This window comes from Chiroxiphia lanceolata, chromosome 3 (assembly GCF_009829145.1).
Source record: "Chiroxiphia lanceolata isolate bChiLan1 chromosome 3, bChiLan1.pri, whole genome shotgun sequence".
Taxonomy (NCBI): Eukaryota; Metazoa; Chordata; class Aves; order Passeriformes; family Pipridae; genus Chiroxiphia; species Chiroxiphia lanceolata.
The window spans coordinates 21,645,137-21,697,925 of NC_045639.1; the positions used below are offsets into that span (position 1 = coordinate 21,645,137).

The 52,789-nt window shown below is 38.9% G+C and overlaps 1 protein-coding gene across 1 annotated transcript; it reads left to right on the forward strand.

Annotated features, from left to right (window-relative positions):
• The first annotated feature begins 20,833 nt into the window (after positions 1–20,833).
• On the forward strand, positions 20,834–52,215 carry LOC116784964 (spermatogenesis-associated protein 7-like). Its single transcript, XM_032684048.1, has 10 exons — positions 20,834–21,008; positions 22,336–22,428; positions 25,365–25,412; positions 36,915–37,036; positions 38,429–38,937; positions 39,030–39,090; positions 40,302–40,366; positions 40,983–41,054; positions 41,528–41,585; positions 51,407–52,215. The coding sequence occupies exons 2-10, from the start codon at positions 22,392–22,394 to the stop codon at positions 51,530–51,532; spliced, it is 1,098 nt and encodes a 365-aa protein (XP_032539939.1). The 5' UTR covers positions 20,834–21,008; positions 22,336–22,391; the 3' UTR covers positions 51,533–52,215.
• The last annotated feature ends 574 nt before the right edge of the window (positions 52,216–52,789 follow it).

Sequence of the window (52,789 nt, forward strand, 5' to 3'; positions counted from 1 at the left end):
CACATCTTGCAGCAGGGCCTTCACCACCAGCAGCTGACACAGCTCATGTGAGTAAGGATTACAAGCCTATGTATATCCTATGTAGTGCTGGTTTGGTTGGGAAGAAGCTTTGGTTGGAAACAGAAGAGCAAAGAGACAAAGATGGATGTACCATTCATCTCTCAGATATGACTAGAGGTACATGTTGCTGCAACAGATTTACAAGTAGACCAACACTTTTTTCAAATTGTTTTCAGTGCTCAGGGTTATTTTTGGCCGAGAATGTTATTCTTTGAGTGTCTGAGCTCCTCTGGAGGCTTCTTCTTCCTGTGAACCATGGACTGGTTCACTGAGCAGCCTCCAAGTCCTGTGTGGTAAGCTATCAGTTCCAAGAAGAATGAGTCAAGTGTTTGCCCACATGAAATTCATTCCCTGTTATTTTAGGAAGAGGCAGAGAGGCTCATAACTCATTCTCATCATTGCTGGGAAGCAATCACCAAGTCTCTTGCACAATACAGTGAACAGTGCTTTCACAGTGATTTAGGCAACATACTGTTACAGCAGAGGTAACACATGACGTGGCAATGCCATGGAATATGCCCTTCTAACATAAATTAAGTACTTCAGCAGATATCCCTGCACTCCATTTCAATGGGGATCATCCATCTGCATCCAGATTGAGATTTGTTGAAAATATTATAAAACAGATTCATCTAATTAATTTTAAACTTGTTAATGACAGCAATAATTTGAATTCTTGTTAATATCATTAATTAAAACTCATACATGTCCATTGATATCTATGCTGCTCATTTTTCCTTTGAATGTGCAGGCCTTGGAATCCCTGGATCTTGAGTTTTCTTTTGGAAAAATTAAGCTCAATCTATAAACCTATATTTCATTTTACTTTTTTCTAAAATAGACTGAATCTATGTTCATCCTTCCTTTCGCTGTGCAGATGTGTCTTCTTCAATGAACACAGAAAAGCAATGCTTAGCAGGGTCTCAGGCAAAGATGTTAAATCCTCTACTCCAAGCCCAACTTGACACAAGTTGTAAAGATAATCTTCTTTATCAGACTGTAAATTTCTATCTTGAGTGCCACTGCACAGACAAAATTATTGCAGTGCTCCATATGGCTTCATTCAGGCTGAGGTACTTTATCACTGTAATGCCTAATTAGCTTCATGAACTTCAAAACCTGTAGAATCTACAAGCCCTGCTTATAAAGCCCATATCATGAGTAAAGATACCTTCAGACAGGCTTCTTGCACCAACTCCGAAATCCTGCCTTCTCCTATGGAGTAGCATTCAGCCATATACTTTCCTATGAAGGATCTGGGGACAGTGTCTGCTCTACAGATGCACAATGAAACAGTAAACAACACAGAACACAATGCCATGTAAAAAGAAAGTAGAAAGTGGTCACTGTAGCTGAGACTGGGGTTAAATTTACTTCTAAAGCTCCTCTGTCAACAAGTTATTTAAGGCTTGCCTCTATATTTTTATCCTTCCTTCTGGTTTGAGTTTCTGGATCATTACTTCAAATTAATGATAAATATATTAGTAAGATAGACTTCCTTCCAGTGGTTGGAAACATGTATTTTAGAAACATGTTCCTTTACCAGTTTATTGCAGTGAGAATTAAGGTTTCCAAGAAACAAATCAGGCTATTTTTGTATTAGATGAGAAACACAAAGGGTAGATCTTACTTTTTAAATTTCAGCAAAAACAAGGGTAATTTATAGCTGTGCTATTAAGATATAGTCTGGAGATCAAATGAACAGATGTAAGTGCATTTCTAAGTACTCATCAGTTTAGCTTGGTTATGAGTGAGAATGCAGATTTTTACATTTCATATAAAAAAGAAGATGCTGGAATAATCTCAGCAGCATCTAAATTCTACAGTCTTTATGATGTGCTTGAAGTTGCAACATGCACAATTTCCTCTACTGTTCAGAGGGTAGTGTAAGTATTGGCAGTTGGTATGTTCTCTAAAGAAGGTAAACTCTAGAGAACCATTTAAAAGAACAGTCTCATCCCTAAGTGATAGCTGTAGATGGCAACTACAGTCAATAATACTTTTCAATTCTAATAGTTCAAATCTCACATTGATTCAAATGTGATTCTTTGCTAATGTGACCCCCTCACAATATAAGAAGTATGTTGGTTAAACTCATGTGACTGCAGCTTCCTGGAAAGAAAATTTAGAATAATAAAGTCACAGAAAACTGCAGAAAAACTCCAAACACATTACGGTACACCCAACTTAAAACAATATCCTCTGAAAGAAAAACAGAGAGAAAGAAAGCAGAGAACCAAAGCATAATATTAATTGATGTGAAAATCCCAAGGATACATTAAGATTGCCAAAGATTGGGAATATACAGTTATGTCTGATATTTATGGTTTGGAAAACCAGGCTCTAAAGCCTCTAAGGAATTTTCTCATCACAACTACATTTGAAGTCTTAGTCTTGATAGCCTTTTTTACTCCAGCATGTTTTGCCATAGTTGGACTAGCCCTATACACCAAGATGGTAACTAACAAATGTATTAAGACAGATAGAAAAACTCTTTAGACCTCTCTCAGTGATTCAGCAGGAGGGAGACTGGCATAAATCGGTTTACGTTTTAAAATGGAGTGACACTCCACTTTTGCCTCCCTTACCAATTCTTGTGGATGTACCATATGTAAGTAAAGAAAAATTCTGTGGTATTGATCTGCTTGTGCTTTTAAGATAGAGGACAGGGGAAGAAGGAAGAAGAAGGGAGGGAAAGAGGGAGGGAGAAAGAGCAAGCTGGTTAATGTTTTTCTTTCAGCTTGTTTTTTATGAGTCACACCACTAAGTATTTGCATTAGCAGGTCTCCTGCTGCTGCTAGATCGTTCAACTGTTTGTTTAGTTGCTATGCCTCTTGAGAAGTCCAATGACACTAAATTTTTATACATCTTCCTTATAATTTTACTAATTAATTAAATCTCTAAGAAACAAAAAGTTCCCATCACTGTGATACCTGTAGCAGTAGCAGTCCCCCCAATCTCTACGCTATTACTCACTTAAATAAAGGTTACAGAACCAGAACAATATTTATCATTGCTTCTTCCTATGTTGTCTCCTGACCAAATTGTATCAGAAAAAGTGAAAATAACAACATAACTGGAATGTCACAATTATCAAGTTTAAAGTTCAAAGCTTTTTATTCCCACTTGTGAATTGAAATAAAAGAGTTGCTTAATTTTGAACAGCATTTGCAAACCCAAACACTGAGTATAACTTTGACTTAATCACTTTGAAAGAGTTGTATTTCTTCCTTCAGGTGTGAGACTGACATTGCTCAGAAACACATCAAATCAGAAGCTAAATATACACTAAGACTGAGTTTGCCTTATTCATGCAGAATCTTGCTACTGAGTTTAACAAGAGCAGGGCTGTAAGCAAAACTCTATCGTGGTCAGCATGAAGAGAAGCTGCTAAGTCTAGTTAAAGCACAAGAAGAAAGGTCAGTAAACAGCTTTTTCTGTCTTTATGAGGATAACCAGCAACTTTCTGTTTGATCTTGTTTCTCTTTTGCTTATTCCTCAGCATTCTTAGTTTCTTTAATAGTTTGCTTTCAACAAACCTTTTTTTTCCCCCTTTTCAAGAGTGCCAGTATAAAATATGCTAATTAAATACAAGCTGCAAACCTGCCCATTAGATTAAAATGCAGTAAAATCATCTGAACTTACGTGTTCACAGAGAAGGATAGTTGAGACAAGAGATCCACTCTATGTGAGAGACGGGTCCCAAGAGGAGCATTTGTAAAGGAAACTCTTCAGAATAGCTCTGTGTCTTCTACATAAGGTGTTTGTTTTGGTTTCCTTCTCTTTAATCAAAACAATGAGTGATGGGAGAAAAGTAGGTGTTTAAAAGGATGTTAAAGCCTTGTTTGTAAAAGAAACAGCACATTAAGAGCAACTTTTCTTGGTTGCAGGCTTGTGATCTACGCAACTTTCTCTTGAGCACAGTTCAACCCCAAACAGCGACTGTGTATAAATGGTATCTTCTTACTTATGACATCTGTTCCCTGTGTGAATTTGGACATGCGTGTCCTGACTTCAATAACAAGAATGCTTTCTTTTAAGTCACTTGTTATTCTTGCTACACCAACATAACTGAGGGAGTACGAGCCATAGCTCTTCTATCATCAACAGAACTATGGGATAATTAAAGGACTACTCAGTTATTTCTATGCAAATTAACTACCTAGGTGAAATTAAAACATGGCTTGCCCTTCAGAACATTTGTCATCTGTAGGGATCTGCTAGAAGACAAGTAGTTAGAAGACAAAAATGCTTAGTTGCCTGATTTAATTAATCTGAAGACTCTTAGGGAAAGAAAGTCTGTCTTCCACTGCCCACCTGGGCATATTTTTTGAAGTGACTGAAAACATTAAACAATTCTCTGAAGCTGGAAGTTTAATATCCCTCCTATACAACTGTTGCTTTATTCTAGATCTATTCTTGCCCTATATGCCACTTGGGTTCAAGACAGCCTTCAGAGAGAGGACTTTGCTAGGATGGCTCTGAACCAGCAGTGTCACTCTCTACTGAAAACTTAACACTGAAGGACACTGCAAACAATTCGTGTTCTGCAACTGATGCTATTTTCTGGAGAGTAGTACTGATGTTTAAGTCTCTTTAGGTGTACACAAGGAGCACCAATGATCAGTATGTTCTACTCAGAGTGCCCTTCCTCACCTCTTACTCTCCAGCAGGTGAAAACTACTGGCTAAAACAAAGCTGTTCCTCTGTATTGGCAGGGGTACAATGAATAAGAGTATACTATAACTGCCAGTTAATTAAAATAGTCCTTCAGGTGAAGTGCTAAAACACTATCTGGGCTCTGAAAATGCTAGATTTAATCCCTGCTGATAATGCCAAGAAGAATTTATTTCAAATTTAAACGAGCCTATGCAGCTGCTTTGCTTATGGTACAACCATTTTGCCTCATACCATGGCCTGCATTCTTCCACTGCAGTTTCTTCAGTTTCAGCTGTGCACTGTGATACAGCTTCTTAGCTGCTTCTTTGGGAGCTGCATAATCAGAAAGGGAGGAGACACGGAATTCTTCATAAACACATTTTTTTAAAACTGCAGAAAATATCAGGGTAGTGTTCATATGAAGTTTAATTTGTCCTCTGGTCACTTAACGCAGATAACAGACAGTGGCTATAGAATGTGTGTGCCCTGGGCTATACACCGTTTCATTACACACACATGACTCCCTTTAAGTTTAATGTGAATTTAACGTACCAAGGAAAGAGAGGACATACCCTTCAGCATGAATGCACCTTCTCAAAAAAGGTAATGAACTCCCATAATAATGCCTGTTTCTAAGACAGTGCTAATGACTGAACATTGATAACGAAGCACTTTTATGACTGATACATACACGTCATGTGTTCATCTCAGTCAATAGCATCTTACTGACAGCACAGAATTATGTTTTTCTGTCAGCTCCAATATTACTCTAAACATCAAACATGTGGGGAACATTCCTGCTTCCCAGATCTCATTTTTTTAGTGACACCTTCAAAGAAACACCCAATTTGGAAGGGTACCAAGGCACAGGACCCGCTGACTGACAGTACTGCCCTTCTGGTCAAAGCTTCAGCCCTGCTCCCACCTGAGCAGCCCCAACCCCACACCGATTAAACCCGTGTTCAATCTGCTGAGCCGAACAGCTTCCACCGCTCTGCCCGTGTGTCGGAGCGCTGGGGGTGATGTGCCGGCTCTCAGCCGCACACGCTTCGCCAGCTTTCGCTGCCGAGACCCGCGCTCGGCTCTAAAAATAGCACGGCAGAGCTATAAATAGCAGCCGCCTAAAGCGGCTCCAAAGTGCCCCCGCGAACGCCGCTGCTGCTGGGCGGAGAGCGGCCTCGGGAAGGGCCCCCCGGGGAGGGGGAGGCGAAGGATGAATGAATGGATGGATGGATGTGAGGGGGGGTGTGGATGGCCGCGGGGCAGCGGCCGTGGCGGGCACGCCCGGGGCAGGGCAGGGGCAGCGGGGCCCGGCCTTGGGGCTCCTCCCCGGGCAGCCGCGGTTGCCGGGCGGGTCCCGCGGGCCGGAGGGCGCTGCTGTGCGGGGCTGGGGCCGCGGGACCTCGGCGGGCCCCCTCCTTCGGTCCGTCTGCGAGGTAACGCGGCCACCGCGGGTAGCGAGGAACCGGGAGGTCCCCCCGGGGCTACGGGGAGGGCAGTGCGGGGACCGGGATTCGAGCTTTCCTCGACCGTGCCCAGTGGCAGGACCAGAGACCATGGGCACGCATTGAGACACAGGGAATATCGGGAATCCTTTTCTCCTGTGAGGGTGACAGAGCCCAGGCACAGGTTGCCCGGTGGAGTGTCCATCCTAGGAGACGTTGAAAAGCCGTCTGGATATGACTCTGGGTCACCAGCTCTGGGTGGCCTTGCTTGAGCAGGGGGCTGGACCAGATGACCTCCAGAGGTCCCTTCCCACCTCAACTGCTCCATGGTCGTGTAGAGCCCTGCTTAGAACACCACAGCTGAGGATCCTGCTTCACTTAAGACATCTAGGATTGCGCTTAAATTTAATAAGACCTTTGTAGTCTGGTGTGTTGCTGGTGCTTCTGGCTTTATGGTGGAGAAGGTCTCTTAGGGCAAACTTTGATTGCGGCTAGGAGGCCTCCAGTGGAGAGCTGCTGGTGCCTTAAGAGAGCAAACAGCAGGGAATTGCATTTAATACCTCCTCCTTTCAGTTCTGACGTTCTTTCTGCAAGTAACAACAGGGCTCCCCTACTATGCTGTATGATCTCGCTCTGTTAACTAATTTCCCCTTGTAACAGGAATGCTCTTGCTTGCACAACAAAAATAATTTTAAAAAAGCCTGTCAGTGAAGCCTGTTAACTACATGGTGCTGTAGTTTTAAACAATGTCATTTCCTCCTACTGAATGCTCTGCTTGCGTTCTGATCTAAACTGTGTCTTTCACCATTTGATTTGATAAGAAAGAGCAAAAAAAAAAAAAAATAGAAAATTGTCCAACTACACTGTAGGTAATTTACTGAGAAGAAGAATTGAGTTTCCATGATGAAGCCAGCCAGTGTTTTGTTGCAGTAGGTTAGGTAGTACTCTGTTGCAAATGTTCATGCATTGGAAGATACTCAGACCTGCTTCAGAGGGATTAATTGTAATTATGTACATTTTTTTTTCAGTTTTCAATTCTGCCAGCAAAAAGTGCCTTTTTTCACAAAAAGGAAAGTTTAATTGCAATAGTCCAGTACTGCTACACTTTTTGGAGAGTTCATTTTATGAAGTCTTTAGCAGTCAACAAAGTGTCTTTCAGCTGAGCTCTGATGTTGTTTGAAGAAACTGGTTGAGTACATAGTTTTTGTATATGAGGCAGAGGTGTGGCCTCTCTGTTGCTACACAAACACACACATACCTGCCCATATTTCTTCATACCTTCTTGAAAACACCAATGGGTTCTAGAGGATCAAATTGTGACCTTATTGAGGTTAATGTCAACATCATTATGGACTTCAGTGGGGATCAGAACTGGAACCAAATTTACAACGGCAATTGAAAATCACAAGTAAAATGTACTAGCCCATTATAATCATTATGCATTTGTTAAGTGTTTTACTAGGCCAATTTTGTAAATGATAAAAACGGGAAAAGGATTTTATGGGGGCTTTTACCTTATTTTTTTATGACTTACAATGAAATGAAAACATGCAAAAAGGTGTCCTGGTGATTTTTTTATTAACATAATATGAAAATATTAAGAAATTGTGATACAATAAAAAAGTTTCCATCTAAATAAATGAAACAGTTATGTAGCTGAAGTGTTAGAATCCTGCTCACTCATACACACGGAGCTGTCAGTCCCAAAAATGTGGAGACCTAAGATCTTTGTTAGGACATGACAAGGAATATACAGGTGCAGATAGATAAATAAAGACTTCAAGATCTGGCTGGTGCTAGCAGCCTGATCCATTAAGAAAATGAGAAAGTCTTAACTCTTTTAGTTATTTACAACTGTTTGGCCCCATTCTGCATGGGAAGTGAATTCCTTCTGAAAGCTTTTTTGCTTGTCACATAGGAAAGAAGCATTACAATATCATTCTTTTCATCCTGCAGTATCCGATTAGTCAAGCCAAAATCTCACAAACATATGATGATAACTTTACCACTTATAATTCTCCCAAAATTTTGCTGGTCTCAGCCTTGGCTGAATTTATCATTAATATCTGATGGTATATTTTTCCATGTCCTCCAATATCACATTAACTTTGTGACTGTAACTTTAGAGAATTTGGCTATAAATCATGGGTTTAAATTTATCTCAGCACATTTAGATATCAGTGGTTGTCTTTAGGTCTTTAATTTAAAACTTTGAAGTTGTTAATTTGGCTTCATTAGTTGAAGTGTCACAGTATACAGTTTGCAGGAGTATTTGGAAAATTTGAAAATGTTGAGTTATTACTTGCCAATTTAGAGGAATTGAAATGCTTTCAAGGCAGGTGCTGAAGTGTTTGCTAATACTAGAAAGTATTGATAAATGCAAAGATCTTGTTTGTCATCATTTTAATTGTGTTTAGAGATGACACTGTTGTATCAACTGCTCTGTAACAAATTCTAACAGATTTACTGTGAAGAATAACAAATTGCTTCCTTTATTCAGAAGGACAAGAACAGATTGGGTTATATGTATATACTTGCTGATGGCAGGATGCTGAACTAGATGGACTGCAGTTCTGATACAAAGGAACAATCACTTTTTTTACATATGTCACTAAAAAGTTACGGAAAGCTCAGCTTCTGGAGCAGTATTCATATCCTCAGTGACTTATACTGGCTCTGTAGTTATCCCCTGAATCATGCTTCATACATCCTCATATGGAGTTTTATTTTTTGGCATTTAGGAACAGACACATCACTGTTCCTGCTATCCTTATGCTAGAGGCTTTATGACTAGATGAAGCAGAGCTGTTTTATTGGCTTTGGGCCACCGGGAGCTTTTTGCCTACTCTGGAGAAATTTCCAGTTTTCTCTCATCCAGTGCTTTGCCCTCCCGTGTCACTGTTGTGGCCACAGTTGTGGCTGATCGTGACTTGCTTTGTGACACCTGACACTGATTATGCCTCCCCAGTGCTGAAGGTGCTGCAGCAAAGCTTCCTGGCAGCCCCGCCGAGTGCACAGCATGCCCCTGACATGACATAAAGAAAAGAAGAAGTTCCCAATCTTTTTTTCCTGCTCTTCAACCATCAGTCTGTTATTTCTATCTGGTGCAGCTGCTGCAGGAAGAGGCAGTATTACCTTTGTGAACTGTGGAAACTTGTAGCCGACTGCTGTGAGCCAGCAGGTTTCAAATGTGAACTGCAGTTCCTTGCAAAGATCTTATGTTCAAGATGGTCACCTTTGACCTACCACATGGCACATCAGTGATGGTTTGCAGTTCTGTGAGTTGAAAAATAGAAATAATAGTATAATAGTAAATAGCATGACAATTTAATGGGGTGGAATTATTCTCTTGTTGAAGTCCTAATAAAATAAATGATAGATTTATTCATGGAGTTCATTCATGTAACATTGTAGTTTCAGCAACTGTTCTGAAGACTTTTTATATCTGATAATGCATTATACCTGACAAAAAGAGGGAAAATTCAGCAATTCCTCACTCTATAGAACAGAAGCTGGTTTCAAAATTTCTTACTTTGTCAGGCAATAACATTTCAATGTCACATCATGTAGAAGAAGTCAAGGCATGTGCATGAGCAGAGGAAATCAAGTCCAGTAAAGGAAAAAATATCTAGAACTCAGGGGAAGAGAGACAGCAATTACCAATTGCCCAGTTTAAATATTCTTTTCTGTGCTCTTTCATACTGACAATTTATTTTTTTTTTAAGGTACATTCTTAATTTTAAATTAATGTAGTTCACACATGTCTTGACATTCCTTGGCATCTAAGCACTAGGATAAAATTAACAGAATATGTTATGCGAAGGCATGTTAATTAAGAGTGTATTTGCTCTGTCTTTTTCTTTTTTTCCCACTGGGCATTAGTTCCAGTTTCAGCCTTTATAGGCAAGAGGAGACCAAGTAGTAAAAAAAACGTGCAAGACTGGTAGAGTTAGAGTTTGTTCTGTTTGTAGGTCATTGGCCCTGATGCAGCCTGTGGCTTTATCTTGCCAAAACAATGCAGACAAACTGTCAGCCAAGCTATACTGACAGAAGAAACTGAGTCTGAACAGTTTTTTCGAATGTATAACTTATAAGTATATAGTATCATTTAAATGAAGGCTGTAAAGTGGCAAAACACTTTACCAGTGCTGCCCTGAGTCTGACTAGAAGTTCATTTAGTCAAATGTGTCTCCAATGCTGGGCATAAGCAGATGCCTGGGAAAGCAGAAGAACAGGACAAGATCACAATACTTTCCCATAACAGTCTTCCCCCTCCATTTTTCCTTTCTCAGCCCACTGGGGGAAAATACCCTTCAATCTTTGGCTGACCAGTGTGGTGAACACATAAGCCTCAGAGTTTTCCAACAGCACCCATCTCATGTTTCAATGCTTATTTGTACTTAGCTTGTTTCTCATGACTTGCTGGCTGTGCTGTGTTAGTTTTTAAATGTGGGAGATCAAGACTCATTTTGTGAGGCACATGTCTGCACAGAGTGAAGGACAACTATTGCCCTGAGAAACTCTCAACCTCTGCTTTAACTAGACAAGACAGATTGGAAGGGTAAAAGGTACACATCATGGTCTTTGATGCTCTAAGTTAGGCACTAATTATAAATATATTCCTGAAGTCTGACAGTGCATTGCTGCAGAGTCACGACAGCAGAACCCTTCATAGCAATTTGAAGCTCAAGGAAATTTCCACTGTCTCAGCACTCGACCTTTTTCACAGGGAACAGAGAGAAAACATTTGCTTGCTCTGGGGGAGAGCAGAGCATGCTGGTGGAGTAGGCTGCACATCCTTGGCTGGATGCTGCCACAAACCTCCCAGTCAGTAGAGAAAGGGATACTCCGAGGTGTAGCAAATGTCCAAGGTGATTCTTGGGCATTGGTAGAAGGGAGAGACTGTATTGCATCCATCCTGCGAAAGTTAGTGTTCTCTCTGGTAAAGAGAAGGTTTTTGGAAGGAACAGGGTGGGTAGAAGTGATTTCAGGGCTTGAATTTTCAAAGGAGTCTAAAATAACTGAAATAAAGTGCCAGTAGCCGCTTCATATCCATCAGCAGAGACAGAATAGATTTATTTGCAGCTTGCTTTTACCTGCCCAGGATGGGGCCATATTTCTTGTTGATAAATGTGAAGTGCTTCACTTACAGTGTGCTTATTTTAGAAACCCAAAAAAGAGTTCCTGCCTTTATTAAAATAAGTACTTCACTGTGTTGCCCACTGAAATCCATGAGCTTTCACAGCATGGGTGCATACTTGAGAGGTAACTCCGTTACTTTCTCAGGCAATTATGTAATTTGTTCTTCATCAACTACAGTTTATATTAATGAATAGACTCCTTGCTGTCAAGTTCTTTCATTTGGATGCCATGTAAATTATAACAATTTGTAGATGAGCTCTGGCCCATGAGAAGCCCAATAAGAGTGATTCTTTATCCTGCAGGGCAAGAGTATAGGCTAATCAGTATTTGAGCAGCCCTCAGCTGTTTAATTGAGATAAAAGGACTGATACAATTATAGTGCTCCTTCTATTTATTTCAGAATCTTGAAAGTGTTACTAAGAAATTATGGATCTGTCCTGGATGAGAAGAAATAATTGATCTATATGCAGCTACTCAGAAATGACATGCAGAAGTGAGTGAAAATGTCTGAGGTCTTATAAAAAGAAAGACAACCTCCTTAAATACACTGTTAGGCAAGCCATGTTCTGTTTTGTTAATGGTAAGAGATAGAGAATAAAGAGCAGAGCCATAATTTTTCCACGTGCTTTTATGGTTTTCTTACTATTTGTCTTCTGTTCTTATTTTTCTGCCTGTATGTATACTCAAACTGTAACATCTCCCTTTTACATCAAAGAAATTCAATGGAGGACTGCCTTGATCTTTCCTGCTTTCATCTGTCTCTCATTGCCTCTCCATGTTTTCTCTGTAGCTACAAGTGGATACCACCCAGTGACAGCAAAGGCATTTGAAAAGGAGTGTCTTTGCTCCCTTGAGGGGGCCTTGCAGCTGACAAGTACACTGCTAAAACTGGATCTGGCTGATCAGCTGGAGAATGGCCTGGGTTTGGGTTAATGCTTATCTTCATAGAGGCTCTCTAGGGTATCACTTATGTAAACTCTAACAGTTCCTTAATTTGCCTCCAGCTCTTAACAGTTAATCATGTTGTTGAAGATATCATTAAATACCACAAATACAAATATCAGTGTGTTCATCCCATACAAGTATGAGAAGCTCTAGTAGAGGCAGTTGAATGACAGAACTATTCCACAGGAAGGTCCAAAATTAAGGAAAATAAATAGTGCCTTTTTAGAATGTGTATTAGAACCCCTCTGCTTGAGCTTTTAAATAGATTTTTTTAAAAATTAATTGAATCTGGAGGCTCTGTCTGGTAGATTCCCAAATTCCAGGGATTTCACATTTTTTAGCTATTTGCACCAGAGTCCCAAGAAGCCCAGGGGAGGGTCTCCCAGGGCTTCAGAACTCGGAGTCTGGGCATAAGATGAGTTCTTAAAGGTCTTAGGTTTCTTCCTGCTCAATGGGAAGGCCAAATGTGACGTGTAGCTTTGGGGCTCACAAGAGTGAGAGAATGACCCTGCTACTTCCACAGAATTGGCGGGCCTGGAGACAAGCAGGTGTTGGACTGGCAAACAGAGGGGAGGCCATATGGTGTGACTGCTTTGAAGCCATAAGTCCTGGGAGCCCCTGCTTTCCTGCAGCTGGCAGGATTTTTTGCAGGCCTTATTTGTGAATTTCAGTGAAATCTTTCTCTTTGCTGCAAAATATTTCTGTTTTGGCAAACTAACAAATAATGCCCACAAAAATCCTGTTTTTCTAGAAATGTTTTGTCCAGCTTTAAAATACTGCAGAAACAACAGTCCAGTTGGATCTGTTTTTATATTCTGTATTAAGTTTGCAAATACTGGTTCCATATCTGATGCCTGACAAGGGATTCAGGCTTCTGCAGGTATTGCGATATGGACCCAGAGTGATACCAGTCCACTGGCAAATCAGTGTGGATTTTAGGATGCTGACAGATAATGCATATCTATTAATCAGGCCTGAACACCAAATCCCATATGCATCTCTTAGGTGCTATAGTTCTGTATTCCTGTGTGGATGAAGGTCCATTCCTTTTTACCCTAACTTACTCTATTAATAGAAAAACCCTATTTCAAGCATAAATTCCATTGCTCAATATGTATGATCAAAACTGTTTCTGTTTCAGAAGCATTCTAAATTTTCCATAATCACATCAATGGAAACAGCCTCATGTATGGCCAGTTTTCAACCCACTATAGTATGTGGTGATAAATCCTAAAGTTTGACGATTTGAATGAGGATATTTTGTCAATGGTGACTAACAGCCCAGGAGACTAGACTGACTTTGGAACCTCCTTAAAAACTGCACTTGTCACTAACTTTTGTACTGGGAGCCAAATCTTTCAACACACAAAAGCCCTCAAATCTTGGAGCTGATGCTGCTCAGCAGCTTACTGGAGGCAAGTACAAAGCTACAAAATCAAACCCCTTGTTTTTGGAGAATGATCCTCTCACAGCAGCAACTGCTTAGCTGTATACTTTAATCTATTCCACTGTATATCATTCAAAATATTCAAAAAAAGTCTGTCTTATGTCTTCTGTGAATGCCAGTAGCAATGTCAAATTGTATCTGTGCATTGTTATTAGTTAAAATGCGAAAAAGCATCTCTAACTTCCATTCGGCACTTTACTGTCACCTTTTTAGGTGTGCTGTGGTTTATATTCAATGGGTACAGTTCCCTGTGAAGCATTTTAGTATCTATCTTTCTGGTATAAGAAAGATCTGGTTTTTTTCCATATCATTTACAGACTGGATTTCCTGTTAAAAGAACTGTGCATTGATGTAAAAAAGCAAAGTATAACACTAACCAATTGAATTTATTTATTATAATCCAGTGAAATTAAATCAGCTACGGAAACTAAGCAGTGTTTCTTCTCATTAGAACGAAAATTCCACATATTAGATATTTTGATAAAGTTGAAAGTAGATGTCCTGAGGTTTAGGCTCTGATCTGATAATCAGAAAATCAAGTTGCACTTCTCTACCATTAAATCTTTTCATCTTATTACAATGGGCAAAACAACCTTTTTCGGCCTCAGAAATGAAGACAATGCTTTCCCCCTCCCTCCCCCCAAATGCTATTTGTCTGGTTTGCAAACTTTTTCTGGTTTGCAAAAGTTATAAACTTTTTGGGTCTGCTAATGAGTGCTTGACTATTTGTATAGAGCTTGGGACAGTGATCTGATCGAGACTTCAGGAAGTCACCAGAGTTCAAACAACAGCAGCAACATTATTGCATGAGTCAACTGCTGTAAAAAATGTTCCTGTAACGGACTAGGTAGTTAAAGATCTGCCATTATTGTGACTTTGTTCCATCATAACAACTCTTTAGTGCCTGCATCATGTGTTACACATAGCACATACTTATTAAATTAAATGTACTTTGCTCAAACAATTACAATTTTTGATACATGTTTGTTCCATTTTATCTGTTCTCAGAGCAGTTTCCCACTGATGTTTTTCTACTTCAAATCATAGTGGGGTAATTGTTGAGCTAAAATGGAAGGACTGGACACAAGAAGACAAAGAATTGCTCTCTGTTCTAAAGTTGCACATGATTAAGAGCTCTTTTCAGTATAATATCCTTCTATCTGTCATGCCTTTCACAGATGTTTGACATAAAAAAAAAGAAAAAGCTAAAAGAAATAAAGATTAAGCCGGGGATAATTTATATTTCAAAATAAATCAAAGAATCCAAATTATTATTAATAATATACAGTGAGATGAAGTTAGACTAGTTTGCTTTTAAATCTTTAAATTTTTACGTTCTCTGTGGTGACCAGTGACAGGACTCGAGGGAATGGCCTGAAGTTGTGTCAGGGGAGGTTTAGGTTGGATATTAGAAAGATGGTCTTCACCCAGAGGGTGGTTGGACACTGGAACAGGCTCCCCAGGGAAGTGATCACAGCACCAAGCCTGACAGAGTTCAAGAAGTGTTTGGACAATACTCTTGGGCACACAGTGTGACTTTTGGGGATGGTCCTGTATAGGGCTAAGGGTTGGACGCAGTGATGGGGGGAACTTGTGGGTCCCTTCCAACTTGATGTATTCTGTGATTCTGTGATTCTTTAGCCAGTATATATGAAGCTATGGTTAACTTCTACTACTTTCCAAAACATGACTAAAACTGCTTAGGGAATCTATATAAATAAATAACATTTAAAAGAATAACCAAATGTTTTGATGTGTTACCTTGGATTTGAGAGCAGTAACTTCCTTTGCCCATATCCTGTTGTGACTACAGAAGGATGTTTTCAAAAGACACAAAAACAAAAAAAAAAAAAGAAAAAATCTGACCTTTTGATGATTTTATTAACTTAAGGACCCATGACAATTAGAAATATGAGCACAGAAGAAAAGCAATAAAGTTTACTCAGCTCCCATTTATATCATAGTGTTTTTATTTTGAGTCTAAGGTGGCAGAATCTGATACCAAAAAAAAAAAAAGAAAGCACTGCTCATAATCATTCCAGATTCTGTTTTCTCAGAACATTGTTATAATGCTCTCTGTTACCTGCATCCTTTATCTTTATGAAGTCTCTCCCAAACAGGTGATTTTGCCAAAACCTAAGCTCCCAGTGGTGAGGCCTGAATTTCAGAATGAGTTCGAAGTGCACTCTGAAAAAACAGCCTCTTTTTCAAGTGTCACCAAATAAAGATCCAAAACCTGTAATCACTTCTAAAGTCTATGCTCTCAGGTTTTGGTTATAGGTATAAACACATGGTTTGTGAACTTGCAGCAGTGTCTTTGAAACCAAAAGTTATTCTGAAATACATGTATGAGAACAAAAGTAAAGATTTCATTGTTTGAGAGTCAGACACTCCTGGTTTCTCCCCCAAATTACAACATTGCCTTGAAACCAAAGGAAAAATTGTATTGATTTTCCTAGTTCTGATGGCACTCGGTATGTCCTTTGACATTCAGGATCATCTCTAAGGAGATATTTCCTTTACAACTGTCAAATCTAATCGGGCAAATCTAAGTTCACAATCAAGCAACTTCTGCTGCCAGACAACCCTTTGGAGTATAAGGCTACTGAACTTTAGCTTTCTGTATGCCAGTTGACTTATCTGCTTAAGAAGCATGGACTTCCAAGTGTGGGGTTTAAAGTGGTAAGATTTATCTGGTGAAGATTATGTACACACATTACAGTGGTGACTAGCTGGCTTCATATTAACCAGTATTAGGTTTAAGATGAATCAAAATAAGTTTTTAAACTGTTGAAAGTTTATTTAAATTATAGTTCAAATTATTGCTGGCACTTTTGCATATAGACGAATCATTTCACTAAGTTAAAAGTAAGTTAAAAATGAGGACTGACATTTAGTCTCCATGATCAGACTTGCAAATTAAGGTATCACCTTATTCTTGATTTTAGTGGGAGTTAGGAACATGATTGTGTTGAAAACCATACCATTGGATTGGTAGGGACTGAAATCTTCATTCTTATGAATCTGTGTCTATTTGAATCCTGTGAACTCGTGGCTTTGGAAATCGAGGCTAGGGTCTTTCAGCTGTTAAATTTTACCTGTTGGCTGTAAAATTTACCCTGTTACTCATGTGAGATGAATTCATCTATTAGCAGTGGGACATATCTTCGTAAAATTGAGAGAGGGCTTGTTTGCTTTCTTTGTTTTGTTAAGTCTGGCTTTTCTAGGTTTGGCTGCTATGATGTGACCCTATCCTATTTTGTAGGGTATCTTTAGAAAATATTCGGTGTTGTGCTTTTTTTCCCCACTGCTTCCCTTGGGTATGAGCAGCACAGTAACATACTGAGCTGCTCCTTCTTTTGCCTTGGAGATTTATGTTTAGCAGAGATGATCTTTCAGATTGCAAAATATGTGACCTTTGCACAATGCCATGGCTCATTTTTGTGGCCTGTAGAAAATTGCCCTGTTAATGCTGTTGTAGTAGAGTATTTTCTCTCAAAATATCTGGTCAAAAGGGTCCCACTAATTGGTAGGGATTAAAACAAACAGAAGTGATCTGGCAGGGAAAGTAAACTCAAAAGTGCCAACCTGTTCATACCTGTATCAGTTGTAGTGTGGCATTCTGGCCAGGAGGTGACTGCTCTGTGATCCCCACAGGACTGTGCTTTTGTTGATATGTAACGAATGCATTTTCCTTCCCTACTAAGGGTCCCAGATAGCCATGGTGCCTACCTACTCCTTGATGGGACCTTTCAGAGGACACATGAGTCTCAAAAGTAGCCGTAAGTATTCAAATTATAACTTGAAAGGTGCCTAAGTACTCCAATTTTGGACTAACATCTTGACTATAAAGAGATTATTAAAAATACGTATTTTATTATTGAAACAGTATAAAGTAGATAAGTCTTTCTAACAGCTGGTATTACAAAAATATTAGCTCTCTAGTTTAGCCAAGCAGCTTTCCTGGTCAGGACCTTTGTCAAGCACCTGTAGAAGAACTGCTGGAAAGCTGTTCTGCCTGAAACTTCCCTTTTCAGAAATGCTGTTCCACTATACCTTCTTCAGGTCCAGTATAGTTTCAGTCCTTAACTAAATGCTGGCAAACACACCACCACTACTACCTGGTACCACCGCCCACTGTTTTTGTCCTTGTTGGCCTTCTTCTGTCCCTTGATGAAGCCCAGCTGCAATCAGAGGCATTTCACTCTCTTCAAATAGGCATCTCTGCATTTCAGAGCCTACAGGGTATTGTCCTACCATCCTCCTCTTCCCACCTTTTCAATAGAACCCCAAAGGACCATGAGGAGGACACCTACTGTGTTCTCACCTCAGCAGCCTGTCATGTTGGTTTCCTCTAGAATTGATATATATGTATTTTCTGAAGGGAACAGAAGCAGAGAAACCTCTGTTCGATGCTTAGAGCGTAAGCCAGAGCTCAATGCCTGCCAGTTCTTCCTGTAGCTGAAAATAGGCAGAAATTCTAAGCCAGGAGGGGAGCAGCTTGAGATGACTATGCAACTGAACCGAAGTAAGAGGAATTGCAAAACATTTGTCAGCCATTCACTGGGTCACTTTGCTGCAAGACTTTCACAGTGGTTACTCTGTTACCTGCATGGTGGGCAGGTGTTCTACCTTGTTAAGCATGAGACAAACACTGAGCAAAGAGATGGCCCCTCTCCCCTCCAAATTTAGGGTCTAAATACAAGATGAGGAAGTAACCAGACACAAACAGATTGCAGGACCATAACTGTGAATTACTGCTAATGATAATTGCTAATGTCTTAGCTGTTAGCTAATTGCTAATATCTCACTAATATACAAGATAGCTCTTTCCTTGCAGTGCCAGTTTACTGCAAGCAAAGCCAAGGATGTTGCAGAGATGGTTCCCACTTCCAGTACTGTGAAGGGTAGATAAGAATTGGGTATTTCCATGCTTTTGAGGCTTCAGTATCCCTGGACAGTTTTTTATTTGGTTATAAATCCATATTTTATTTGGTTATAAGTACATATGGCTTTGTCTCCATGTTGTAACACTTCCACTTGTAGGAATTAGCAATTTGGAATGTTATAAACTGTTTGCAGTATAGCAGCACTGCAGTTATACTCGTCTTTAAAAGAGTAAAATAATTGGCATGTTAGGGAGAACAGGCTTTTACTCCTGTAAGGCAAAAAGCAGCGGCTTTGAATCAGCAGCCTAGTGAGGAGCAAAGTCACCTCTTGTGTTTTTCAAAAGCATATTCTGTTTTTCAGGAAAAGATGTGTTTTATCACTGTCATTGTGTATCAGTCAAACTTTAATACTGCTACAACTGGATTTATGATATGATGTTGTACCTCTAGACATGATATATCTTCCAGACATGATTTGCAGAAGTAATCTCTTGCAATTCAATCAGTGGAAACTAGGTAAATTAGTCACCATACAACTACACATTCAGGACCGTAATAAATTGCTAAGAAAGTAATTTCAAAGTAGGAAATAAAAAAGAGTCACTACTGAGAGAGTTGTCACTCTTTATTGCTCACTCCTGGGTCTCGATTTCCTGGAGATCTTTCCTCATATGTAGAAGCAAGATGTAAATATCTTGAAAGGACAATAGTCCTCAGAGTTTGGAAAGATTTTCAAAAGCAGGCAACTTTCTGTATGTAGAACTGTGCTTGTATATAGAAAATGCTGAAACTCTGAAACGTTGAAAGCTTAGGTCAAGCATTTTGCCGAATGTTGCAGGTCAATGAGATCCTTGTAAGGCAGCCGAAAATACAAAACTTGGATTCTGTGCACATATGGGCTTAAGAATATTGCCTGTCATAACAGCACACAAAGGGCTGTTTCAATTCAACCCGACGTGTGTTTGCACCATCAACAGCATCTTATAACTGGGCTACTTAAAATTCCCAGAAAATTTCTATTTCCCTTTTCCCTCAATTTGAAGTTACTCTAAGAAAACATAAGAAAAATTTGTCTAAAAGTACGAAATTTCCATTGGGTTCAAATAAGATCACCCTCTCTAACAGAGGGAGATACTTAATTGGGCACCCCTTAAATTTCACCATTTCATTTTTTTTTATCCTTAAAGCCTTTTCTTTGAGAAAGGAATGTATTTTTTCAGGTTCTCTTTTCAGAGAGATTAAGACACGAGAACACAAAATGACTTACCAAAGTTCAACAGAAAGTCTCTGGCAAAGAAAATAATTTGCTTTTTTTTTTTCCCTTACATAGGAATAACCACAATGCTGCTTATTGCACAATGTTAGTAATTTTCTGGACACAGGATAGAGTTAGATTTTATGAGAGACAAAAATTAGATTAAACTAGTGGTGCCTTGTATATCTTTAGCATTTCAAATTTGGGGCGGTTATTCATTTTGAGAAGAATGTTCTTTTTATAAATGGATTTTCCATCCCTTTTTAATCTTTGGATATTGTTTAGATTATCACTTCGTTCTTCTGTCATGCTGTCTTTTTCATTGCATATATTTAAATCAGCTTGTCACTGCCAATCAGGGAAGGATTTGGGGCATTTACCAAAATCTATTTGCTTTCCCTTAGTGACAAGAACCTCTAGCTGCTGTGATTTAGGGCACTGCCATTCCTTGAACTCAGGAGGGCTGCCCCACTTTCCACCAGCTAGGAATGGTGCTGTATATTACTGAAGAGCTTGTTCCAGTTGCTTTTGCCAGCAAGAGGTTACAGAGCAATTGGCAAAATTAATGAAAAAAAAAATTAAGTTTTAGAAGTTTTGGAGTGAACAACTACTGGTCTCAAGCACATAAAAGCTTTGAAACAGAATAGTACTGATTTTAACTATTTTATTTCTGTAGCATAGTATGGACACCCACGAGTGGTTTCCCTGAATGAAATTGGACGTATGGTAAATGCTCATGATTAGAAAGTCTGTGAGCTTTGTATTTGTCTGCTTCAAGTATTGGATTCCATTGTGGTACCTGTACTACTCATGTTCAATTTAATTGAGACAAAAGGTAAATGCAGTTTGGTCATAATATTGCACCAAGTTCTCCATTGCTTTATAGCAAACACAGAATCGTTATTTCTGTTGATGTCTCTGCACCTCCTTACATCACAATGTGAGCACTCTGGTTGTGCCTACATGTCTGATGAACAATCAAAGGGATGGTCTTGGAGATGAAGTAACAGTACCTTTCTGCAGCTGGTCATGTTGGGATGTCCTGCTGCTCCTGGACAAGCTGCTGAAATCAAGTCTTTATGTCAGTGCCCTTCTGGCAGGCTTCGAGTTACCTGTAGGAGCACGTGAAGAAGTAATACTAAATGAAGCAACAAACCTAGCATCAGGTGTTCTGTCCTGCTCTTTCTTAAAGTTCAAAAAATAACACAATAAATTGAATGCAGTCAAACTCCTTGGCAGTGGGAAACAGTTTGTAGCAGTGGCTCACTTAGTAGGCAAGAGATTCAGGTAAGAGAAAGCAACACAGCAAGTATGCAGCCAAACTGAGATTAGAAGGATTGATTTCCAGACTCTCAACCCAGGGTCTCCTATTTTTTCAAAACACTTTAAAAACTATGAAACTAAGTTATTAACTGAAATGGTACATTGGGGACATGAACAATGAAACAATTACTTTTTTGGTCCAGAGAACCAAATCTGAATAGGTTGGATGGCCTGATTATCTCAAGTGTAAGGGTCATTCTGGGTCCATGGATGGAAAGCCAAAGGCATGCTAGGTTTCTGATCTCCCATATTCTGTTGATTTTTTAATATTATGTGCTAGCAACTTTCCATCTACAAATCCTATCTGTTTAGGAATTGAGAGGATTTGAGAAAGAAATAATATTTTTGTTTGGAAACAAATTGAAAGAAAATTATCTATCTTAGCCACACTGCCACGTTAAAATTTAAAACAAGTAAATGTTTATCTACTTCTTGACTTTTTTTCCTGGGTTAATGAACTTAGGTCAGACACAGAGACAAATTCTTCTGAGTCTGAGAAGTCTTGTGATTTAGAGATTCAGAGGAGTGTTATGGTCAGTCTGTGTCTAACACATTTCAGCTCCATGTTCTGGTTCCTTTTCTGGTCCGAATTCTGTATTTGTCTGTATCCAGTCCATTTTCCTAACTGTAGAGTGCCAGAGTTAGCTCTGGTATGACCAAGAGGTGAGACATTAATGTGCAGGTTTTTGCAGTACTTTGTAATATCCTCTAATATTACTATCTAGCATTAATAATAGCATTAATGCTCTCTACTATTATTTAAGACTCTCTGGTATTAAATCCTTCAAAAGGAAAATGCTTTATTATTTTTATTTACTTATATTTATATATTATATTTATATTTATTATATCAGATATTAAAATGTGAGATCCTCTGTTATTCTCTAGAGTTCAAAAATATCAAAGGCTCATACATTACTTATTGCAAACCATAATTCTCAGGTATTCAAAAACATGAAAACTGAGAATAATTTACCATTTTTTCATGTTATATTCTGTGCTATTCTTACTTTTTGAAATATAAGAATGCATATTGACTTGATTTTATTGCAAGCAGGAGAGGATAAATATTATAATATTTTCAGATAAATATTATAATATTTTCAGATCCATTATTACCTGAAACATTGCTTACCCCACTGAGTAAACTCAGTTTTTTCCGGCTTGCAGCTTTTTCTCCCGGACCTTCCTGCAAACTCTCCAACCAGTACATCATTCAAGATCACATGGCTGCTCATTTCAAGAAACTGATGTCTGCCAAAGGTGCGTCAAGTCTTTAATTGCCACAGTATCTTAGTAGGTAAAAGATAAAACCACAGTCAAAGATATGTTGGTTGTCCCTATTTTTGGCTGGCTTCTGAATTTCTTCCCCTTTCTTTCCTCCCTCTCCCTGTCGCTAACTCAACAGGCGTAGGAGAATTTAAAAGTGAGGCATAACACGATGTGCCTTAAGAGATATGTAGAACACTCAATTCGAACTGTAACTTTGTCTGGGGAGAAGCAACCCCAACTGTTTATAGATGTAAAGTTTACAGAGTCAAAATGACAGGTTTGTGTTAGGAAGGGAAATATCGCTTAATTTCCCCGTGTTATTTCATTCATTATTTCTGTTTAGATGTATATGGCCGATGACTAAAAGGAAAGGTAAAATGAGAACAGTAGGGCAGGTATTTGTTTAATTGGAAGAAACCATTGAAGAGTAACAGTGAGGTTACATCTTTTGATGTTTAGAAAATTACAGTATTGGTCCTAAGTAACCTAGAGGGAAGTTCCGTTAACCACATGTAGTTATGTTCTTGAGGCCTCTTCAAATACTCTCCCTCCTGCAAATAGCTGCAAACCACTAGAAACAGAATTTGGATTTTTGAGAAAAATGTCCTTTGTCGGTTGTCTGGAGCTGTGTAAACTTCCTGGTGCTTCAGGTGCAGATGAAACAACTGGAGTTGAATGGTCATAGCTGTAATCAGGTTACTGCAAGACTTCCAGCCCTTGGGCTCAAAAGGCTTTCTAACCAAACAATTCACTGATCACATGCAGTGAGCTTTATAATAACACATAGGTGTTGAACAACAAATGAGGTTGGTGCTGTGGGGTTTTTTTGCCAGAAGATCAATCCTTTTCATCAATTTGCAGCGCCAAATGCATCATCTTAAAATGACCTGACTCAAATATAGCACATCTTTTTATCATGGTATCAGAACCACTCTTTGAAAGATTGATGACCTCCACCATGCTAAGGTTCATGACCATCCTACTCATATTGGGAGCTGGAGGCTGGATTGCTGCTCTATACTTTTGTACTTAAGTGATTTTGATTCTGCATGGCCAATATCACAGAAACAGAGAACTCCAGGGACTGCAGAATTCGTCTTCTAGTGCATTGCTTATAAATATACAGAACCACCAGGACTAATTAAGAGCAGCAAAGACTGTCATATATAACTGAAATTTATTTTGTACTCAACTGGTGATGTCTAAATGAGGGAGAAAAGATCAAAAAATAAAATTTACAGAGATGTTTTGCAGTCTTTTTGTCTATTACATTCCTAAAGCTCAGAGGAAAATATACACAAAAGGAGCCAAAAGCTTTGTTCCAAAACAGGTTTCAATTTTTTTTTTCTCAAATGTCAGTCCTGCTTCTCTGCAGTAGAATTCAGTCAATCTGGAAAGAGTTTCTCACAGTAGGTAATCAAAGTTTTCAGTGGCTAAAATTTCTAATTCTTAGGTGTTTCACAATCTGAATTTACAGTTCTCAAAAGTCAGATTTGGAGTGTATTATAGCAGGAACCTTTAGTCTTAAAACAGTTATTTTACTTATTATAATGTTCATCATTCACCTGGGTTTTCCTTGTAGAGCTAACTCCTGCATACATATAAAAAACTGCAATATTGCAAGGATGTCAAGGTTCTCTTCTGTACTTACCTGAGGCTCTGAAATGCTGATTTGCCACATGTTCTGTACATCTTTACAGGAGATTATAGAATTTCTTTCCTCCGAAAAATCTGGTCAGGGTTGTCTAAAGGCCTTCTCCAGTATCCTTCTAAATATTCTCCAATTTTTGGAATACAGCTGCTTTTTAAAATACAACCTATTTGGTCTCACTCTAGATGGTAGTGAGCCCTGTGTGTCTGAAACTTTGGAGCACTTGTACAAACTCTAGTTTGCTGTGACATTTGACAGAAATCACAAAAGTGAAAGATGGAAATTCAGTCAGTGTCCTTCAAATGCAACTGGAATATTGAGCTTCTAGGTGATTGCTTTTCCCTCCAGAGGCAAAAATAGTATTTCCTCATGTACCTGAGTTATATACAGGGATATGCAATCTGACATAGAGTTCCATTAACATCCTTACCATCTTCTGTATGGACACATGACTTAATGAAGACTGTGCAGCAGTAGTGACAGGGCTTGATTCCTTGAAGCTTACTTCATTTAATCTTTTACAATGAAAACGAAATGACCAAATAACAGAAAACTTGGTGTTCAAAACTGCCTATGTAATTGTGTATTCAAATAACTCCTTTTGATAGAAAGATGACGACAAACTGATGACCTTGAGCCTCAGGACAATTTGAATCACACTCAGAGCATCAGTTGGCAGTTTCCCCCGCCTGATAGCAGCTGTACTACTCATCCATGAAATACCAGCTTTCTGGGTAGCAGTAGGTGCCATTACGAAAAGCTTTTCTTAAATTGTAAATTAAAATTAAATTTAATAAATGCAGCTGTACTGGGTTTAATTTCTATACCTAAGCAGAGATGGTCAAAAGCCACAAAATTCAGACCCAGATTTGATACTGAACCAGTAACAGCGCTGCTGAGGCACTTACCTTTTGCTTTTACACAGATCAAGACAAGGGGTCAATTCCTCATCTAATATCATTACAACTATACTTGTAGTTGGTATAACTCAACTAACCCAACAACATTTAAGCTATGCTAGCTTTTGAGACCTGACCATTGGCAAAGATAATAGAAGAAAATAGAAAGAAAATGGTATACATCAATAGGGAAACAATAGGATTTGGTCATCTGTAGATGTATAGTATTAATAATGCTAATATTATGCAGTTTAGTATCATATTCCCACAGGGAATTCAACACCTTAAGGATGATCAGTTTCATCTCTACACATTTTGATATAATTATTTATTATGCTAGTGTTTCATTGGACTGAACCTACTTTTTGTTAATACAGCTGCTGTTGATTCATCTGCACCGAAGAGTTTGCATACCAGTGTTAAATGTGAGTAGCTTTATTTTGTTTTGTTTTGAAAATAGGTCTGGCTCCACTTGTTTGGTTTGGAAACACTTGTCTTCTTTTATGATGGTGTTCTGAAAAGGCATGTATGTGCCAAAAATATGCGTCATCGTGGTTAAGACGGTAGTACCTAGTATCTAATCTATTATCTAACTTAATAGCTGTATCTAGCACTTAGTTCATGTTTGCAGAGACACATTCTGACCTGCAGAGTTATCAGCTAACTCGCTGATATGCAAGGTTGTTGAAGGCATAAATTGCTTTAGTTTTCCAATCTAAACTCAGACTGCTGGCCCTTTGAATTCCTTGATATTCCATACTGTATTTTTCACTTCCTTAACTGATTCGTGTATCTCTGGGCATCAGGCATACTACCGCTCAAACGGGTTTTGAGGAATAAATGGGGTTTTGGTAAGAGAACTGCGCCTTAACGCCACCTCTTGGCTGGAGCTTGCAGGACCCGATGTGTAGGCAGGGTCTCTCCTGCCCTTCCTTTCTTGAAAGGAAGAAAGATTGATTAAAAGGAACATCGCTTTCCCTGGAAACATAGCATTCACTTTGGAATGTGTTTAGTTTTCTTCGTTCACCAGGTTGTGAGGCATATGCTACTTATCTGTTTGATAGTTACATGCAAGGCAACACGCTGCACAGAAACCCCCGTTTTAAAATGAAATTTAAAAAGGTGGAAAAATGAAAGCTTGTTTTGCCACAGTGTGTGCATAGTGGGAACCATGTATCAGAGACCTGTGGTAGGCTATTGCTCTGAGCAGGGTGCAATGTACTTGGAAACAAAGATAGCTCAAAGGCAATGGTGAGATGCAGTTGCTCCAGCAAAATACACCCAAGTCAAGAAGGCAAACATAACCCTTGCCCATAAAGATTCAGAAAGATGTATCACATGAGATCTTCATTAGACAAGAGCAAGAGAACAAGTTCAAGATCATAACACATTACAATCAAAACTCCCTTACCTTTGTCTTTTGACTCCTCATGCTCAACTGTGTTTTTCTTCTTTCAGTGCTCTTTTATACAATAATTTCAAAATTAGTATTTTGTATTAGCCACTTTATTAAAACAGTGCTCTAGTAACAGAAAGAAAGGCCATGGGAAGTTTTCTAAGAACAGTAATTTGACAGAGATGATACTGGTACAAATGTGTGTGAGGAGTAGAATCTCACCTCTTTGAAAATATCAAGAGGACATAGAATTAATTCAGCTGAGTTAGTCACAATAACAAGTTCCTAGACGATATATCAGAGGGAAACATTATCTGTGCTTCTTAAAATGCTTTCTTAGGAAGGTATTTATCTTACAGAACTAAGCAGGACTGTATTGTTTTGTGCAGTTTCTGTTAATTTAGAAGCCCACACTGAGTACAAGATGCCTGGAGGTCATAGAAGCCATAACAGTCAGTTAGAAAGTGAGAGTCACTTTCTAACTCTCAGTCAGAGAAAGTGAGGACCCAATACAATTTTTGTCAGTAGCCCACCAGAGAAATGCAAATCACCTTTGTCGTTTAATATTTATCTTCACTAAAAGGTTCTGTGTATGATCTAAGTCTTTTTTCTGACAGGTTAGCTCCCGAAATGTCTGTCTTGGCAAAAGAAGTTTTATTCCTTGAAGAAAAAACCTCAAAATTTAAAAGTCACAATGAAAACGTGCATCAGAACTTACGTCTTCTGAAGCATTAAGTAGGGCAGTAGCACAATGGAGGTACAATTGCTGCTGTTGGGGTTGATGTGCAAATTCATTTGAGCAGTATAATATGCCTACAAAAATAGGCCTCTGGTTATCATTTGCATAAACAAATATCATTTGCATAAACAAAATAAATTAAGGCTTTTTGCCAGCCTACTAGAATAATGGGAGGACAAATCTAATTTTCTGTCTAGTACAAGACCACAGTGTTTTCTTCTTTTCATGTACAATTTTCTCCCACAACCATCTCCCACTATTGCTATTGCTGGTTACTAAATGTGGTGTGCTTTTAGAACCTTGACATTTATCAGAACTTTGACAGATACACATTCTGATGCCATATATTTTCTTACCTCTTCTCAATCCATACACTTAGAGAGGTGTAACTTTGTTTTCCAAATGTGTGATCTGTGTTGGATTTTTCCAAATGTGTGATCTGTGTTGGATACCACAAGTTTCAGTGGTAGGCTAAAAAGAAAATTCAGGTCACTCGGTAGTGATGGAGACATTCAAAAACCTATAAAATTAAAGAGAAAAACCCAAATAGCTACAAGGATTAGTTCTGAAAAGGCAGAAGAAAATACAATGTGCAATGCTTTGTTTCATTTTAAGAATAAATGTACTGCAGACAAAACACTGTAAATAATTTGCTGTTATTTCCTATAAATTAAGTGCACCATTTCACAAGTATCTGTAGTGTTGCACTGCAGGTTAAGAACTGTAGAGACAAAGTGCATATTAGGCAGAGATGTTTCAAGATCAGGCATATGGGTGATATAGTTCATCATCCTAAGTGTTCTTGTGGAGATAAAATTTAAGCAGAGATGCTTTAAGAGTCATGAGAACTGCATGATTTATGAAACTACTGTGAAAACAAGGATTCCTTGGCTATCCCAAGTGTCTGCCTAGGAGGATGTTTACATTTCTTACTCTCAGCAGAAGCCACATTTCCTAGAAAGATCATCTAATGAGTCTGGAAAGAGCATAAGGTATGCTGCTGAACGTGCCAATGACTAGGTTTCAGAAGAGTGTCTCAGCAATCAAAAAGAATTCCTATTGCAATGGAAATGTGAAAGTTCTGGAGCAAAAAAAAAAATGTTACAAGCCATTGTTTCTATTTGAACAAAGGAGAAAAGTCAAAGTAACTTTGTTTGAATTCAGGTATTTTATTTATACAGCATTGAGCCTGACACTTAACTGTGGCATCCAGGAGTCCTCCAAATTTATTAGCTATTAGGGATTAATAATTAACAAGTAATATTAAGTAGTTGAATTACATTTTTGGACCTTGGAAGCATGTCTCTTCTAACCATTATTCCCATGGTACTATGATGCTCTGCCCCAGATTCACAGAGCCCGAGCTTGAGTCAGATCTCCTGGGGCTGATCAGCTCAGTAAGGGGAGCAGAAACCTTGGCTGATGCGTGTATGAAGCTGTCCCAAACGAGCTGGCAGAAATGAGGAGAAAACACTCGTGAAACTACTAACAATGGCAAGATGAGCTATTCAGACTCCTGCATGTTTTACACAATTCCCTTGCACTTTTAGGAATACAGGGTATACATTTACCCTAAAGGAATTACAAGTAATATTATACATGAGTACATGAGGCCATGTGACTGTTTCTCCTTCACCTTTTGTGGAGTGTTGATCATATAACTGCTTCATGTGCTGTGACTCATTTTTATAAATATGAAACCCAGACATACAAACAAGTGTGTGCAGAAACACATGCTTTAGTAATTGGAAAAAGGAATAGTAGCTTTCTTTAAGAGGAATTTCATTTTTTCTGTGTACCAGTAGAGTCCTTAAGTAGTTAGATATGGCACAAAGTGGACTTTTTATAACCTGTGTTTTTCTCTTTCTAATTCTCTGCATGAGACAGACATCAGTCAAAGCAATAATTTCCATTCGGATTTTAGCCAGTTTAAAATGGAGTTGCATTGTGATTTTCAAGAGCATAACACCTGTGAAAAAGAACAAGTTGTTTCTCCAAAGAGTTCAAAGGCATAAAAAATTGGAGCATTTTCTCTACAGTTTCTGTGAATAATCTATACAGTCAATTATATAAACATAATTTTATCCTTACAAATGTAGAACCTTAGTTGTCACGAATCTTAGGCAATTGAATGGATCATTTAGCAATCAGTGAAAATTAATGTGTTTATATAGGCCAACATCAATTTCCTATCATTGCAGGTTTATGGAGCATTAATGAGCTGGTTTTTAATGATAAGTTTTGCAGTCTGTAAAAAATATATGCTTATATCACTGTTAGAAGGGAGCTGCAATGAAGGGAATATCGAATGTATGACTACACTGCGTCATTCAGCTATCGATGGTTAAACCACTGATCTAGTTCATAAATTCTTCTTCTCACACTTCAAATCCTACGCTGTGTGGGCAGCTTCTTTTGGGATCTGAGTTCCTTCATAGTAGCCACTGCACATTTCAAGATATCTTCGGGGAGTATCTGTTCAAAATTATGCACCAGCTTGCCATCGTCCCCTTTTACAGGGAGGAAATTAAGACACCAGAGATTAATCAACATACCTGTGATCACACCTGTTGTAGAGCTCCGAATTAAATGATAGTTTTCCAAGTCCTACCGCAGTGTTTTAATCACCAAACCATCCTTCCCATCCATTTTAGAATCAGTGCTGTTTAAGAGTATTTGTAAAAAGGGAGGAAGAGGGTAGTGCGAGTTACTGAAGGATGTAGAGAAAAGGAGTGTTATCATAACCATTGTGCACTGACTATTTTAACTTTGCATTCTGCTGTCAAAGGAAAAGTAGCATACATCAGCAATCAGTCAGTACTCTAAACAGGGGTGAAGCATCTTGACATTTCTTTTGTACACCAGCTTCTAGAATTCCTTACTTATACTCACTAAAACCTTAAGAAAAGCAGGCTACCTCCCTTACATAAGCAAAACAAATGTCAAATCTTGTCTTTGCTCAAATAAGAGAAGAGAATGTGTCCTCTTCTTATTTTGGTGTGGTCTACAAAGAATTGTGTCAAGTGCTGTCAGCACCGTTGACAACCATGAATTTGTTGGAAGGGCAGAACCAGTCAGAGCAGATGTAGGTTATGGCCAAAGGCTTCAAGCAGTTAAAAAATGCTGGAATGGGTGGTCAGCTATGGAGAACTGATTACATCTTGCCTTCCTCCTGGGGAAATTCCTGTTAATGTCAGCATGAGCGCTCACAGTTTCAAAATGTGCAGAATTTGGCATGTGATTAGAAAACAACGTGGCAAAGAACAACAGGCAGTGTCACTTAGTAATGTTTTCTGGCTTTATTTGGTGTTTCAGAGACTTTTCTTCCCCTTTAAAATTGTTGTTATACACTTGCTTCATAGCATTGCAGCATTTATATATTGATGAAAACAAATAATGCTGAATTAGAGCTTGAGGCTTAAAAACCACCACGTGCTGTAGTTTAATGTGCCAACACAGGCTTTTCATAAGGCATGGCAAAGAGCATCTGAAATAAAATCTAAGGGCTTGAGCCTCAGTTACCACTGGTTTCTGGTGAAATAATGATCTTGTTTGCTCTGAAATTCCAAAATAAGCAGTCCTCCCACCAGATAAACTATTACCAGTGCAGACTGCAGCATGTGGCCCATAGATGTGAACATCACAAGTAACTGTCTTTGTATCCTTTGTATTGCACTGGCCAAAAATTCTGAAATTATATCAGTTAACAATAGCAGCAAAAATTAATAAAAAATAAAGTTTTAGAGAAGTTCATAGCTGATCTCTGATGACTGACATGTATCTCTGAGTTTCATAGACACAGAAAGAATAAACTGCTGTGGTTATATAGCCTGTTTTTTCTCTCCATTCATTGCTGTTTTAGAGAGTTGAGGGGGAAGTTCAGAACTATGTCCAAACCTTATTTAATTACATCACACTTTTCATTAGTGTTCCAAATGCTAACTTACCTTACCCAGAGGAACTAATATCTCTCCTTTAGGATGCATTTATTTTCTGTTTAATTTCTGTTCTGTCTTTAGGTGCTCATAAACTGGAATAAAGTTACTTTTTAACCATCCTTTTGCAGAACTAAATACATTCAACTCCTTAAATCTGACTCTATGAACAGTGTTTTCCAGAGTTCATCATTCTTATGGATCCTCTCTGCATCCTCCCCAATTTGTAAATGCTTCTTGAGCAGTAAAGTTTTAGAGCAGGATGTATAATTCTGGCAGCAACCATCCACCTGTCAAAGGAAACAGCAATAAAGGCTCCCTGTACTTACACTTGAGATTTCCACCCTTGATAGGCAATGATGCTACACTAGTTTTGTCTCCACTGTCACTGTAGGAAAATACAGGCAGCTATATTTCTAGAAGAAGGTATGGATGTCTTTCAGCAACGCTGATTTCCATATAAGACTTGCCTTCTGTAAGTAAGGGCCTGCATTTTCACAATAGAGATGTTCCATTATCCCTGCTGAAAAATATATGCTTCCCTACATCTCCAACATTAAGTGATGCACATCACTTTGTCAGAGTAAACCACCACTTTATATTATTCATGAGTTCCCCAACTGTAGTTGTTCAAGCTTTATGAGAAATGATTATATGTTTTCTTTCAGATAACTGAAGGAAATAATTTAATATTATAATATCAAAAATTATTCTTGCATTAGAAACACCTGCTTTACTGCTAATTAGATTTTCAGATCTGCCAGTTAACCATTTTGTAAACAAGTGTAATTTTCTAGTGTTCTAATTTCTTAGTCAAAATGCCATGCAGAACAAAGCCAGGGAGTTTGCAGAAGTTTTTTAAACCAACACCTTTATCCCATTCAACCACAGTCAAAATCTCTCTTTTTTCTTACCAACTTAGCATGGTTATGTTTTTAACCTTTTTGAATGGTGTTTCTGACATTATTTACCTCAAATGAGTCTTGTAACAGCCTTTCAGTTGTTATGCTCAGGACTGATATCAGTCTGGAGTTCACCACTTCTGCTCTTCTTTTTTCCCCACAGTCCTTCAAAAGTTCCTTGTTGTTTCAAAAGTCATCAGGAGTTAAACGTCAGCCAACTTTCAAAACACTTGGTAGGAATTAAACCAGAACTCCCACTCTGAGCCAAAAATGAAGGCAAGAGCCAAGGTGTGGATTTTATTTCTAACTATAATCACTGAGTTTTGTAACATCTGGTAAACAACTTTGGGGAAGCCTGTTCCAGCTTTATATCCCATGTTCATACTTGGGCCATAATGTTCTGTCTTAGACCTGAAAATAGCCTTCTGTTTTTAGGAGGCAACTGTGGAAGCAGACTAAGGTGTTTGCTGATTGTTCTTCCTACTTAAGATAAAGATGAGTAGAACTGAAAGGCACCAGGGAAAAAAAAAAGAAAAAGTTTTTTAGTTTTTGATTTGGGTTGGCCAATATGATCTGCTAAACTGCTTCTACTACGTCGAGTAAATTTGTGTTTGCTCATTTTGTACACGAGACTTTGACACAGCAGCACAGGAGAGACAAGATGTTTTATCAAATGTCAAGCAACAAGAACTGCCAGGAAAACAGAGTGAGGGCTATTGTATCTGATCTTCCTGTGTTTTACAGGAACCAGATTACAACTAAATCCCTTTTATTTTCTGTACTTCTGTCACATTGACAACTATCAGATACCAGTACAAGTATCAGTGCAATTGTACTATAACACTGACAAATTAATTCCTGACACAGTAGACAGGACGATAAATTAGCAAATAAACGAGTTTAACAGAAAGGCTCTTGAACACATTTGCCTACATAACTGCCGCACTGGCCACACCACATGATTCTATTCCCTGGGAAGCATCAAAAAGGTAGTCAAGAGATACTGGCTGCTGCAGGAATAAAAATAATCATGTCCTGAGAGGATTCAGTTGACACTGAATCATTATATGCTTTTATAGGTCAAACCTTGCCACTTCCCCCCCCCCAAGTAATTATTCCCAGCTATGGTTTTAACCGTAAACTGCAGCCAGTTTTAAACACTTCAGCTAAGATATGAGATATAAAGGCAAGGGAGGGCTAGTTTTTGCTTTTCTAAAAGAAAAAGAAAAAAGCTCAGACAGCTATCATGCAAAGTTTGCATTTTATTTTCTGTTTTGTCCCTTGGTCATTTCTAGTTGTTATTAAAAAGCGTTTGGACAATGACAGAATGGTCAGGTGATTTTTTTTCTCCTTGTGTAGCTCTTAACAATGAGCAGTCCATGTGGCTGGGCCAGGCTGCTCTCTGTGGTGTGGTCACAGCTGCCTGTCAAACAGAACTGCAAGGAGTATGTGTGAGAGCCATGAATGTGACCTGAAAATTCAGGAATGACTCCCACTCTTAGCCCCTTCATTCATGCATGGGGAGCATGCCAGGTGATTCTGGGGAGAGGTCACGTTAGGGAAAGAAGTGCAGGAGAGGAGAGGCCTTGGAAAGGAAGCAGCCAGAAGCACTACATGCTGTGAGTATTGGGACCAGGTGAGAGTCAGGAGCCCTGGAATCATGAGAATGGGTATAGGAATAGGTACAATTTCAGAAAAATTTGTAATGGAAACTTAGGAACTCAGTTTTCTCCAGGAAGCCTTTCTGCCTAAGTGGTAACTCTTTCTTAAAGACAGTTTCAGTGCTTTCCCCACCCCGCATGGCAAGAGAAGTTCTCAGCCTCTCTCTCTGATATGTGAGAGAGGGAGTCCTAAAAGACGTGCACAGAGGTCTTGGGAAGACAGGAGAGAAACAGAGAGGATAAAGGGGCCCTGAGGGAGTGGGGCCTCACCTTTTGCCCCCGAAGTCCCAGTGTGCTGTGCCACATCATAAAAAAGTGATCCTTGCATCTGAAATAAACCTTTTCTTTAATCCTTCCACTGCCTTTGCATGCTTGGGAAGAATACCTACCTATGTTTTATCTTACAGGGGGCATAGAGGAAAACATGAATGAGAAAAACAGTAGTGAGAAAAAAGAGAAACTGGAGAGAGCAGGGCTAGAAGATGGTGAAATATATCCCTTAGCAGACATGTCAGCAAACCAAGATGTGCTGCAAGACCCTTCAGACAGTCTCACCTGGCTGTGGCACAGCAAAACCCAACAGTCAGTGAAACCAGGCATCTGTTAGGTAAGGGGAAGGAGAGTTGGTATGAGACATTCAGCCCAGGAGCTTTTGCTAACTACTCAAAACATGAAACTATAATGGAGTGGAATAGTACTTATTTGAATAGGCTTACTGCCATGTGGCATGTTTATAACCCATATTTATAGTAAAAATATCAGTGAAATACTAGACAAAGGCTGTTTAAAAGCTGTGGCTCTTTGACCTGGAACATTTTATTTTCTTGTCCTTGGCAAGGCTTGCTGAAGGCTCTGCCATGCCTTGGATAGACAGTTGTTGTCCTGCCTCACCTGTGGACAGAGAGAAGGGCAGAGAGGCATGGACATCACTTTTCCTCAGGGCTTCCCAAGTCATTGGCACTGTCATGAAAGAAGCCTGATATCCTGACTCGGTGGCATTGTTGCACAGACACCACATCAAGCTGCCTTGTCTGTTATTTTTCGTATGGCTGGAAAATGCAAAGTCTTTAATCAGAATGGGGGAGTACTTGGATTGGGCACCATGCAAACCTAGATAAATGGGGAAGGTATTAATCTCTGTATGAACACGATTGAGCAAGTACATTTTGTTATTTGTTCCAGTGAGTTGTATAATCCTGCTTCCCAGTCATCCAAATAGGATTTAGCATTGTCAACATGTTTTTCTTAATAGGATGATGCTATGAACTCATGTCTATGCAAGACTGGAAAGCCAGATTACATGCCTCAGGAGACTATATACTGGTTTTAGCTGTTAGTGAAATATGTTTTTTTCAATGAATAGGACACAGACTTGAGGCCACCTTAGAGGGGAATTATCAAGATGTGGCATGCCCCATGCAAGACCCCTCACAAACTTCGGAGGAGACAACCATTTAGTGCAGCAAATAAGCGTCTTGGTTTCTTTAAAAAAAGTTTCAGCTGTTTCTTGTCCAAAATAAATAGTATTTTAAGACTATCAAAAACTCTGTAACCCTTCTGTTAATGCAGAAATGTGCAATACTAAATACAGCTTAATGCATCTCCCCCTTCAAAAAAAACCCTCATTAGTAAATGCTGTTTTGCCGGGTTTCAAGCATTATTCTGTGATGTTACTAATGTGATGTCCTGCAATTACACCACTTCAGAGGAGGAGTTGTTGCTTCTTATTAGCAAAAAATCTGCAGCACATTGTAAGTTCTAGTCTATTGTTCAAATAGCAGTGTAAGGGGGCCCTGGGCTAATCATGAGCCAGTTGTGCATTTTGTCAGGAGTAAGTCAGTATTAATCAAAGTATCATCACACTACCAGAAGTCATATTTCAACAGCCCTCCTGAAGCTTTTCCAGCCCTCTAGAATTACATATTTGAGGAGTCTCTGCAGCTGTACCCACACGGGAAGGAGCAGAGCACAGTTCCCTGCTGGCCTGCCTGGCAGTATTGACATGTGCTACCACATGTCAGACTTCCATAGAGCAAGGAAATTATGACAGAGCTACATTTTCAATTCAAAAGAGCCATATGCAGCTGGCGGGACCTCAGTGGACCCCACTTTATGATATTTTGTGTGTGAGTCCTTAGTTTCAGGTAGAACTGCAGGGGCTATTATTTTTTAAACACTATCTACAAAGAGAAATGTGTTGTTGTTGCACATCAAAATTCATATCCTTTTTCTCAGAGCTGTGTATGGAAGGAACGCGACAGGTAAAAGAGTTGAAAATTTTGATCATGCATCATCCCTATTTGCATTGCTAAAAGTAAGATTCTGTCAAAAGCTGGAAAATTGCGAAATGCTTTGCATCATACATGAATATGCCCCTGTGGGCTTCTGTGGTCTTGGGTAATTCATTTCCCCTTCTTATCTCGGTGTTTTATTATTATTATTTTACAATACATAATATATAATAAATTCCATATTAAATTGTGTAATATCCTATATAGCAATAATGCTTAAAAGAATAGGTGTTCTTATTTCTTCTCTCACTTGCATATTTTCAGGAAGATCAGAAGATCATAGAATCACGAATGGGTTGGATTGGAGGAGACCTTAAAGATCATCTAGTTCCAATCCCCCTATCATGGGCAGGGACACTTTCCGATAGACCAAGTTACTCAGAGTCCCATCCAACTTGGCCTTGAACACTTTGGGGATGGGTTATCCACCACTTCTTTTGTCCCAGTTCCAAAAGACTAAGCCTGTTCTGTTCTTTTAGTGTGTCAGGGGCTAGCAGAAGTGTCACCCTACTCTTCTCAGCCTGAGTTTAACCAATACAGAAAGCAGACTTTCTTGACATTGCAGTCTGCACAGAACACAGTGGCAGCCTGACTTTGGTCACCCAACTCTTTGTATGTAGACTTGAATTCTCACTCGACTGCCTCAGCTCTTCTGTTTTACCTGCCTCAGCTTCTTTCTAGGATAAGGGAAAGAATGTGCAAGGGGTGGAAACAGAACACTGCCATGCTCTTTTATCCCTCCAATAGCTCATTACTTACTGTGTGAGTGATGGAATGGAGTCCTGGCTCACACTGATTTCAAATTCAGATGTGTGCTGAGCATGGAATCAGCAAGAGCCAAATGTAAAAAGTAGTATGATTGCATTCTCTGTCTGCTACTTGGTATTAAGAGGAGGACACAGAATAGTTTTTACTGGTAAAAAGAAGAATGAAGAGTGATACTCTGTGACTTGATCATTGATTAAACTGGAAAGGGTTGTTTTTTTCATATTTGCATGTACAGACAAGGATCAACAGAAAAGAGACAGACTAATTCAAACCCTTGAAAAATATAAGAAGGATCTTGTATGGAGTCTTCCTGCCACACCATTCAACTCCAGAAGTGTTTCTCCAAGCCAGCAGAAGGTATGTGCTGGTAGTGCTGAGTCACATGAATAAGACCATTTTCCCCTTAATTAGCTGTACTCTGTGGTGCTGGGAAGTGCCTGTAACATAAGTTTCATGCGGGTTTATTCAATGTGGCTTTTTATAGTCTAGTGAAGCAGAGATAATATTTGACTCTCAGTCTTGCCAAGTGGCAGCTGTCCTCCCATGGCACTGTTGCAATCCCTTCATGGCCTACAATGACAGATACTCATGTTATGACTACGTGTACATGACTAAAATGTGTCCCTGCTCTGAAAGTGTCATGTACGCATGACACTCACAAGGCCAGAGTATTACGTGGGAGCCCAGGAAAAAACCTTCATTGAGTGAATTTACTGAAATGATTTGCTGTTTTGTGTGACAACATTCTTATTAGGATGATTTCTGTACACAATATTTGCAAGAGAATGAAATCCCAATGTTTTTTTTTTTATTGCTACTGAATGCAATACAATAACTTTACGTTGTTTTACAGTATCCTCTGAATTTCAGAATGTTATTTACTGATAAAAGCAATACCCTGAAGTAGGTATTCCTAATTCTATGTATTCTGCTAGATACCAGAAACTGTACAACCTTATACTAGTGAGAGTAGACCTTTCTTCACCAAATTCTACCAGTGGACCACCTCACTATACAAATTCTTGCAAAACGTTTCATTCTACCATAGCCCAGAGTCTCTCTGGGACAAAAATTCCTCAGCAGACTATATTTAGACTGGTTTACCACTAGATTACAAATTATACTGTTAATAAACAATGTCATCCAATTCAAATGCGCATTATTTTGATTTGTAAAATCTTGCTCTCAGTGAGATAAATATCAAAATGGTAGGCCACAATTTCACCTAAGGTATTTGTGAGGAAAACAGTGGCTCTGTTTGACTTCAAACTCATGGGATGGAGCCATGCTCACACCTGCACAGGCACACACACACAGAGAATAGAAGATGCCATTGAAGAAGGACCGTGAGACTGACACTGAGTCATGAATTTAATAGAAGGGAACACACAATGTGCAAGGCAGAAAAAAATGTCCTGTTCTCCCTCTGTGAGCCCTGACAATCAAAATGGGATTTCTGTAATTTCACAAGACTATTTGTCATTAGAAATCTCAACCTTGTAAAGAGGAGGAAAGGAAAAGAAACTAGGAAGAGGACTGGTTAACTAGCTCAAGCACAGTGGCAGGTTTTCTTTACTCCTAACCGCAGTTCCCAAAACAAAATAAATCGTTTAGACCGCTTAAAACCAACTGTCTCAGTTTGAAAACTGTTTCTTGAAATTCCTCCTGTGTGAATTAATTTGTAGGAGACACTGTCTTCAGTGAATTCTTTTGTGATTTTTTCTGTCAGTTTTATTCTTTAACTTACAGATGAGGTGGTCACTGTTGGAAAATGGTCACCCATATTTGACATCTGGTTGGAACAACTCTTCCGGAACAAAGAGAGAGCAGCCCCCCTCTGTATCATTTCAGAAGTTCACTTCAAGGACTCTGATGCCAGCTTCTGCTGCAAGAAGGTCTATCCCAAATAGTACTCCATGTGCTTTGTCTCAGACTCCTGTTCATAACTCCAGCACAGACAGATCATCTGCTTCACTGCTTCTGCGATCTCGCATGCATTTGGGCAGTCGCAACATGAAGAAGGCATTTCAAAACTCTGTTCATAAAACATACTCTGGGGACCTCCTTGACAGACATTCAGCCTACTTTACAGAAAAGAAGCAGTGTTTTAGCCCTCGGATCCTAAAGACATCACATCAATCTTTTCTTGTGAAGTATAGGTATTATAATCCTCCTTCAAGAAAAAGGAGCTCCTCCCCTAGCAGACCACCATTTAAATCATCAGACATCAATAACAAAAAGGAAAGCGAGTTGCACAGGTACTTATATCAGTGCTAAAAGTTAAGTAATTCTGCTTTCAAACACCTCATTTGAATCATAACTGTTTCTCACCATGCTTTTAATCTTTCAGATTTTTAGAAGATTCACACGTGACACCCCATTCTGTTCACTTCTCTCAGCAGCCTGTTGAGGTTAGTGTACTCAGTGTGTTACAAAGTAAAAAGAGTGAAGCATACTGTTCATACACGAAAGTGTCCTGGTTATGTGGAATGAAATGGATAATGGATTCATTGGCTTTGGGGAATATATGTTAAGAGCAAAACCAAAAAATTGAATCATCTTATGAGAATTGACTAAGATTGCAATTGAGAAACTTATCATGCAGGGCTAGATAGGGTCAACAGACACTGTGAATAAAATAGGAACAGCTAGAATAACTGGGCTCTCTGATAAACATAAATGAGGCATTATGCAATATGAAAAACACTGTATCCCAACACAAATCTAATCTTCTGAAAGCAGAGCTCTTTCCTACTTGACTGACCTCTTACTTTTTGGTTGGTTTACAGCCTTTGAGTCCATACAAATAATAACTTGGAGCCCGTAAATATCCAGACAAAGTGCTATTCTCTCAGTCTGTGGTCACTACTGTAGTATTTGTACAAGACTTTGTCTGGAAGTTGTACTCCATTAGTCATCTGGATTTTTGAGATGAATGGTGCATTGATTTCATTAATTTAGTGCTCTTAAAAATAAGGGCTGCTTAACAGTAACTAAGGCAATAGCTGAAGATAGAGAAATTTTGTATGATTCCTTGGCCTGCACACCCCTTTACAGAATCCATGTTGAATTTCTACACAGCTCTGCCAAGGCACCACAGACATGATTTGTGATAGCCCTATGCCAGATAGTACTATTTGATTCCTTGCTCGAAACCACCCAAATCTTCATTTAACAATATTATCAAGAGAAGCTCCTATCCTCATTTGATGAGCCACAGCAAAAGATAATTTTGGTATCAATCTGATTTTCTAAGTCCTCTTTCAAAGATACAAACGTATTTTGCATTTCCGCAAAGATTTTCAATTTTGTCAAAATTTCTTATTTCCTTCATAGCATTTGTATGATTTCTCTCAGATTGTACAAACTTATTTCCATTCCCGGAAATGGACAAGTTCGTTCTCACGACTGAACCTAATAATAATACTTGTTCATTATTTATGTGAGTGATTGACTCTCAAGATGTTTATTTCACATGAGCTGCCATGTGATGTTGTTGGGATTTTGATATGTTGTGAAATCAGATCATTTCCCGGGGTAGTCTGAATGGAAATGCATAATGTTAATACAAAGATAATTAAACAAATTATCTACATTTACCTCCTTTTCCTTTTTGTGGCAGAACCGTGAATTGTGGATTCAAAATTCTGAAATGCCACTTTTTTCAGGATTACAACTTGAAGAAAAGTAAGTTAAATATTTGTTTGTCACTTTTAACTGTTTCTAAGTTTCATATCAAAATATTAAAGTAGGAGTTTGGTGGAAAATTGAAAACAAGGCATGAGAGCCAATTACCAATAGCTGTACGCAGTGAGTAGAGGGACTCTACTGGGAATGTGAGATTCAGTTACTTCCTTGGGAAATCAGAAAGTTGGAAGACTTTTTCTTAGTCACGCCACTCCTCTTACTGTAGGCAAAATAAATATGGTAAGGACAAATAATAAATAAACAATATTAATAGTAATTTATCTTCTGATACCTACACTTTGTTAATTGGAACTATTTTTAACTGTTTATTCACAAAAGGCATAGATATTCTTCTTTAATTAAATTAATGGATTAAAGTAACTGGGAGTTGACCAACAGAGCTGTCAAAATTGGTCATTTTAAAACTTATAAACCTGAATAGTAAAAAAATGCAGACTAGTTAACAGATTCATCACTTTTGGATAGGTTGGCAAAACTCTTTATTTGAGCTAGTTTAATTACTCTAAAACTTCTGCTTCTTTGAATGGTATTGTAAACCTTACTTGCATTCAGTGTATGTTAGAGAAAGATGCTGACAACTTCTGTATTTGTATAGAGAAGAAGAGTATCTTCGCTTTCTTCAAGATCTCACTGATGATATTTTGATTAGAAGTTGTTATAACAGAGAGTAAGTGCTTTACCTTTCATATTTATTCCTTTGAGTAACAAAATTTTGACCAATTATCCGATCAGTGTAAAGAACTGGTGGTTTTAATGAGAGAAAAGTGTAAAGACTTAGGCCCCACCTTAAATACAGAGAACTACTACCCTGTGATGGAGAGGACCAATACTCTTACATTTTTATTAAATGTGGAAGAAGAAATTGGAATTATATACATGAAAGTCTGTCCCTAGCATCGTTCCTTCCAAACTGTGTGCTCTTGAAATGACAATATCCAACAACCTTAAAATCCTTAATATTTTAGTTACTTACAGGTACAGTAGGGATAGGGAGGGGATGGAGCAAAAGTGAAAAGCTGGGATGCATTTTAAGCGATCTTAAAGACAGGCTGAGTTGCTATTTTTCATTTTAAAAGTTTACAGCCTTTGAACCATTGGATTTTTTGCACTGACGTTCCTCTTTTTTTTTTTTCTTTAAAGGGCATTAGAAGATGTATTTCAAATGCACATTAAAAGTAAGAGGTATAACCTTGATGAGGTGAGCAAAATATGTCTAGTATTAAATCTTCTGTCATCTCCAGTAGAAATGTTGTATATCAGTGCTGAGCAACAATTTATGGCAGATCAACTAGTATGCAATTTAATAAAAGGCAAGAAGAAACTCCCTCTGCAAAAGCATCAGTAAGGGTGTTTTCCATGGAGCACTGGTAAAGAGATTTTTCTGTACATTTTTGTGTATTACTCTAATAAGTTTTCTAAAAGACAGGTAATGTAGTTAGCATGCAGAATGGCTGTCATTACACAAAACCTGTTCATGAAGAATGCTTGTTGCTGCACTTTTTTGCTATGACTGCCATTTTTTGGAGCAAGAGAGGCTTGCAGGCTGTGATCAAGTAAGAAGACCTTGTGTTTCAATAGCTTGTGTTTAGGAGTTTGGTCACCACTTAATACTCTAAGTCCAATATGAAGTCTCCCCATGTGATGCCTACTGAGAACTATACACCTCAAAATGCTTATCTGAACATCTCCCATGCTGAGAGGGAAGAGGCCTGTGAAGGGGTAAGAGGAAATGCCAGGCACAAATATACACACACAGTCTGTCTCTCTCCTCTGCAAGTCTGGCATCTTATCTAGGATGAGTGGAAGCAACTTTGCCCGTTTTAATCCAGGGTTTAGAGCCATCTCCTGGGAGCGGGGCTTATAACTGCTCTTTGAAAAATTGTAAGGAACACACTGTTTTCCTTTTAAAAATCATTCACAGAGAAGGTGGCATTAGTGGTGTTGTCATTATCTTTATCTTTGCTGTTATCCCAGATTGGTTGAAGCATTTGGCCATGAAATGGGGTAGGCAGCTTCTTCCAATGCCTTCCCCAGAGTGAGGAAACCCAAATCCAACACTCTACCTCCTGAGCAGATAACTCAGCTGGGCTTGTGAACTAATTCCTCTAGGTTAGATAGTAGGAGCAAAACGGGAGACACCAGCACTGCAAACTGAGGTTGCAGCACTCATTTAAAAGGCACTGGATTTTCCTCCTTCCCAATAACTGATAATATGAATTCCTTCTTCTTTAAAATCTCTGTATTAAAGGAAGGAAAATGAAATAAAAACACTTTCCTAAGGGCCTGCAGCAGAACTGTGAGCTCCACAGAGAGTGCGAGAGTTCAGTCACAGCCTTCCACTTGCATTGCCTGCCAGCTGCTTGTTGAGGGGTCCCTGCCCAGTGCACAGGGCTTGGGTCATGGGGCTCTTTCATCCAACACTTCTCCTGTCTCCCACAGGGAGTAAGACTGCTAATTCCAGCCTTGAGAGGGATTTGATGCTCCAGTCCTCCTCTAGATCAGACTTTAAAGGCCTCTATACAAAAAGGCTTATCATTGAGTCTGATGACCCAAAGAATTCATGGTCAAGGGCTTGGACATGCACTCTAAAGCTCATACAAGTTCAGCAGATTCAGGTGGGAACATTTCTGAGGGACTGGCATAGTGTGGCTTTTAAATGAGCTACCTTTGCCTATTTGTTCCTGCAAATTTGTAAGCATTTAGTATTGTATTTTCTTTAACACTAGGCATGTGGGAGTTACACGCATGATTTGCACATTGAATAAATAACAATAAGAGGAATTATAAAATAATTAGAATGCAGAATGTTATTTTGTCTTTCAAAGTGCTACAATTAGGGGAGAAATGGTGTTTTGGTAACTGTTTAGTTGCCGGACTGAATGACAGTCAGTAGGTGAAAAAGTGTTTGAGGAATGACCTGAGCTGCAATTTAAGTTGGTTTGTGGGAAAAAAATCAGCAACTGCACCTCAGTTTGAGAGGATATGTAGTTTACATTTGACTAGAGGTTGCTGAGCATATTTGTAAGGTCAACTGTTGCCTTAGAGATAGAGCTGAGAAACCTTTAATAGAAAATTGAAGGTACATGGTTCCTTCCAGAAGGAGGAGTTTGTAAACAGTAGCAGATTATACTATGTCCTACTGCAAAATGTTTGATATCTAGGAATGTTCTGAGTAGAGCTTAAGCCTGGTGTTTCCCCCTCTAAAAATACTAACTGAAGACTTTAAAGAAACTCGAAAAAGAGGAATAAAAGTAATTGGCCAATAATTGATTTAAAGATTTTTGCATGTTTAGCCATGCAATGATGAAAGGAAAAAGAACCAAACTGCCTCTCTGTATTAGAACACAGCACACAGGAGAAAGAATTGTTTTCTGAAAAGATTAAATGAGAAGTGTAAACATATCTTACACAGGAGAAGCTTGTGAGCAGTGACATTTATTAGAACAGGCATAGTTCCCACAAGAGAAGTAATGGAAGCTGAATTGCTTTCAGGCTTTTAAAAGTGAATTGGCCAGTGGATGGAAATGAATTCCACAGCGAGTGGACTTTTGTCCTACAAAAATATTTTTTTCCCTTTTCATTTGTTGTCTTCAAACCAAACTCTTTTTGTTTACTATCACTGTTTTCTGGACCAGACAGACAAAATAACAAGATGGAAACATCTGTCAAGGTCTTTGCAGTGTCTTTTTTTACCCAACCTGGATACCTGCCAACTGGTTATTTGGGTACTTCCTTCTCTGGACTCTGCTCTTCTGTGTGCTTACCATCCAAAACCAACACACCCCTCTCCAAGTTCCTGCTGGCATTTGCTCCAGCACAGTGTCTGAGATCTGTTCCCTAAAACAACCTCCACTTTGGTCTACTGCCAGTTTGTACATCATGAGGATGCTTAAACCCATCCAAATGCATGGCTTGACCCACCATCCATGTTTGGCCCCACATCACAGCCAAGCAATCCTCCCCTTACCAGGGGATTCATGGCTTTAGTACCTACAGTCTCTTCTCCAGCTTTGAGAAAGAGAATAGCACCACTGCTCTTCCAAGGAGAAGGTTACACATTCAATGGGATATTACACAGTGAAAAGGGGAAAGAACAACGCAATTAATTGCCTAATTCTGTTGGGGAAAAAATAGATAAATGCATAGCAAAGAAGTAGAGAGTGAAGAAAGAATATAGGATGGAGGAAAGAAAGACAGTGCCTCAAAGATAAGAGCCTTTTTAAATGACTGGCATCTTCACCTTAGATGCTGTTCTCTACATACCTGCACAGTATAATTATTGGTGTAAAGTGGGGCACAGAGGGCAGTTCTATCACTGGACTCCAGCCCAAGGTAATTTTCAATCTGATTCATCAAGGTGTCAGAGGAACAATTTTTAATTTTTTTTTTTTTTGCTTCAGAACATGCAATTTCAAATAGCATGTCCAGGAGAAAGCATGCACCAGTCCTTCCACCAAGATTTATTTCTCCTGTTTGCGCTGTTTCACTACCTCTGCAAGCTGCATTCAGTGGTCTACTTATAAATCTTCAGCTGAGGCTTCTTTTCACCTGCCCAGCCCTGGATGTTCAAACATTCTTTTATGTTTTAGAACTACAATTAATTAGCACACTAATTGAGGAACTGGAGAGTTTGTCTAACAAATTTTCACAGAGCAAAGAGGTTCCCCCCTTTTCTGTAGTACTGAAATGGTCTCCACTCAGGAAAACTTGTGAAAGTTGGGGTTTTTTTTATCTAGCCACTTGCTCAAATCCAACATCAGGCCATTTTATAACTTAGAAGTGCAAGGAGGACATTTCTGCTACAGAAACTGATCCATACTCAGATACTGTTCAAGAAGCCATCAATTCAATGAAAAATATTTCCTTGAGAAGAGAAAAAATTGTTGGTTCTTGCTAAGAGGTACAGGTAAAAGAGTAGCTCTTGTAATCCAGGAAAGTGGAAAAAGTGTCCCTCCTGGGCTTGAAATAGCCACTGAAATGGGTCTGCAAGTGAATAATTTCAGGAAATTGATGGGAAACTAAACAGTACCTGAAGGGGTGAGGGATCCAGTGCCCATCAATCTTCCAATGAGCAAACCGGTTCAACTAATTTATTTCCTGGAATTTTATCACGTAAAGCTAAAAGTTTCTGAAGACACAAAGTAGTATCTTACACTTGGTTTATGTCTTTGTTCTAGGAGGATCATAAAGTGTTCATGCTTAAAACAGTACAGTGTAACGACACCAAAAGTTTTATCTAAGGTGAGGGGAAGATGGAAGACAGCTGATAAATGGCATCCAGCAGTGTTACCAAATATTTCAGGACAGGAACACAGAACAGCACAGGCAGCTGAACACCATAGTGGTGTGGAAGCTGAAAGCCCATTTTATTTAACCAAACAAAATTATTTCCTTTGATTACTGTGTGAGTATAGCCTCAGCGATAAGACCTGGCAGGAGGTGTCATAGGGTCTTTCATAGCCCTTAGTTGAAAGGTCTATTTTAACATTTCTAAGGCCAAAAAATCCTTTTTTGGTGTGCCACACCCCAGCACTATCTTGAGTCACACTGAAGCAGACACAGGAGAAAGCAACCTCGGCTTAATCCCTGGCACTATCTCCTACATGTTCTTTGCCCTTCCCTTCTTCAAGGGAAGAAGCCCATCATGTCTCGTGGGGCTGCTTTAGGAGGAGGTACATCAGAAACAAGTGTGGTTTGGGATGCTAATGCAATAATTAGTGGCTTAATCATCAAAGTGAATAAGCAACTTACTAACAGTCCCTTTCAGCTCTGTGCACTGCTACCATTTATATACAGAATTTTGTAATGTACCGTAATTAGATACTGCACATGGGAAAGTCTTAAAAGTAAACCAGTAAAAATGAAAATGACTGCTCTGAGATGAGCACAGGACCCAAGTTTATTCTTCTCACAACAGAAAAGGTCAGTGATCTGGTATGTGGAAACTTTCTTCCAAACCAATACTAACCCGTTGGCCCCATCACAGGCAGAAAGGGAAGTGTCCTGTGAAACAAGTTCTCTTCAGCATGGGACTTAAAGTAGGAATCTTCTATTTTGGAAAAGCGGTATGACTAATATTTTTTAGAATTCCAGCATATTTTTTAGAATTCCAGTTTAATTTCAGTTTCTTAAAATTCTTCTGATTTTCAATTGGATGTACTAATTTCACTGCCTGCTCTGGCCGTATATACTGTGTAGCTCTCCCCGTTTCATATGCACATTCAGAGGTGTACTTGCAGTGGCAAATACCCGTTTCTTCAAGTACACGGGTATCTGCCTATGGAAACCAGAGTTTCCATACATGGAGACAACTGGAAAATTGGATGAGTATCATGTAAACATGGTCCATCTCACTACCGGTAGACATGTGTACAGTAGACTCTTCACATCTGCATAACTGACAGCTTTGATTACTTCAGCCACTAAAACCAAGCCTAACCCCAAACTATGATTTAGTTATATGTCACCAAGCTTCAAAATGAGATCTAGAGGGGAAACTTTCATAGTTACAACACGGTTAACTGATAGTTACAACACAGGATTGAATCTGCTGGCTCAGCACTGTGCAGGCCTGGCCACAAACTCTCACAGTCCTCACAGCCTTCCATAGCCTTGGCTGCTGTACTGGATTTTTCCCTTTTGTTGAAGGTTCACCTTAGCAGTCAACTCAGCAAAACAGAACACAGAGATAAAAAATTACCTTGTAATATTTACAAAGAGTAGCCTTGGGAATAGGTTTTAGTAACTTTTGTATTAGTCCAGAAATTATTGTAAGAACCCTTTTAGAGCCATAGAATAGGTTTTAAAGTTGCTCTTTTCATTATTCTTGGGTATTTCTTAATGTCTATCATGGCCATAAACTTCTCAAAAGAATAAGATACTGAAGATTGCAAATCTTATCAGTCAGTTTGACACGTGTGCACAGAGGAATCCATTGGATCCCTATCACAAGGAGCTTGTATTGCTCCGTATTTTCTGAACACTGATATACTGAGCTACAAAAGTGATTTCTTTTGTAGCACTGGACATTATGTGTTTCCAGCTCATGGAGAGTGTACATTGTCTTTAATAAGTTTCAACAAGAGCAACTAATTTTCTGTTAAAGTGCTTAAGATTGAATGGCCATTGTAATGATCTTCAAATTGAACCAGAGTTTTAAAATTTTCCCAGTAAGTTCCTCAGAGTCTGCCCATCTTTTTTCCCCTTCTCTATGACAGCTTCTAGACTCCATTCCATGTCATGAATACCCACAGGTCTTCTTCTACAGAACAAAAAGGCCGTCATGATTATCATCTCCTAATAAAGCAAAGTTGAGTGAGGATGCTCTAGTAATCCTAATTAAGTAATCCATAATTCATTTTCCATTTGATTCATTCTTACGGTAATATTAATAATTTTCTCAGTCTTGAGTAAGTCAAGGCACTTGGTCAGGCACTCTCAGTGCATTCTGCAATCATCTGCCACTGAGAATCTAGTCATGTATTTTTCAAGTTAGGTGAACTGTTTGCTTGCTTACTTAACTATCTGCAATCCCAACTATGGACTGCAGATTTCATCACCATTTTCCTTTTTCCCATTATGATGACACTGGATCACTCGTATTTAGCTACAATTTTCTTGGCTCTTTTAAAGACTGAAATACAAAACCACACAGGGTCGCAGAAAAACATGGAAAAAAGGCCTATTTTGCTCCAATGAATTCTGGATGTTCAAGTTGGTGTCTTACCTCTGAGGAACCTGTGCACACAGTAGGCATAACCTTGGACTACATGCAGTCCTAAGCTTTAATATGGCAGTCTTCCACATTATTCTTACAAAGAGAAGGCAAATTTGCTGCTACTTCATGCAGTGTGTTTCATGGAGCTCTGCTCCAGGGTAGTTTACCAGAGTCCACCTCTTCTGCAGTCGCCTCTGTGCTTCTTTCCAGAATGGGATTTTCCAGGAGGGTTTAGCTAAAAGAGAGATAATTTGAACTGCAAAATTTCTTGCAGAGGAAAAAGAAAGTCTCTGAGACTACTTGAGTGAGTTAGAGGAAATAAATGAATGAGATAGTGGGGACAAAAGTGAAACACCTACTTAACTGAAACCTCATTTCAGTCGTTTTCTCCAGTTAATTAAGTATTGAGGAAAATGGATGCAGAAAGCACATTTTAAAGCAATCAAGTACTGCCAGAAATCAAACCAGCAATTTGAAAAGAGAACAACACTGCTCTCTGGCATCTGACAAAATAAGATATTTGACAGGGAACAATATGTGCAGTACTGGTTAATTGGGAGGCGAGGAGAAGAATAATCATAGCTGTATTACTGGATTTATAGAAGTATCTCCAGCGTACCACAGGGACAATGTGAATTTGTGGAATCCTCCTGCCTGCTACAGCAAGCCAGCAATCTCTTACATTCCCATCAACATTTTTTTCAACGTACCCTAGACAGCAATGCAGAAATAGCAACTGTGGTGGCTGAAACCAGGAGAACTGCCTTTAAAACGACTGCAAAATCCCCCGCTTTTCTCTGCTGACGAAGAGGTATGGGATAAGAAACAAGTGGGGAAAAAAATCTTCATTAATGCTTGCTCTCCTTTGCTAGCCTTCATCAGAGCAGGGAACAACCCTTTACCAGTTATCTGGCTATGGAACATAGCTATTCCAGCACCAGTCCTACAACAGGTTAGGTTGACTGTGTGTATCAGGATTAGAGCAAAGAAAAGGCTATTTTCCCCAGTTTTTAGTTCTAAGCTGTAGCCAAACACAATGTGAACTCAATCTGCCAACTAACCTACATTCTAGAAACTCTGGCAGAGCATTTAAGGCTATATTGTCTTCCCTGCGGTTGGTTTACTGACCTTTCATTTTTTCCCATGTCATTTTAGCACATTAAAATGATGATTACAACACAAGCATGCTGCTTTGTCAAAGAAGTTAGCAAAGGGGATTGAGACACCTGAACAAATAATTTAGTACCCTTCCTACACATACTGGCAACACTGTGTAAGGGGATGTGCAGTTAATGGGACATTGTTATTTAGACTCTTTGATATAAACCAGTACTTTCATGGATAGCTGCCTGTCTCAGCAGTAGATTTGTTGATCTGAAGATAGTATGAAAAGCCAGACAAAAAACACTCATATAAAAAGAGAGGTAGAAAAGCAGCTAACCAAGTTAAATAAGCAGTTGAACAAGTAGAAGATTCAGGAATACAAAACAGATTCTTCCCCTCTGTAATTGCTCACAAGATATTGATAAGAAACAAAATCCAAATGGTCATCTCCTTTACTACTTTTAGCCTCTATGATTGGAATCCAAGTTAATTAAATTAATCTAAAATTAATTTAATCCAAACTATGCTCCCATCAGGAGAACTAAAATCTTCCATCCCTCAGTGCCAGGCAGTGCCTAAAGCCATGCATATCTTTAAATACCAACAATAGTGCTGAAAACAGAGTATTTTTCAACTTGGGGTCAAAAGAACACAGAACATTTCCCTTTCTCTATACTTAAAAAAAAAAAAAAGAAAAGAAAGAAATTGAAGTCCCCAAGCACAATTAATAATTTCCCACTTCCCTGTTTTGCCTCTAAAACAGAAAAAAACAGTAGCCTGATGTGGGTACACAGTCTTGATGAAAAGTCAATCTTCTTTCACAAGATCAAGTGTATTTACACTGATTTTATGTGGTACTCAGCAGGCTGCCTAAATAAAGGAACCCTGAAACACCGCCTAGTAGAGAGCAGACTCTCACTAAGCTTTCATCTGTCTAATTTATGAAGCACAGTAGCAGAAAAGCAAAATACAGAAAGCTGTTGATTTTTCTGTGCACCCATCTATCATCAGAGCTTTCACTGAAGTGTTTCAACAGCTGAATTGTCAATAGAGATCATGATTTTTCTGCTGTTAAAAAAACCTTCCAGGCAGACAAATAAGATCATGCAAAAAGCTAAGCAGATTTAGCTATTTTATAGCAATATCCTGTTTTTCTGAGTTCCATAGTTTCTGAACTCTACACTGAAATAAGTGCTTACGTGTGCCTACAAGTGTGTCAAAGAACATGCACACGCACATATACATACAGAGATCATCTTCTGTCACAAGAAATATGCATAGACTAGTCCATATATAAAGCAAATTCACATTGCTTTTGAGTACTGCTATTGCAGTCTGCTTTCACCATAGTCCACCTTGCATTCACTTGTCAACATCGTTAAGAAGTTCAAACAGCTGTTTTCAATTGTTGTTTTCTGCAAAAAATTACTGGCAGCCTTTTGTAATTTGTGGCTATTTAGGATAAGACAGCAAAAGCAGAGGGAGATGGAATCATTTTAAGGGTTAGACAGCTGAAATCTCAAACAGGAGGAACAAGGAAACTAGCTCTGGGACAAGTACGGAGTGTTCTCTGGCACCTGGGCCGTGGAGTGGCACTGCTTTCCCTACTGTACAGTGTTCAGATTGTCCACCACTGCGGATTGTTCACCATATCAACTGTAGGGCACATCAACAAAATTAGTAAGTTGGATAGCCAGAGTGTGATTCTTCTTTCAGCTCCATCTCTCCCTCCCACTGGCTGTCACTGGACTCTCAGACCCTTCTGAGTGGTCCTGCTGTGAGCCAGCAGACATTAGTGATGGCAGCACTGCACCCAAGGGTGGAACTGCAGTGCAGTGCAGAGCATCTGCTGGAAGCTGAGGCTTGAGAAAGTAGCACAGGACCATGTTCAATAAAAGGCATTTGTCCTACAAATTTTTAAAAAATTTGTACAAACTCTACCCAAATGGTATTTAGATTGTGGCTGTGCCACAGGAAGCACAGGGCTATCTGAGCCCTGCCACTGCTGTATTGTTTCTGCACTCAAGGTTTGGAGAACTCCTGATTATCCCTGAGCCAAGAGGACTCCAGAAGTCGGGGCAGGACATGACCTGGGAACATTTTGAATTCTGACACGAGACAGCAGTTGGCCCTTAATAATAGTCATGGACAAGCAGCAGACAAACAAATCTCCTTTTATGTTTTTCTTTCATTACTAGGTAAAAATGACAAGAATAGTTCAAGGCCTGAAGAAAGAGCTGAACATCACAAACCAACCACACCTCTCCATCAGCTGTGAGGGGACATGGCAAAAGGACGCCAACATTCCTGCAATGTGCTTTTAACTCACAATTTTGGGCATTTCAGAGAGCATTCAAAATCAGTTGGGACAGTGAACTAGTTTTTACACCAATTACAGTGTAAACCTTGGGTAAACAGGAAAACGAAGAAGAGATCCACCTAATGCATCTGCCCGTGATGTAACACAGTATCACTATGGCAACAACCAGGTTAGCATGCTGAGAACAATACCAGAGCACCAAAGACATTTTTACAGGGGCTTTCACAATCAGAATAGAAAGCCAGATACAAGTGTCCTTTCATTCATTAGATGGTTGACAATCCCATGAGAAATCCTGATAAAGCTCTTGGATTTTTTTCCTCTGCATGCTTGATATACAGATAGGTTGGAAATTAAGTTTTCAATACAGCTTCCCCATGTGAATTGCAACCTGGAATCTCATCAGTTTGCAAGAGGATGTAGAACATTAAGTCCCACTTCCAAGAGATTTAGGCAATAATCTAAGATCTCTTTAAAATCTTAACCTATATTAGCTCATATGTCAAAAAGCTAAGACTAGCTAGTACCACAATACATACTAGTTACTGAAAAAAACCCAGGCATTACAATCTTTCAAAATGCAAACATTTCACACTTAATGAAATCTAAACACTTATAAAACACAAGTGCAGCCAAGTAGGAAAATATGTAACGACTAAAGCCTCAATCCTTTCTTTTACTGATAATAGTCGCTTCTTTCATTATAACGTAGCTGTTTAAATTTGTCTGGTTAAGATTAGACAGCTTTCTAAAGATAGATGTTTTTTCCACACTCTTCTCCAAGTGGGACACTTTTCAAGGCATCAGATTAAAATAGAAAAACAATGATTGGGATAAATAAAACATACCAGTTTTGTTTGGGTTTATTCTGTTGTCCGCTACCAGTGGCTTTTCACATACTTGCTTCTACCTTTAGACTTAATTTTTTTAAAAATTGCTGATTCCACAGATGATCCCTAAAGAAGTTCACCACATAAAACCTGTCTGAAATAATTTAATTTTTACAAGCAGCTTTGTCAGTATCCTGACAGAAGATGAGGCAATAAAATGCATCCTTTAAGATGGGCCCCTTTCAGTCTCTCTGGAAGATGCCTCCAGGCATAGTGCCACAAGGATTGTTTTAATTACCTAATACTTAAGTTAAAAACAATTTGAGATGTTTAAGAAAAAGCCACAAGGTTTACTGATCCTACACCAACCATAGATAACCTTAGTTAGTAAAGGATAGCTCATATAAGATTTTGTTCTTTTGAACCATACA

Excerpts from the sequence above, each read along its gene's own strand:
- LOC116784964 (XM_032684048.1), top strand. The coding sequence starts at position 22,392 with ATGGCTGCTCATTTCAAGAAACTGATGTCTGCCAAAG. Across the intron at positions 38,938-39,029 it reads AAGGAAAGCGAGTTGCACAG|ATTTTTAGAAGATTCACACG; the intron begins GTACTTATATCA and ends TTAATCTTTCAG. Across the intron at positions 41,055-41,527 it reads AGAAGTTGTTATAACAGAGA|GGCATTAGAAGATGTATTTC; the intron begins GTAAGTGCTTTA and ends TTTTCTTTAAAG.